General features: G+C 45.6%; 1 protein-coding gene and 1 long non-coding RNA gene across 6 annotated transcripts; one reads left to right on the forward strand and one right to left on the reverse strand.

The window, feature by feature from the left end:
• Positions 1-6348: 6348 nt before the first annotated feature.
• LOC128421891 (uncharacterized) lies at positions 6349-24527 on the reverse strand. Of its 2 annotated transcripts, XR_008332391.1 has the most exons (4): positions 24223-24527; positions 23364-23619; positions 6875-6966; positions 6349-6455 (listed from the first exon to the last, which is right to left on the reverse strand). It is a non-coding gene; the product is annotated as an uncharacterized LOC128421891 (long non-coding RNA). The 2 variants fall into 2 exon arrangements; XR_008332390.1 differs by lacking the exon at positions 23364-23619 and having other exon boundaries at positions 24223-24526.
• Positions 6889-52208, forward strand: PDGFB (platelet derived growth factor subunit B). Of its 4 annotated transcripts, none has more exons than XM_053405182.1 (8): positions 6889-6996; positions 20793-21819; positions 38476-38572; positions 45865-45954; positions 47304-47509; positions 49924-50059; positions 50201-50372; positions 51877-52208. In XM_053405182.1, exons 2-7 carry the CDS (start codon positions 21730-21732, stop codon positions 50338-50340), a joined length of 759 nt encoding a protein of 252 aa, XP_053261157.1. In that variant the 5' UTR covers positions 6889-6996; positions 20793-21729; the 3' UTR covers positions 50341-50372; positions 51877-52208. The 4 variants fall into 4 exon arrangements, with proteins under 4 accessions (XP_053261157.1, XP_053261158.1, XP_053261159.1 ...); XM_053405183.1 differs by having other exon boundaries at positions 50204-50372; XM_053405184.1 differs by having other exon boundaries at positions 50240-50372.
• Positions 52209-71764: the final 19556 nt, after the last annotated feature.

Consider the following 71764-nt stretch of genomic DNA (forward strand, 5'->3'; position numbering starts at 1 on the left):
TAACCTGAAGCATCTGTAACCTGAAGCATCTGTAACCCAAGGTACCGCTGTAGCTCTTTTTAACTCCGTTAGTTGGGGAAAACCAAGTGGCATATCTACATGCAACAATCTTTCCAATATCATTCTTATACCATTTTAACTCCCATGTCTTCCTCCAAAAGAATCATGGGGATTATATAACAATGAGGGTGCAAACATTCTCCTACGTATCAGTAGCCACGCCCAATTAACTTCAGTTAATCTTCCCAAGGGGAGAATGACAAGTAAGCCAGTTCCAATCTGTAGTGTAGATGTGCCCAAAGAAATAGCACATGCATCCAAAAGAGGACATGTCACAAGTATGGTGTTGGGATTGTGTTCCTTGGACACACACACATATCAAATCCCTGGTGTGTTTATACCGATGTGCAGGATCACAGCAAGGCCAAAGGGGTGGGGTCTGTTTTAGAGGGTAGGCTTGGGCACCCTAAATAGTCAATACCAAAAATAAATGCCAGGTGTGCCAGGGAATAAATAAGGTTCTCCACCCTATAGATAAGGGGTTAGGGGGTCATTTTGGCACCTGCCCTTGCTAATGAATGATGGGAAGGGAAATTGACTCAAAGCAGCTAATTAAAATGTATATATAATTTTCCTCTAGGATCATAACATCTGCTCATTCATTGTTTGCGATTTTAAAAATAAAGGCTTCTTGGCATGGGGTCTGGGAGGTGGAGGCAGCCCAGCATCCTGCTAAGAGGTAGGAAAGCATGGCAAGAAAGCAGCTAATTCAAGTACATGTTCATAGCTGGGTCTTTGCATTCATGCATTTTCATTTCCAGTTCTCAAAAAACTGAGCAGGCACTTTGCTGGCAAGACAGAGCAGACACCCACACAGCACATTCAAAGCACTCTTAGACCACTTCAATGGCCTTGGCTTCCCCCAAAGAATCCTGGGGAACCGTAGTTTGCTAAGGGTGCTGAGAGTGCTTAGGGCACCTCTCACAGAGCTGTAATTCCTAGCGCCCTTTAACAAACTACAGTTCCCAGGGCTCTTGGGGGGAAACCATGGCCATTAAGAGTGCTTTAAATGTATGGTGTGGGTGTGACCAATCAAACCATGTAAATGTAGGGAAGAGGGGTGCTCCAGAAGGTCCATACTCTGCACGCAAACGTTATGCAAAATATATTTATGTATGCATGGCTGTCTAGGCATCATGCATTCAAAACATGTTTAAGCATATGGCTTGCCGCAAAGAATTCTGGGAACTGTAGTTAACAGTGCTGGGAACTGTAAGTCTGTGGCAGTGAACTATGGTGCCCAGGATTCCTTGGGGAAGTCAAGTGCTTTAAATGTGCTTTAATGGTAGGGATTGTGCACAGCAAGAATGTGTTGACTCTGCAATGAATTGGGATGCTTTATTCTGTGTGCTTTGTCCTGATGGTGAGTTTGAAGTCTTCGCAGAATGGCGTAACAAGCAACACTGGAATTACCGCATTGCGTGTGAGGCCATTCCAACCATGTCACAGTGGAGTGAAGCAGGTTTCCTTGCCATTATTGATCCATATGATTGGGATGATGGAGCATCACGGGTTCAGCCATGCCCACAAATCCAGTGTGAATCAGTGACGTCCCATGCCAGGGGACAAGTAACGCTTGCTGGTATGAATGGAAGATACCACCCTGCCTTCTCCTTCATCTCTGGTACAATGCTGGCTCCCCTCTTGGAGACCTACCACACTTTAGAAAACAATTGTTTTATTATCCATCACTGTGCCATCAGTCATTCCCCATCGCTGCTTTCCTGGGCATCCCCATCCTTCCCTGTCTGGGATGAGATTAGAAGCAAGTGACTCACAGGACAAGAGGCTTCCACAGTTCACCCTTCATCTCTTACCTGCTGACAAAGACTTTTTGTGACGAGAGAGAGAGAGAGAGAGAGAGAGAGAGAGAGAGAGCACCCTCCTCCCCACTTCTCCTCACTCTTCTTGCTTCTCTGTCTGTGATTCAGATTGTAGCTGCGTTCTCCTGCTTCCTCCCCCGCTCCTTGTGGGGATCCGGTGTTTTCCCCCCACGCCTCTGCCACTTTTGGCACATCAGCCACGGCAAATAAAGACAGCATTCCACAGAAGCTGCCCCCAGATAATTGACCAAAAAAATATGGAATCAATTGAATTAAAATAAAGAATATTAAAGAAAGGACACGAGAAGGCATAGGAAAACTTACTTGGCCACAACATTAAAAATGAAATAGAAGGGAAGAGGAAGAAGGAATGTGGTGGTCTCAGTTAAAAGTGGTCTCAGTTGCCCTTTGCCAAATCTCTGAGTTAGTGGACTTGCTTTTTTTTTACTTTTCAGGGAGAAACCTGGGCTGCTGAGAAACTCCCAGCCATTGCATAGCTTCACACAAGGTATCTTCACTTGGGTGTTTGCTTATAGAGGTCGCAGGTCCTTTAATTGACAGGTTCTTTAATTGACCTGTAATTTATTTTCATAGCCAAGGAGGAAATATGAACCTGGAGAAGTGTCCCTAATTAAAGAACTCTTATTTCAATCCTTCAAGAGGAAGGTCTGAGTGGAATTCACAATTTGCAGCAAGAAGAGTGATGCCAAAATGAGACCAGATAGTAAATTACATCCCAGAGTTCAAATACTATAAGGGAGGGAGACAAACCTCTCTCCACCTGCTTTTTCCATAACATGCATTGTTTTGCACATCTCTGTCATGTCACCTTTGACTTGCCCTTTCTCTATACTAAAAGGTCCTTAATGCTGCCACTTTTCCTCATAGAGAAGTTGCTCCATCCCCCTTCATCACTGCAAAGGTGGTCCACCATCTGATACCACACACAGAAGACCCTGCTTTGGCCCTGGGGGGAAACAATGTTGTGGGAGCAGTTCAATGCATCAGTCCTGCAAGTCTGACGCACTTGCATCATGCGAAAAGCCAATGTGTAGAAATGCACAGGGGCAAACATAGCGTCACAGACCGGAGCAGCAACCCAGGACTGTGATATTAGAGGCTAGTGTGCACTGGCAGGGTCATGCGCATGGTCCAGAATGAGAAGTGGGCGCAGGCGGAAGCTGGAGTGAAAGGCTCTCTGTTTGACAGCAACCTACCCCACATGCAGCACGGGTGCCTCCTGACATTTACCCACCCCCTCCAAGCCAGCCCACCTCTAGCTTGCAAACAAGAGGCACAAAACACTGGAAATCCCCTCTGCCTCATCATGTGGGGAGGAGGTGGTCTTCCTAGTGTGATCTCACCCTCTTTTGTGTTAATGTGTTGGATTAGTGGCAAAGTGGGCCGGCGGAGGGGGAGGGGAGGGGAATGACGGGCAGGAAACCAAGAACACATCAGACGCACTATATTTAGAGGCTTTTATTCAGCTGAGGACAATATTCCTTGATTTCACATTGTTTAGGAGAGGGCAGAGGGCAGGAGCGCTATTGAAACCCTTTGTCTTCAGAGATGCCACTTTGTCTGGGTCCGTTGAGGGGGGGCAGGGGGGGACTTGTTAACCTGCTCGGACGCAGGAGCTTTTGTTTTGTTTTGTTAGAGAAGATGCCCTAGTCTGGGTGCCGGAGGGGCAGAGAAATGTTGCGTGGGTGATGGTGATGTGGTACCTGTCTGGAGACAGCTGACACACTGCTCTCCATTTTCAAGTGCGGAATCAATTAAGAACCACCTCCTGTCACTTATATGGCTAAGGTTAATTGTTATTACCTTTCAGCGGGGGCATCAGCAGAGGTGTTCAGCTGTAGGCTGAATGCAGCATGACAAATGCTGCTGGCGTTATGGCATTGTGCAAGGATGTCTGGAAGCAAATAGAAGAAAAGTCCCAGTCACTGGGGTTTTACACAGGCAATAGGTAAAGGTAAAGGGACCCCTGGCCATTAGGTCCAGTCGCAGATGACTCTGGAGTTGCAGTGCTCATCTCGCTTTACTGGCCGAGGAAGTGGGTGTTTGTCTGCAGACAGCTTCTGGGTCATGTGGCCAGCATGACTAAGCCGCTTCTGGCGAACCAGAGCAGCGCACGGAAATGCCGTTTACCTTCCCGCCAGAGTGGTACCTATTTATCTACTTGCACTTTGACGTGCTTTTGAACTGCTAGGTTGGCAGAAGCAGGGACCGAACAACAGGAGCTCACCCCATCACGGGGATTCGAACCGCCGCCCTTCTGATCGGCAAGCCCTAGGCTCTGTGGTTTAACCCACAGTGCCACCCGAGTGCAATATCTCACAGCAAAAATGTTATCACGTGGACCGATTTGTAGGCACTATGCTCATCACCACTAGACAAATTCTTAATTGGATGTTTATTTATTCATTTAATATTTTGCTCCAGGAGATGCAGCCTATGACGGCTCATTCAACCATGTAAAATAATCATTGCACATCTTTCATTAGCCTAGTGCCGTCCAGCTGTTTTAGACTGCAATTCCCATCAGCCCCAGCCAGGAAATTGTAGTCTAAAATAGCTGGAGGGCACCAGGTTGATGAAGAGGCTGCCCTGCTTCCAGAGAGAGGCCCACTTCATAGCTGGAGCCACATGGCTCTCAATGGGTACACGTCATTGTGACAGCTTGCCTGACTCCTGTCTCTGTTTGCCCATATAGATTTCAGGCGCATGGTTGGAGTAGGGATTGTGGGAGAGTGGTGTGTATTGCATGAGCATGGGCTGCACCTGTGTAGCACTCAATAAGCTGGTGCAGAGGGATTTGAGGGTATCATTCCAGCTTCAGGATTTGTAGGCAGGGCTAAATCCTGAGAAATCAATAGCCATCCTCCACTCCTACCCCCTGCCCTATGCTACTATACAGAGACGATATTGGGCTAACTGCATGCAGAGCCACTCTCCCAAAATGACCTTATCAAAGTATGAGAACTTTAATGCCAGGCTGGTAAAACACATGGCTCGCCAATACAGAGTATATGGCCAAGCATAATTTCAGCATATCCCACCCTCCAGCTTATATGCAGCTATTATACCAACACTGGAGAATGCCCGGTGCAGTTCTTACCTGACTTCTCACTAAAGGAAACAGAGGTGAAATTATTGCAATGGTAGAAAGTGCTGAATCTGCCTCTGGCCTGACCCATACAAACTTGCAAACCATCTTTCTTGGTGGGTGAGCACCAGATTTTGCTCTTCTATCACACTGATTTGTTATGTTGCAGGAAGCGTGCTTCCCTCCCAGTTTTAAAATATGGGGAAGCATTCAAACAATCCCCAACTGAGTCCATACTGGTAAAGTTCAGCAAGAGCTGCACCACACCGTTCTGTGTAGCTCGGTTCAAACACTCTCGAACTGGGCTCTTCCTTTGCTGCCTGACACCCCACCCCGTGCCCCAGCCTCCCTCTTACCACAGGTTTAGACATTATGCGGGATGCGTGTGCTGCTGTGGTCTAAATCACTGAGCCTCTTGGGCTTGCTGATCAGAAGCTTGGCGGTTCAAATCCCCACGACTGGGTGAGCTCCTGTTGCTCTGTCCCAGCTCCTGCCGACCTAGCAGTTTGAAAGCACACCAGTGCAAGTAGATAATTAGGTATCGCTGCTGTGGGAAACAGTGTTTCCATGCTATCTGGTTTCCGTCATGGTGTCCTGTTGCACCACAAGCAGTTTAGTCATGCTGGCCACAGGATCCAGAAAGCTGTCTGTGGCAAATGCCGGCTCCCTCGGCCTGAAAAGCGAGATGAGCACTGCACCCCATAGTCGCCTTTGACTGGACTTAATCATCCAGGGGTCCTTTACCTTTTACCTTAGACATTATGACCACCATATGAAAATCACATGAAACTGCTCTACGTAGCAAGCTGTTGATGTGCAATGGCTCATTACATGAATTAGATGATTTCCCCCGTGGCCCAATGTTTGCTCATAACGAGATGCTGAAAATCACCCAGTTTGATATAGATGAATGGCTCACTTGATGGCCAGTCCCCCTGCTGAAACTACCTTGGTTTAATGGTGGCAATGATGATGTATAAAACTGGCCCTAAATGATTCAACACTGATTCCCAGTACGTGGCAAGAGCTAAAAGTGAAAGGAGCAAGATCAATCATGTTGTGACACTTGAAGCACTAAAAGGCTTGTTACAGCACATGTGGTGTGGCATGGGATGTGCAAACTGAGAGTGCTTCAGCCTGCAGAAGTGCACACGAAGGCAGGGCAAAGCCTTTGTGGACCAGAGGCCGTACATGTTGCCAGTGTGGTATAGTGGTTAAGAGCGGTAGACTCGTAATCTGGTGAACCAGGTTCGCGTCTCCGCTCCTCCACATGCAGCTGCTGGGTGACCTTGGGCCAGTCACACTTCTCTGAAGTCTCTCAGCCTCACTCACCTCACAGAGTGTTTCTCCTGTGGGGGAGGAAGGGAAAGGAGATTGTTAGCTACTTTGAGACTGCTTAGGGTAGTGATAAAGCAGGATATCAAATCCAAACTCTTCTTCTTCTTCTGACATCCCCGTGCCCACTGGAGAACAGAAACACAGAACGCAGTGCTGGCTAAGTGAGGCCCATGAATGATCCTGGGCCCCCAGCAAATGCACAGGCCTCCCTGTGAGCCGGTGGTGAAAACCCTGAAGAACCCCCTGAAAAGTGGGGGGGGGGAGAAGAACCCTGGAAAGTGACCCCATCAGATGTTGTATGCAAACTGGTGCCTGGTCAAAAATCTGCTTTTGGGGAGGCAGCCTGTTAGTTCCCTTTTACCCGAATATTTACCTGAGTGCTTGGCGATTTCCAAAATTCAAGAGCAATTTATTTCCCCCCTTCCTTAGATCCGAGATGCAAGACGGGCCTGGAGTGAAGTGGGGTTCGCTACGTGCAAGGATGGATGGATGGGTGGTGGTGGGAATGCAACGGGCTTTTGATTTTCACATCTCTTTATTTTACCTCATGAGTCATGTCATCATGTTCTCAGGCGCTGAGTAACTGCCGGGTCTATTTTTACTCTTGTTCAGCAGGCTTCCTTTCCTCAGCGGCTGCTGCGTGAAGAGGTGAAGGACAGGAGAATGGTGAGTTGGGGGAAACGGGCGGGTTATAAGAGATGGGGTTGGGTGATGGGTGGAAAGGGGGGGGGAGAGCTGAAGGTGTTTCCCACCCTCCTCAAATTAGGGAGGGAAATATGTTTATTATCCCCAAAGAACAGGGTGTGATGTGTTATATATCATAAATAGACATATATATTGTTATATTGGTGGTAGCATGAAAGAGGGTAGGGGGAGATACTCCTTTTCCAGTGCTATTTGGTACTTTGGAAAAATAAAGAAGGAAAACAGGACACCCCCCCCTATCAAAACAGGAAAGAGGTGATGGAGGGGGGAGAAGGGGGGTGTACCCATCATCAAATGCAGGAAAAGAGTTCCATAATGTCCTGAAGCCAGAGAGAGAGAGAAATGAATGGAGTGATGTGCATGTGTGTCTTCGTACAGGGGAAGGGTTTTTAATCCCCAGCTCATAAAAATACACAGGCATCAGCGCACATCAGCTCACCCCACACCCCTCCAGTGACAGCCTTAATTTCCCCTATGCTTTCACTTAGGAAGGAGACTTATGAAGCCTTCCAGTTTTGTCGAAGGGGGGTGGGGAAATACGTTACTGTTTTGCCCGTTGAATGACCGCCATCTCCTATGCATCCTCAGCTTGGAAAAGAAGGGGGAAACGCACCACTAACCCCCCCCCAAGGGCACAGAAAGAGCAGGCACCCCCACCTTGAAACACCGCCAAAGCCCGCCATCAGGGCAAGGGGACACACCCCCTGCACGCCATGGCATCACAAAACAATGCCCCCACTGTCACCTCCATAATGATCTTCATAATGACCAATTGGGTTGAAACGCATGTGGTCTTCAACACATTTTGTTATCTGTTGTCATATAATTATTTCGGTCAGGCCTTGATTCAAATAACAAGTCAATTTTTTGTTGCATTATCTTTGTAATTTGATCTATTTTGTTCTGTTTTGACCACATTTCTATTTTTGCTTTGGATTAAAGTTGTACTTTATTTTCCTATAATATTTAGAAGTGTTGGTTTTTTTAAAAAAAGAAACTTTAAAAAAAATCCTACCCGATTTAATTTTGGAGTCTGGCTTTGCAGGTTGGGGTCAACATAACCTGTTTTGATCATTCTGCCAGAGTGATAGGCAAACCTACAGGCTTTATCTGTTGTGCTGGTGGCAGTTCTGCGGGAGTCACAGGGCTGCCACCTAACCTGATCCCTCCCTCAGCTGGAATAACTCGAATATTATGTCCTTAGGTTGCAACGCTATACACACCTATCTGGAAGTCTCATTAGACTTAATAGGGCTACCCTCTGAGTAGCTATTCATAAGACTGCATGGTAAGGCAGAAGAGTCAAGTTGACCCATCATGGATCAGGTGCTCCTTAGAGAACTCTTCAGCCATCCAAGGGGTCTAGTAATCAAAGCTGCTAAAGAGTGCACCTTTTCATTACTTCCAATGCATTCCAATGATAAAGCAGGGATTCTCATCCACTTTAGTTACTGTATGCAACCAGAGGGTGGTATTTCTAGGTCAATAAATGCAGAGTTCGGAGGTGTGCCAACTCTGCTGGTGGCATGTCATGCACTCAGGTCCTGCTTTTGGGCTTTCCATAGGTATCTGGTCAGCCACTGATAACAGGAAGCTGGGCTAGATAGGTCATTGGCCAGGGCTCTTCCCATGTTCTTCTGCAGCAAATCTCCACCTAGGTGGCATCTTGCTCAGTAGCTTTATAATCCTTTGATACCTGTAAAGACTGAGCTCAAAAGTCTTTTTTTATGCTTCCAGTTCCTAGAATTCAGCATAGTCTATTCAAATGCAAAGCACCCTTTAATTCTCTAATCCACTATGTCAACACGCCCCTGCTTTATGCCTAAAATGCTGCCTTTGGGCTACAATTTCCCAAACAGGGTCACCCTGGCCTAGGCTAATGGAGCAATCATTTCCATGAAAAATGGTTTGCCGTGCATCATTTGGGTATAATTCTTGCAATTCTTCATATGTTGCAAAGGGCTGAAAGTGCAAGAGATTGGCTTGCCTATACAGCCACCTAATGAGTTTATTACAGAGGGGAAATTCAAAGCAGCAGGATCTTCCTGATTTGTAGATCAGTCTCTTAGCCACTCTGCTATAATGGCACTCTATGAGCCATAGATGTGGAACCATAGGACTTGCTCCCAAAGCCACTGGAACAACCCACCTAGATTAAGCCAAAGGCCTACCTAGTCTAAGGTTACCAGATTTTTTTCAAAGAATCCGGGGACACTTTTTTTAAAAAGAGAGAAAAAAGTTATTTTAAAAAAATATTAAGAAGTAATATCTTCTCTTCTGTGGTCTCCTCTGAGAGCCAGTGTGGTGTAGTGGTTAAGAGCGGTAGTCTCATAATCTGGGAAACCGGGTTCGCGTCTCCGCTCCTCCACATGCAGCTGCTGGGTGACCTTGGGCTCGTCACACTTCTTTGAAGTCTCTCAGCCCCACTCACCTCACAGAGTGTTTGTTGTGGGGGAGGAAGGGAAAGGAGAATGTTAGCCGCTTTGAGACTCCTTAAAGGGAGTGAAAGGCGGGATATCAAATCCAAACTCCTCCTCCTCCTCTTCTTCTTCTTCTTCTTCTTCTTCTTCTTCTTCTTCTTCTGTTGTGTGGCTTTCCTCTGGGCCCGGCCTGCTCTCTTGGAGCGCTAGCTGCCATGGAGTAGGCTCAGGTCGGGCCTGGGCTCAGCCTCGTGTCCTTGCCCTCCCAGTGCTTTCCTACCTCTCTTCCTCAGCGGCGGCAGCCGCGTGGCAAGGTCAGGGCTCCCCTCTTTTTTCTCCTTCCTCTTTCTCTCTGTTCCTTCTCCTTCTCCTCTCCTCCTTCTCCCTGCGTTGGCTCCGGGGTTTTCCTGGCCCTGGAGAGCTGCTGGGCAGTCGGCTGGGTGGCCGGGCGCTCTTGCTCCCGGCTCGATTTAGGTCACGGGGGTGTGTGTCAGCGGTTCCCCCAGTTGACACTCCGGGCGTCCCCGGTTCCCCCTCGGCAGTGGAGGCGGCAGTCTCAGCAGCCCATAGCCAGCCTGGTAGTGCAGTTGGCTCTGGCTGGCTTAAGGAGCTGCTCATTGCCATGGCACCCGCCATTTTGCCTCGCCAGAAGTCCCCATATGATGTGTCTTGTGCCGTTGAACCAACCACGCAACATTCATTCCCTACTAATAAATCCACAACACTTAAAATATAAATCCGGGGACATTAAATGAAATCTGGGGACATTCAAGGGACGGAATTTGTCTGGGGACAGATTTGTGAATCCAGGGACTGTCCCCGGAAAACGGGTACATCGGGTAACCATAACCTAGTCTAGCATCCTGTTTCACACAGTGTTCAAACCGCTGACCTCCAGTCCCTCCCTTGATGCCTTATGAGACATCAAGTAGCTCAAACAAAGCATGCAAGCCAAGTTCTATGGATTTCTTAAATTTTACTTTCTGGCAGAGGAGCTGTGGTTCTCTCCTAATTGAAAGGCAGAGGAAGCCACTGCAGCTTATGGTGCCATTAGCTTCAAAAAGAGGATTAGGCTTTAAAATGGATGGCTTTAAAAGAGAAGACAAATTCAAGGAGGATAAGGATATCAACAAGCCACACAATGGCTATGTTCTACCTCCACCTTCAGAGCCAGTATGTTTCTGAATCCCAGCTGCTGGGAATCCCAGCTAGGCAGTGTGCTGTTGTGCTCATGTCCTGCTTGCAGGTTTCCCATGGGCATCTGGTTGGTCACTGTGAGAAGAGGATGCAGTAGGACTGCATTCATAAGAACTGGCTTTATAGCAAGGTACTCAAACAGCCATTCATGCTCAAGCAAGTCCCTCTTTCTCCGCCTCATCTCTCAATCTGCAATACAGGGATGTAGCCCTCCGTATGTTGTTGGACCCCAGCTCCCAGTAGCCCCAGTCAACAGGGCCAATGGCCTGGGGAGATGGGGTCGTAGTCCAACCGCATCTAGAGAGCCCCAGGTTCCCCACCCCCATTGTAAGGATTACTGAGGCACTGAATGTAAAGCAGCAGCATTAAAAACACACACACTAAGTACAGTAAATGCTCTGCTCTGGTAGGAAACACGCTCTGCACACAAGTTCAAGCAGCTTGAAGTACCGGTATTCACTTTTAGTTTGGGGAAAAATAGATCAAAACAAGCATGCAAGAACATTTTAAGGTGTCAATGAAAACCAACCTTAGTTGGAGAATGATGATGGGGGAGAACCAGGCGAGTGTCCAGTAGTTTGGCGCCATTTCTCCTGGTTCAGTGAGGAGAATGTATGTAAGTAGGGAGGTCTGGGAACCTCCTTGCATAGTGTCTATCCATGTCATTTGCACACTTCACTTAAGAACAACTCAAGCTGATGTTTTGGTCTCAATAACCCTGCAAAATAGGAGATGGTGAAAGGCACTGACCTGTCTAAGGACACCCAATGAGATGGCAGCTGAGCAAGGATTTGAACTTGGTCTTCCCATCCAAAGCCCAGCTCTGTGGCACTCTACAAGGTACCCTCCAAGAGAGCCACTACTAGACATTATCTGGCTGCCTCCCTCCCTCCACCTTGTCCAAATCTGGCCTGGAAACCTTCTAAAGATTTCTCAGGGAAAGACAATCCGTTCCCTTCCCATGTTAAATAAATACGGTAGTTACTGAAATCCTTAAAAGCCTTTGAATATTATTTACTTCTGGCCTCATCCAGTGCTATAGGTGGATAGTCTTGTTTCCAAACATCCTTTTCCTCATTGTCTGAAAAATCAGCTTCTCTACAACCATGCTTCTAAAAATTCCTCTCAGCATCATCCACGTGTAAATAAATAACCTTCTTCCCATCTCAGCTCCCACGTAATTAAACCGGATTTGGAGAAGACAGTGTGCCAAGGGCTCAAAAATGTAACCTGAGATTTCCTATATTCTTGTGTCACAAGTGCCACTTTTAAATTTGTCCTGGACTCTACACATGCTCCATGTGATACATACATAAAAGGAACTTCAGAGGACGTCCCACCACAGAACATACTTTTTCCTTAGGGATAAGACTGGTGCGGAGCCTGAGGGCCTCCATGTGTTGTTGGACTTCAGCCCCCAACAGCTCTAGTTAGCATGATCATTGGCCAGGGATGATGGGAGTTGTAGTTCAACCAAGTATGGAGGGTTACAAGTTCCCTAACCCCAGGATAAGGAGATGGCCAATTGTGAACTAATGATAGTTGAAAAAACATGCCTAGATGATCCAAGGGTGTATGGGTGTTAGGGGAGGGTTAGTACATCTGGTGGGGGACATACATCATTACCATATTTTTTGCACCATAACACTCACTTTTTTCCTCCTAGAAAGTAAGGGGAAATGTCTGTGCGTGTTATGGAGCGAATGCCTGCGGGTGGCGGGGGGATCTGCTGCAGTCGTGAGCAGAGGATCCATGGTTCCCCTCCTCCGTGGTTACAAAGCATGGATCCACATGGATCCTCAGGATTTTTGCATTGGGCTACTCCAAACTCACTGTCAGATCACATGTCTGTGGCCACAGCATGAACCACAAAAATCATATATCCACTATTTCGTTTAGAATATTTTTTTTCTTGTTTTCCTCCTCTAAAAACTACGTGCGTGTTATGGTCTGGTGCGTGTTATAGAGCGAAAAATACGGTATTCTTTTGTGGTAGTTTGTCCACCTTTGGTCCCCAGCATGCACTCAGTTCTCACCTGTGGCTCTTAGAAACGGCTTCGTCTGGCCAGCTAAATGAGGTGATGGTAGTGGATGGGTCTCAACCCCTCGGTGAGTTAGGGACTTCCCCCATGTGCAAAAACAGGATTGGGGGATTGAGTGAATAAGACTAATAGTGAGTCCAACAGAAAAAAAGGAGGTTTCTGCACAAGCTGTAGAGGGAAGTGAGGGGCAGATGGGGCAGTCTCCTTCTAGAAGAAGGAAGACTCTGGTCCTTAACCTCAGCTGCCTTGCAGGATGTCTTTGGGAGAAGAAGAGGCTAAGGAGTAAACCTTACACAAATCCAGAGTGGAGTCCCTAAGACTGTTGGATGGCGCCTTGTACGCCTCCTTCCAGCAACTGCTACAAGCCAAGCTGGTGCCAAATGTATTGCTCTGCTTTCTTTTGGACCACATCAGTGAGGCCGAAAGGGGGTCTTGTCGTCTGAGCAGCCCAGGACCTCTATACCACACACTGCCTAGGCTTGCGACCCAGAGAGGTCACTTCAGTGCTGCTAACACAGTGGTTTGGTTTCACTCCCAGAAGCGCACTCCATTGTCTCTCAAGACAGACGGAAGCCAACAGTTGATGATCCAACAGCACAAAGCTATGCATACCTAGTAAGTCCCACTAAATTCAACAGGGTTTACTCAGTGGCAAGTGCACATGGAGCTGCAGCCTAAAGGAACAGTAAAGGTATAGGTAAATGACCCCTAGATGGTTAGGTCCAGTCAAAGGGGCCCTAGTCTAAAATGGTAGGGTTATTAGCACCTGTTACAGTACAAGTAATGTAGCCACTATGATAATTGATTTGGCCCAGAAATTTACCAAATGAACAAAATATACCAATTGTACATACATGTGAAAGGCATATTGCCTTGACTTTCAGCTACATGCGTCATTAGCACATATTAATAAGGGTTAGGCTCTTTAGGCAGTGCTCCCACTGATTTCAATGGAACGTCCAAGCAATCACACAGTGGATTATTAAAATATACACAATATCAGTGCTATTTTTCTGGGGGTACGCAGGGGTACTCATACCCCTAAACAATTGGTGAATCTTTGTACTTTTGTCCATTTACTGTATTTATTTTTCCCATTTTGAACTATAAAATGGTGATTTTCTTGAGTCAAAATGAGAGTACCCCTAAACATTTTTGGGGGGGGGGGGGAAAGCACTGCACAATATACTACTTTTCCTTCAGAATGCTCAAAGCAGTATAATAATAATAATAAATAAATAATCTATAATAAAAACATCAAAGTCCACAGGTTTATTTTTCAAAGTCCATATAAAAAGAATTGGCATGTACACTCATTTTTACATTCCTCAAAACTGTAATTTAATTTTATCATCCCTTATCTGTAAAATATATAATGAACACTGCTTACAGAAAACCAGCCAGTAAACATGTAATAAAACAGTACAATACAAACAGCATTACTAAAATCTCCAAAAAGAAAACAACACCTACCATAGTTGCTCCCACAGGCATTCAAATTTAATGTTTCTTCTCATCTCTAATCTGTAAAGTATGTTTCAGATCCAGAGACCCTGTTATACTAGTGTTAAAAGATACATAAAAGCTTCTTCAAACTATCAGTATTTTGCTGGAGGGATTCAAGCATGTATTCAAAATTTAAGTTTCCACATTTAAAGTGGATTAAGGTGCTCCATTTCCCTAGTGAAACAAAACCACTTTTCTTTAAAAAAAACACAGGCTTTTTGAGTTTTGGAAAATAATGGGGAAATGAATTGAAAAGTGTGGGGTGAATGAATACAGTGGTACCCTGGTTCCCGAAGGGCTTAGTTGTCGAATAAATCGGCTCCCGAATGCCGCAAACCCAGAAGCAAGTGTTCCGGTTTGCGAACGTTTTTCAGAAGCCGAATGTCCAACACGGCTTCAGATTGAGTGCAGGAAGCTCCTGCGGCCAATCGGAAGTCGTGCCTTGGTTTTTGAATGGTTTCGGGAGTCGAACAGACTCCCAGAACGGATTAAATTTGAGAACCAAGGTACCACTGCAATGGTAAGTGACAAGCAGATCAGGATACCTACCGGTATGTCAGAGGCAATATCTGATGGGTAGAGTAGTGTTGCACTCATGCCCAGCTTGCAGACTGCCCACAGGCATTTGGTTGGCCACTGTGAGAACAGGATGCTGGACTAGAGGGGCCAGTGGCCTGACCCAGCAGGCTCTTCTTGTGTTCTTACAGAAGAATGCTCATTGTCGTAAACCTGGTTTACAAACAAATCAGAACAAATGCTCAGTGAAGACTGGATATAATATAACTGGCTATAATGCAAAATTTGGTGAGAGATATACATGTTTTGTAAATCATTGCCACATGAATTTGGGATATAACCGGCTTCAGAGACATTTATTTTGGCAATTAATTATTTATGTAAATTCTATGGATTATGATTTATTTGGAAAATAAAATATAATGATGATCTTAAAAAAACATAGACCAGACATAACCTAACTTGCACATAAGCCTTCTGCAAGCATATTGGGATGAATGCTGAACAAACAGGCCGTCTAGAGGGGCCTGGAGGGCTGCAGTCTGTGTAATTTGGCCTTCAGAACTTGTTAGGAAAGTATGCTAAGGACTGCAGCTAATGATTCCCTAGCAATCCTCCTCTCCCAAGTTGGGTTAACTTGTCAGAAGGTGACAATGAGCAGGACAGAATGATAGAATCAAGAGCTGGATGGTTTTATCCCACAAGAGGACTTGGTGGATTAGGTACCTCTTCAAGAACCCAGCTGGGGGATCTTAATGACAGCAGGGTTAATAATAATAATAATAATAATAATAATAATAATAATAATTTATTATTTATACCCCGCCCATCTGGCTGAGTTTCCCCAGCCACTCTGGGCGGCTCCCAATCAGTGTTAAAAACAGTACAGCATTACATATTAAAAACTTCCCTGAACAGGGCTGCCTTAAGATGTCTTCTGAATGTCAGGTAATTATTTATCTCTTTGACATCTGATGGGAGGGCGTTCCACAGGGCGGGCGCCACTACCGAGAAGGCCCTCTGTCTGGTTCCCTGTAACCTCACTTCTCGCAATGAGGGAACCGCCAGAAGGCCCTCGGCGCTGGATCTCAGTGTCCGGGCTGAACGATGGGGGTGGAGACGCTCCTTCAGGTATACAGGACCGAGGCCGTTTAGGGCTTTAAAGGTCAACACCAACACTTTGAATCGTGCTCGGAAACGTACTGGGAGCCAATGCAGATCTCTCAGAACCGGTGTTATGTGGTCCCGGCGGCCACTCCCAGTCACCAGTCTAGCTGCCGCATTCTGGATTAATTGCAGTTTCCGGGTCACCTTCAAAGGTAGCCCCACGTAGAGCGCGTTGCAGTAGTCCAAGCGTGAGATAACTAGAGCATGCACCACTCTGGCGAGACAGTTTGCGGGCAGGTAGGGTCTTAGCCTGCGTACCAGGTGGAGCTGGTAGACAGCTGCCCTGGACACAGAGTTAACCTGCGCCTCCATGGACAGCTGTGAGTCCAAAATGACTCCCAGGCTGCGCACCTGGTCCTTCAGGGGCACAGTTACCCCATTCAAGACCAGGGAATCCCCCACACCAACCCGCTCCCTGTCCCCCAAAAACAGTACTTCTGTCTTGTCAGGATTCAACCTCAATCTGTTAGCCGCCATCCATCCTCCAACCGCCTCCAGGCACTCACACAGGACCTTCACTGCCTTCACTGGTTCTGATTTAAAGGAGAGGTAGAGCTGGGTGTCATCTGCATACTGATGAACACCCAGTCCAAACCCCCTGATGATCTCTCCCAGCGGCTTCATATAGATATTAAAAAGCATGGGGGAGAGGACAGAACCCTGAGGCACCCCACAAGTGAGAGCCCAGGGGTCTGAACACTCATCCCCCCCCACCACTTTCTGGACACGGCCCAGGAGGAAGGAGCGGAACCACTGTATGACAGTGCCCCCAGCTCCCAGCCCCTCTAGACGGTCCAGAAGGATGTTATGGTCGATGGTGTCAAAGGCCGCTGAGAGATCCAGCAGAACTAGGAAACAGCTCTCACCTTTGTCCCTAGCCCGCCGGAGATCATCAACCAGCGCGACCAAGGCAGTTTCAGTCCCATGGTGAGGCCTGAATCCTGATTGGAAGGGATCCAAATGGTCCGTTTCCTCCAGGCGTGCTTGGAGTTGTTCAGCAATCACCCGCTCAATCACCTTGCCCAAGAATGGCAGATTTGAGACTGGGCGATAGTTGGCCAAATTGGCCGGGTCTAAAGATGTTTTTTTAAGAAGCGGTTTAATGACCGCCTCTTTCAGCGGGTCTGGGAAGGCTCCCTCACAGAGGGAAGCATTCACCACCCCGCAGAGCCCATCGCCCAGCCCTTCCCGGCTTGCTTTTATCAGCCAGGATGGGCAAGGATCAAGGAGACAGGTGGTCGGTTTCACTTGTCCAAGCAGCCTGTCCACATCCTCGGAGGTAACAGATTGGAGCAGGGTTAAGACTTATCAAGGCCTTGGAGAGCCACAGCTAGTCAGAATAGGCAGCAATGGGCTGGACAAACCAATGGTCTGACTCCATGAAAGTTGGCTTCATGTGTTCAAGGAAAAAGCACTCATCAACCCTTATCCCCTCTAGCCTTTCCCATCATCTAAGATCACAAGAAGAGCCTGCTGATCAGGCCAATGGCCCATCTAGTCCAGTGGGGAACCAGCAAGCAAGATTTAGGCACAAGAGCCCTCTTCCTGCCTGTGGTTTCCCACAACTGGTATTCAGTAGCATTGCTGCCTCCAACTGTGGAGGCAGAACATAGCCTTGAAGGCTAGTAGCCATAAATAGCCCTCTCCTCCATGAATTTGGCCAACCCTCTTTTAAGTCCATCTAGGGTAGTGGCCATCACTGTCTCTTGTCACTTCTGCATTTTCTTGTGACATAGTTCTCCAGCACGACTAGGAACACAGGAAGCGACCTTGCACTGAGTCACATTGGACCATTGAGCCGAGCATTTGTCTACATCGGCTGGCAGTAGTTCTCCAGGGTTTCAGGCAGGAGTCTCTCTAGGTCTCCCTGGGTATTGAACCTGGGACCTTCTTCATGCAACAGCAAGTGCTGCACTGCTGAGCCATGGCTCTGTTAGATAATCCATATAAAAGAGGGCCTGGGGATGCATGTATCCAGTTCAGCTACGCATGGTAATGTAAATCTTTGAATCCTGAGGCTGTACTGGATTACGTGGAATCACAATGGAGCCTTTAAGGAAATGAATGGCTAAGCCAGTCTGCCAGACAATGGCAGAGCCTCAGGGGATGCCTTGATGGGTCTTGGGGCACCACACAGATAGCAGACTCAATGTTCTGACTGTAATGAAATTCTGGTCTTGGTGGTTGAGTGCCTGTCACAGCTGATACAGAGGCAGGCTGTCAGCTTTAGCATGAGATGTCTGTGCTCTGCTTAATTTTTGCACTGTAAAGTATTTCTAAATCCCAGAGGTATAAAGCTGAAATTAGAGCATGCTCTATAATCCAACATGTGTCTGACTATATCTCTGTGACAGAAAAAGAGAATGAGGTAGCTGTGTCATTCTCTAACATGTGTGAGCTGTCTGGATAGGGTACGTGTGGGCTTTTCTGGCTAAGAGGATGTTGGTACATCTATATAGCTTTATGGTGCTTTTATTTAAAACAGAACTGAGGAGGCACTCTTGGACTAACCCCCCCCCACCAACCCTCCCTGCAACCACCACATAACCCATTTCCTCCCAGCAAAAAATACTTCCTTGTTGAATCCTTGATTACATCAACCCCAACAGGGGTGAAGAAATGATAACAGTGAAATGACTCAAGGGACAAAGGGAAGTGTGGGAGCAACCCCTACGCTTACAGTGAGGTTTCCTCAAAGCAAGGGCAGCTGTAATCATGACCCCTTGTCTCCTACACCTGTGTCAAGATAGCATCTTACCCAACTTTTTCTGCAAAAAAGCACTCAAACACTAAGGCTGTGCACACACTCCTGATTACTCTGCACCCAGTGCGCTCCAGTTGCTGGTTTCTGAAGCCATGTGCACAGACTTGAGCCCCAATCCACATCAATCCTGTAGTGTCTTGAGAAATACTGCTTTCTGATGCACGCCCCCCCCCCCCCAGCTTTGATTCAGTTTGAAAACATAAGCCATTTGTAGACATCCACACACACCCTCTACTCACTGGTGTGCACAGACAGCGACTTGGAAACTCACCCAATCGTACTGTTCCATATGATGATGTGGAAATGTGATTTGAAGCATGGAGGGCAGGGGTAATGACTTCACTGTGTTCTAAGTCAGTAATGTGTACACAACTCAACACCAGGGCAAAGGATCGCCCCAAAGAGCCGCAAGCTGGCTTTACATCAGGAATGGAGAACTTGTGGCCAGGAGTGAGGGGTGTTGTGGTCAAACATCTGGAGCACCACAGGTTCCCCATCACTCAGTCTCATGGGCCATTTGTGCAAAGCCTAGAAAACCTCTGCAAGGCAAGGTATGTCAAGAGGTGGTCCTCAGAAGGGGGGAATGGCAGGGCAAGGAATGATTCTGCTTTAAAAGAGAAATGAAGTGGCTGGCAGCAACCACCACAGATGCATGCGGCTTCCAACTGATCCCCTGCAGCACTGACACTGTGCCCCTCCCCAGCTGCAGGATGCTTTGTGTGTTTGTGTCTATGCATGCACAACATAGTGCAAATTCCACATATGGGACATGCACTAGACCACTCCTGAAATGGCAATAACCTGCAGGAAACCCCTGGCTCAGTCAGAAGCTATGTGATTGCATTTGCTCAAGTGTGCTGAGTTGGGGGTGGCTGAACATGCAGAAAGTGTTCAGACTAGTGCATCTGACTGTTGGTGATCTACATCTGATTTCGCCACTGTATATTCCTCTCCTGTCTCTCCAATGTCCTTACTCTCCTTGACCTTAATCAGCCTTTGACTTTCCCACTCTGAATTCCTACCTTGACCATCTAATATACAGTAGTCATTATACTGTAATCATCGAAGTTATGTGTAGATGAGGTCTGCTCTGAAAACAGCTGTTTTCAAACAGGTGTCAGAAAATAGCCATCACCACTCTAGGTCTCGCAAGCGCACGTCTGGGTGAAAAAATCTAGACGAGCACTTTAGGCAACCTGTTGGGGGCTGCATTTCCTTGTGGGGTCATCTCTTGGTGGAAAGAACCAGACCTGCCCCATAATCTCGTTCTTGTGTGCTCACAAATACCATCACTTCAGCCTTTCCTGTGGGCAAGGATTCTAAACAGTAGGGCTAGGAAAGACCTTTGCTTGAGAAGCAACTGCCAAAAAGAGCACAGAATGCTCAGCTAGATGGACCAATGGTCTGACTCAGTAAAAAGGCAACTTCATTTGCCTGAGACGCAGGATTAGCAGAGCAGGGTCTTGAAGCTTTGCCAAATGGGGTATAGATTTAAAGAGATGTGACTGGTACGACTTTTCTATACATGGATGCACAACTGGAGTAGAGAAAATATAACGATAAACATGCCCTGGTTTAAGTGGGGGAAATGGTGTTATTATTTCAAAAGAAAATGATGACTCTGTCTTGCTCTCACCTATTAACTAATTGCCCCTACTTCCCTCAGCAAATATCTGCTGGCTCAACTTTCCAAAGCTTGGATGTTTATTACATTGTGGAAATTACTATGCAACAAACTGCCTTCCAGCACTGAAAGTAATGCCAAGTGCCAACCTTTGCAGAGATCTTGTTGTAACAACTTTTAAAGATTTCTTTGGCTCTCTTCTCCATTAGTATGCAGATCAAAGATATTAAAAATTCTCTCTTCCTTCAGAACCACTGAGGTGGCAGGGCTGAAAGAACACAAATTAATCTTGTCTTTTTTTAAAAAAAGTAGGAGCTTCAAGAGAGAATACTAGGTGCCAAGAGCATTTAACACAACCATGTTCTGATGAGAGCTACCCACCCTCTCTTAATCACAATTTTCCCAGGTCAGATTCACCTCTTTGAAAACAACAGTGTTCTACATTTGCTGTGTTTGTTATTGAAGATCTTTTAAAAATCTGGAGTGCTGAATTTCCACACCCCTCTCTCTTTGATTCACAGCCAAGAGAGGAGTTCCTGCAAGACCCGTCTCCACCCCTTTCTTGCTCTTCTCTTATAAAAGAAGGAACAACTGAACTGCTAGCACCTTATTTTCTCACAGACTAAAATCCAGATTCATGCTAGCTCTCTCCCTGGTGCTGTCTCTCCTCCCACCAGAGCTTACCTTTTTCTTTCTTGCTGCAACAAGAATACAAGAGATCAGCAGCAGCAATTCCAGTCTGGAGACTTAGCAAGACTTAACACACACAGAGGCTGCTTCTCCAGAGCTATTTCTTCACCTGTCTGCAAACATAACAACTCAAGCCTCAAACTCTCACCAGACCAAAGCTACCAATGCTCTTTGGAAAGAAGCCTCCAGCAGAAATTTAACAGCGAAGAAGAGATTCAAATCGAACGGAGCGGGAACTGTTTCAAGAAGTCAAACAAGAAAGAATGAGGGAAGTTTTTAACCTTTCGAAGCTTAAAAGATTCTGAAGGAATACTGCAAATAATTTTGCTTTTGTCAGCAGACACTTTTGTCCTTAAAAGAAGACCCTGATTTCATGCGGACTGCTAAATCAAGGGAAATGTTGAGAGACTTCTTGTAGAAAAGTTATGGGGTATGCAAGAGACCAACTCTGGAAGCGCAAGTTTTGATGGGGACATTTCCCCCCATTTTATTCCTTCTACGTTCATACCTATGCTTTCTCTCCCCTAAGGAGGAGGCAGAAAGGTAACCAGTAATTATTTTTTTCCTCAGAGCCTTTCAGAGATATCTTACCTAAGTAAGAGTGCATGTTATTTTTTTGGAGAACAAACGTTTGCACAGGAGAAATGAGAAAGCACAGGACCCCCTGTGTATGATACCACAGACTGTATCCCTTTCTCACCTCTGTGCCTGAACTCTAGGAACCTTATTTCTTTTCTTTTCTTAAAAAAATAACCCACCTCTCCTTCAATGTGTCTGGAACTTCTGGGAATTGGAGTCGGCATGAATTTCGGAGTGCTCTTCGTGTGTTTCTGCTACCTGCCACTCGTCAGCAGCGAGGTGAGTAATTTATTGTATTTCCTTAAGAAATGAGAAAGGAACACCTACCTGGTGAACTTCAGACTTGTGATAAGTGTGTGAAAGCAAATGAGGGAGAACACTCTGCATAGGTGATTATCAGCAATGTATGTGTACAAAAGTGTTTAACGCATGGAGGGGTTCCCCCCCCCCAAGATCAAGGAAACTAACTTCCTTTTACTTGAAAGAAAGCCTCATTGGAAGAAATCCTATTTGCTAAGAAATACTTTGTTGAAAGCAATGTTTAGGATTACAGCATTGCAGCACAATCCTATGCCTGTTTACCTGAAAGTTCCCACAAATTCAGTTTGATATATGCCTCAGCAGATGTGAATTAAATTGCAGCCTTAATCTAATCAGTAGACAAACAGAAAGTGTATTATTGAAGGAGGCTTGTGGGTTTCATTCCATGCAAACTTTTAATTACTTGAGCAACCTGCTTGAAAAGCTAACTTGCTCTTCACTGCCTTCCCTCTGGTGTTTAGGTTTTGTAGAGCCCTGATTATGCAGACCAAATCTTCAGATTATCCCGTTCATTCTATGTCCCAACACTGATATTACCATGTAAGATAACACACATCTATAAATACTTATTGTTCCAATGTTTTGATAGTCCCTCCAATAGTTTTAGGGAGTAAGAGTTCTTATTTGCAGTGCACTGTACCAGCCCCTCTGCCTTGGTGGCTCATGAATTGGCATCTTAGGGATTTTTACAGGCTCCTCAAAGGTAAAGCAGCTCTTCCACAAAGAAACCATATCAGATTGCCCCAGAGGATCAGTGAGATAGGCCTTTGATGAAATCAGGCATTTCTACCTGGGAATTCTGCCCAGGTACCTGCTGCTGCAATGAGGGTGGGAAAGTCTCTGGTAGTTTATAGGAGTCTGCAGAATATTATCATACTGCCTGGGGGAGTCAGACTGAATTGGAAAGTGCAGAGAATTTCTCTCTCTCCCAGGATAAGAGGTCAGACCAAAGGGAGTTGGATATTGCAGTCTTGGCTGGCAGCTGAATTCCAACTGGGGTTTACTAGCGGAGGGCACGGTTTTCCAGCTGTTCCAAGTTGGAAACTGCCGCAGGAGGGATCCTGTATCAGTTCCAAAGAAATGCCCAAGAGGAAAGAGAGGGAATGCAGAGACTTGAGCTAGGGAGCGGTTCTTAAAGGGCCAGTGCTGCTTTATTTCATTTTCACTTTGAAGAGACGCCTACCAAATCTACATTCCATGCATTGGACACTGCAGAACAAACACCAGATTTACACCAGGTGAGACCCCAAGTCCTTTGTTTTGAGGGCCACCACCTGGAGCTGGTGTATGGCTCATTTAGCACTGGTTAGTTACCTCTCACAACCCTGACAACTCAAGAGAGAAAAGGGGTTCGATTTTCTCAACAGTTTCACGGATAAATGGCAAAGTGAGGTTTCCGGTTGTGAATACAAAAGAACCCGGCGCGGTAAAATATTCCAGGTTAATTAATGTAGGGCACAAGGCTCTTGTGATCTCAAGCATGCGCTCGTTAGTCAACCTACCGAGGTAACTTAAGGTCCTTGTTTTAGCGAGCATGTGCAGAGTAATATATCCAGAGGGGTCTGGAAACACGCAGCAGGTTGTTAGGGGAATGCATCGCTTGCCGGGAGGCAGGACTGCTTCGATCTGGAGCCAGAGAAGGAAACAGCAGGAACTCGGAGCAGGGGGCGTCCTAATCCTGCAGTCATGTTATTTGCAGAGGAAGCCGGAGCATGGCACAGGCAAGCATCAGCAAACTCGACGCGGTTCCACGCCGCCCTTTCCAAATAGGAAGCAGGAAAGCGGGGGTCAGAAGGGTTAGGGGGGTCATACCAGGGCTTAATTTGTGCCAAGGCTCACCAGCTGAGGAAAGCAGCGCCTGAAAGCTTAAAAAAAAACCACACACACACCAGAAAACAAAAGCAGCTCTAAGCATGGGCAGAGTTGCCTTCCCCCCTAAGCCACCACGGCGCGCCTCTTCGTTTCAGGGCTGCAGCCTCGACTTCCCACCCCAGATGGGCTTGGCTTATCAGCGCCGCTCATTTTATATTTTAAGTAAATAACATTAAGTGCCTGCTCCTCTGGAGGTGGGGGGGGGGAGGAGTGTGGCGTTTGGGAGCCAAGGCTTGGGAAGCAGCCAAGCCTCAGGTTGCTGTGCCCACAAACCTGCGCGAAGAATTCTCCTTTTGTTCTCTCTGGGAGAGCGCGCGAGGGAGGGAGGGAAGGAGGAGGAGGAGGAGGCGCGTCACGCGCTCCCCCCGCCCCCCCCAGTCGTCCGGGCCTGCCAATCCCGCCCCGAGGGGCTCGCGAGAAGCGGGGATCAGGAGCGCGCGCGCGCGCCCGCCCCCCCCTCCCCGGGCGCAGCGCCCGCCGGCAGCTCACCTTTGTCTGAGGAGGGCGGCGCGCGCCCTGCTCCTGCTACGCCAGGCTCCTTCTCGCTTTCCCGACCCAAAGCAACACGCCGGCGGGAGGGGAAGGGCTTTCCCTGCACGGGGAGGTCTTCGCAAGGCAACGGTAGCAAGGGCTTCCCTTGTGTCCTGCACGCTCCTTGCTCTCCCGCTGTCCTCGGGACCGGCTCGAAGGCGTTTTGTTGCCTGAGGCCAAGGGGGCCGGTGCTATCCTGAGTCCAGCTAGGCCTTTTGCACAGACCTCACAGGAGCGCAGTACTGACCTTTGGAGGTGCACAGTTTTATACATTTTGGTTTGCATCTTGTGTTTCGAATAATATCTGACTTTTCTATTTCGACATCTCCTTGTGACATTGCAGTTAGCATTTTCGGGGGGGGGGGTTACGGGTGGAAGTGGTTAGGCTTGCCCAGGGTGCAAAATTGGCACCGGCAATTGCCTGAGGTGGCACAGCAAATAGTGACACAAATAGGCACCCGTATTATACTCAAGAAGGGGAAATGCCCCAACAGCATTTCTTTGGAGAAAGCAAGCAAGCAATAATAACTACAAATTTGCTGCCTTTTCATGACACGGAAAAGGTAGAGTCCTCTGTGGAATGGTAGGGGGAGCCTGCCTCTCGCTCTCCTGCTGCTTGTGGGTGTTTTCATTTTTGCTTTGCAGGCCGATCTGGGTGGTTTTTAGTTATTTCCCTACCCCACCAAAGAAGCTCCAGCACTCCAACAGTGTCATGGAAGAAATTAAACTGGTGAAGCTTTTCTCAGCTTGAAAGTGCGGGGGTAGGAAAAGGTTCTACCTGGCAAGATAGTTTTGCCTGTGGTGCATCTGCAAAAATAAATGGAGGCCAGTACTGGAGAGAGTTGGGTTTGGATTTGAGAAGGTCTAAGTTAAGTTCCCGTTGAGCCATGATGTTCTTTTAAGTGACCTTGGGCTAGTCAGTATTTATCCTCGTCCCAAAGTAGCAGCAAGGGTGAACTCTATGTATCCTGGCTTGAACTCCAGTGAGGAAGGATGGTATATTAATAAGTCAATCTTCACACACCTACACAGTGCTTCAGCATTATTGCACTGGTATAGTTATACCTGTAACTCCAGGGAAGTATCCTTTGCAATAAGAGTGGCTTCAAGTTTACAGCCCCAACCTACAGCATCTCTTTGTACACCCATCATAAACATTTGTTTAGTGCAGTATATTTTATTTTGTTGTAATTACATTTTTTTTAATGTTATAATATAAAGGTAAAGGTAAGGTAAAGGTACCCCTGCCCGCACGGGCCAGTCTTGACAGACTCTAGGGTTGTGCGCCCATCTCACTCTAGAGGCCGGGAGCCAGCGCTGTCCGCAGACACTTCCGGGTCACGTGGCCAGCGTGACGAAGCTGCTCTGGCGAACCGGCACCAGAGCAGCACACGGAAACGCCGTTTACCTTTCCGCTATAAAGCAGTACCTATTTATCTACTTGCACTTAAGGGTGCTTTCGAACTGCTAGGTGGGCAGGAGCTGGGACCGAACGACGGGAGCTCACCCCGCCGCGGGGATTCGAACCGCCGACCATGCGATCGGCAAGTCCTAGGCACTGAGTTTTTACCCACAGTGCCACCCGCGTCCCTTATAATGTTATAATATACTACACTAAAATTGCAATTCTGACCACACTTAGAAAGAAAGGAATGAGTTCCATTGGGTTCCATGCCATAGGATTGGGTTATAAGTTACCTTACTTTCTTTGTCAGAATGTTAGCTTTCCTTTGTATCCTACCGATGAAGAGATGATGTAATTTAGACAATTCTATAGTACAGGCAACAACCAATTTATGCACCCGAACCTGGAAGTGACTTTAAAAATGGCTCTAAAAGAGCCCCAAAAGGGCATGAAAACAGCACCTAGCAATCCCATGAGTTTGTAAGTGCAATCCCAGGAGTCCTTGCAAAAAATTGTTGAGGCTTGGGGAGAGTTGGTGTTTGAGCAAGGAGGTTTGGAGGGAGCGATTGTGGTGAAATTTGGTGTCTGATAAGTGCTACTGTTTTTTCAAAGGGGTTTTCAAGGGTTTCTAGAAGTTTAGAGGGTGCTTGCAGGTTTTCCCCAATGGTGTTTCAAATATACACAATTTCACTTAAATGTGCGGTGTCTCGGAACGTAACTCCTACGTAAATGGAGAGTTGCCTTTATACTTTTTTTTCTCAGACCACGCAGAGCTCTGCTTCTCTGGTTTGGGGCTAGTCGGCTGTAAACCCAGGCTACATCTTGCAGTCTACTTTGAGTTCAGGTCATAGATATCAAAGTGCATGACATGTACATGTTGCATTATCAGTGAACTATGGTGGATATAAATTCTCCTTTAAAAAAATGTGAGCTGAGGCCAGTTCCTATTGCATATATTCCAAAGAGTTCTCTATCTGAATACAAACATAATAAGTGCTATTCATTTATTTGCTTTATAGGTTGGTATCTAAGTAAAAATGTCCAGGTTAGTTAATGGCAAGAGATAATTTGTCCCACTGTGGCTAAAGAGTAATGGGAAGAATAAACCTTTGAAATGTTGCCTCCACTTTTTATGCCAAGACATATACTACTATTGTTTACAATCACTGTGTGAACCATTCATTAAGCTTCATGGCTATTCCGGTCCTATTCAAGCAAACATGTATGAACCGAAAAAACACCTGCAAGTGAACACCATGAATATATTGTTTTTAAGCATCCAAAAGTATGCAGGATGGTTAATGAAGGCAAGTAAAGGCACAGTTTCTGCCCCTGAGGAGCATACAGTTGTCATTGAAACATGGTATATCAATGAATACACCAACAGAATGGGGTCTGCTATGGAGCAGAATAAGTCTTTCTGAGACATCATCAGTACACCACTGACACTGTAAGCTTGCATAGTGTGATGCACACTCACTTCAAGGGTTCACCTAAATTAAGGCGAGACATGGATCTCTGAGCAAGCCATAGACATGCCTGCAGGTAATCTTCAGAGAGAACACATTTGCTCACACGCACAAATTGTGGTCTCCTTTAGAGGAAGATGTGGGATATAAATTTAATAAAACAATTTGTACACAAGTCATTTTCTTGGAGCAGAGATAGGCACAGTTGCTTCAATCATGTGACAAGAGCTCAAATATGTTCAGATCTGTTTCACATTATTTCCAAATGCGCAATTCATATATACATGATCTAGGATTGGTTTGGCCACCACCATATCTGAATGACTCAAGCTGTCCTCTAAATTAAACAAATGGCAGCCTTCCGCAACTTGGTGTCCTCTAAGTTGTTGGACAATGACTCCCATTATCCCTGAACTTTGCCATGCTCTCTAGGGCTGATGAGAACAGGAGTCCAACAAAATATGTAGGGCACCAGGTTAGCTTCATCTACACGGTAAAGCTGGGTTGCTGCCTCATAGACTTACTTGGAGAAGTCCATGAAGTGAACTTGCACAGAAACAAGTGTGTGCTGCAAGCCCCATTCCCTTGCTGTGCTCATCTGGAGCGTTATCACAGAACAACTTTACATTATTTCAGCTTCTCTGCATGTCCTGCAATCTACTACACTTCTTTTGCAAGCTACCCTTCCGACAGTGGTAGTCACTGGCGCAGCACATTGGTTGTAGAGCCCCAACACGGCACCTCTCCTTTCCCAATGGAGCCCAATTCCCAGCCGTTCACTCATCAGCCAGTTATTTAGATAGATAGATTCTTTATTGTCATTACACACGTGCAACATTGCACAAGTGCAACGAAATTGGATGCCATCCCTTAAAAACAACAAAAGCAAAACAACAACAACAACCAACAAACCACATTCCAGCCACACCCACACCCATCAATCTCCCAGGTCACACTATCGAGTTACAGCATTCAAAAGGGCCACAGCTCTCGGGTAAAAACTGTTTTTCAGTCTATTTGTCCTTGACTTGATGTTTCTATATCTCCTGCCAGAAGGCAGTAGTGCAAACAGACTGTATCCCGGGTGAGATGAATCCTGCAGGATGTTGTTTGCTTTCCTAAGACAACGGGAACCGTACAATTCTTCCAAAGATGGGAGAGGTTGACCAATAATCCTTTGTGCTGTGGTTATGACCTTCTGGAGCACCTTCCTCTCCCTAGCTGTACAACTGGAGAACCAAGCACAAATACAGTATGTAAGAATGCTCTCTATGGAGCCTCGGTAGAAGGACACCAGCAGTCTCTCACTCAGATTGTTCTTCTTTAAAAGTCTGAGGAAATAAATTCTCTGCTGGGCCTTCTTCACCAGAGCAGTGGTATTTGCGCTCCAAGTCATGCCCTGATCGATAGTTACTCCCAAAAACCTGAATTCCGCCACCCTCTCCACCCGTTCCCCATTGATATGCAAGGGCTGAATGTCCGCCTTTTTTTTCCTGTAATCCACCACTAATTCCTTGGTCTTAGCCGTATTAAGAGCCAGATTGTTCTCTCCACACCAAACACAGAGCCGCTCCACCTCGTCCCGATAGGCGGACTCATCCCCTCCTGAAATGAGCCCTACCACCGTAGTGTCATCAGCAAACTTGATGATTTTGTTGCTGGAATAGGTGGCTGTACAGTCATACGTATAGAGAGCATAGAGCAGGGGACTCAACACACAACCCTGTGGTGAGCCGGTGTTAAGGCTAAGGGCTGTGGACATATGTGACCCTACTCTAACCCTCTGAGAACGTTCTGACAAAAAATCCAAAACCCAGAGACAGGTGGAGTTGGAGAGTCCAATCGCCTCTAGCTTGGACACCAGTCTATGGGGGAGGATAGTGTTAAAAGCTGAGCTAAAGTCCACAAACAGCACCTCAGCCACCCACATTCCCTACTTTTTTTATTTGACTCAGTGCTCTGCAGGGAATAGTGGGGTAGAGAACATTTTTCAGCCTGAAGGCCACATTTTCTCATGGGCAACCTTGGAGGTGCATGTCAGTGGTGGCTGTGGCAACAAATTATTATTGTTGTTGTTGTTCTTCTTCTTCTTCTTCTTCTTCTTCTTCTTCTTCTTCTTATTATTATTATTAGCCTGCCCATCTGCCTGGGTTGCCCCAGCCACTCTGGGCAGCTTCAAACATCATAAAAACACAGCAAAACATTGAGCATTAAAAACTTCCCCATACAGAGTTGCCTTTGGAGAGTTGTATAGTTGTTTATCTGTTTGCATTTGATGTGAGGGCATGGCCCAGGTTGGGTGCCACTATTGAGAAAGCCCTCTGCCTAGTTTCCTGTGACTCTTAGCTCTGTACAGTAGGCTACAGTCCAGTCATGCAAAAGTCAGAGGTATCTGCATGTACAACTCCTCATCCAGGCAAGCAAGGGGCATGATTACAGTTCAAAGACACATTCCAGCCAAGCAAAAGAACTGGAGGAAGGTGCAGTGAAAGGCTAGTGAAAGGTGTGGTCAAATAGCAAGGCCTGGAAGGCTGCAGTTGACCCCAGGCCCGAGGTTCCCCACCCCTGGTGTACTGGGACTAGGTCTGTGCCAGCTCAGTGTTGTTCAGTTTTGGATGTTTTCCTCCACTCCCTTGCACTGGGCTCAATAAATCCTAAGAACACACCCTGTTTTGCATCTATGGCACAAACAGCAACTGACAATCCTGCAAAGATAGGAGGGGATGCAAATATCTTTAGAATTTACCCAGTGACTCCTCTGGTGGGATAGATTCAAGTGAGGTAGTGGATGTGGGAAAGCCCCTCTCTTTAAAACTCCCACCAAACTGATACAAATCCTCCTTCTTCATTAGAGTCAGCCCCCATGTGATGGAAAGGGAGTGAGTGGGTGTGAAGCCTTCCTTCCCTTGGCTGTCCCATTGTTATCCGGGCCATAAAGGGAAGCGGTTGGAGATGTGGGCTGCACTGCGGTTGTATAGACGCGGCCGGTTGTATTTCTTCCCAAAGCAGTAAACATTTGTCTTTCCTTGATGGATCGTGTAATCTAGGTTTGAAAGGAAACGTGTCCCCGTGCCATTTGGCCCAATCCTACTTGGCGTACTCATCCCTCGGCACGTACAGGCACATGCTTGCACATACGCATTGTCACTTGGATCTGGGATTAGGTTGCAGAAATTCCATCCCCTGACAAGACATGTATCCCCTTGCAGAGGACAGCACCTGCCTGCTAGGAAATCCCTGTATGCTAGAGGAGCAGACAAAGTACCAGAGCAATTAAGAGTGTGTGAAGGTTGCTCAGATGAGGCGGCACCCAAAACAGCAAAGCAGAGTGTACGTGTGTCTTCCTCTCCATCAGCTGATGTCTGGGACTAGGAGAGAATGACCTTCCCAAGACTCACCAAAAGTGCATCATGCTGATGGGGGAAATCCCTCCAGTTTGCATTTATTTGAAGACCTGCCATTGTATGAAGGATAGCTGGGAGTAAAGGTCCTCTGGTCATCTTGGTTGGTGAGGACCGAGGGTTAGAATGGCAAAGGTGAAGCAATACTAGAGAGAGAGAGAGAGAGAGAGAGAGAGAGAGAGAGAGAGAGAGAGATAAATCCAAACGGAAGAATTCTTATTTTACAAGACCATCGTTAAAATGGCATTTCTCTCTCCATGAAGAACAGACTTCTTCAGGGAGAGGATTTCGCTGACATATGAAAGGGAGACAGTTTGCCAGGTTCGCAGAGGTGACCACCCATTGCTGGGTGTGGCGACAGAAGGGTTAAAAGGCATTTCCCCCAAATGCGGAAGCCATGGCCTTTGGGGGTTAAGTCAGCTTGTGTATCTCTTGCTAGGTTCTGCTGGGACTCGTTGATGTTGCTCCATGCTGAGGAATGTCACGGTGCTTCCCCACCACCACCCCAAGCACAATTTTGAGAAATAACATCTTCAAAAAAAGTTTAAAATCTGCTTTGCTCTTCCAGTCCTCCAGGTGTGCAGAATGCACCCCACCCTGGTATAGCACAGAGCTGCAGCAGTTAATCACTTGTAAGGCACAGGTTTCCAAAAGCTCGGCTGGGACCTTGTGGGTGGGCTGTCAGGTTGGCAAAAGTGAGGGTATCAACCTGGCATTGCCTGGATCACATTTTCCAGATTGTCAGTTTAGGGTTCCCCCTCCCACTCACTTCACACTATCATTTTGTTTCCTATGAGGAAAGGAAATGTTTTGGCTTAAAGAGAATCCACTCCTTTCTAAAATATAGCAGGAAGATATAGTAGCTCAAGGGACAGGTTGAACTGCAAAGCTGGGAGCTTGGATCTGTTTAGAGGTGAACTAAACAGCCTTAAGGGAGGAGAGGAGCCAATGCCAAGAGGGCATGTATGGCTTTTGTCTCTCTTTCTGTTCCTTAATGAGGTGGGCCAGGAGGAGTTCCTTGAATTGCTCTTATTTCATGGAACAAAAGAAACAAACTGGGAGCAAGGGAAGGTGTTAGAGTTTTTCCCTGCAGTTTGCAAACCAGAAGACGACCTTTTCAATCTCATCTTCCATGACACTGGCCTGACACTCTAGATACTCAGAATGACTTTTCAAATAAAACGGAACGCAGACATGCACTTGGTGTTCCTCTCTGAGCCTTGAGAAGTTCTTCCTTCTGCTACCACCCCCAGACTCCAGTTTCACAATCTTTGTTTCCTTGGGGCCATGATGTCAGGATGAAATATATTTCCGGCCGGAACCTCAGAATAACCACGAGGAACTACTGAGCTGTAATGGGGCTGCTATGGGGAGCGCTGTAGAGCTGCATAGCTCATGCCTGCCTTTTTTCATGGGAACTTCCCAGGACTTTGCAGCACTCCCACATTCATATGGATTTGGCAAAAAGGTGTGGCTCCTAAGCCTTCCCTTGATCACAGTCTATTATATCATGCCTGCAGGGTACTAAACTGGCTGCCTTTTCCATTCCTACCTTCACAGACTTCATTATATATGGTCCATGACACTAAAAATGTCAAGGAGGGGGAAAAGTGATTCTGTGCTGGCCCTACTGTTTGATAGAATGAAGCAGCTGCCTTGGGCAGCTGATTTCGGATGTCATGAAAAGGCAGCAAATTTAATTTATTATTGGTGTATTTTACTGCACGGAAGGGAGATGCTTGGAAGATTTTCTGCCTTGAGTTCCAAAATATTTTGGGTGGCCTTGGGTACTACTCACCTTGGGGGGCGGGGGAACTACTCTTAAGGCTAAAAAACCAGTAGATGTTGTAGAACAGAAGTGGTTGAAATAATCCAAAGCTATGTGACTCTTTTAGAACTTGGGAAACCGAGATAATCTCTGATTATGATTTTAGATAGGACTGAATTGCACAGATTAGTTGGCAACAAAGAGGGAAGGAAAATAGTCCAAATTTGGAACTTAGCTGCTAAGCAGTCCAAAAGTGCATGGCTCCAGAGTCCTCTTGAGAAACAGAAGGGAATATGCAATGTGTCCCCTGTGATTGGCAGACATTGCAAACTTTGGGACAGGCCTGGATATAGATCAATACTAAGAGTCTGGTCTGCTGTAAGGGCCGGTCTTGCCATGAAGGAGGGTGAAGTGATCTGCTTCTGGTAAGCACCATTGTCAAGGGTTGCAGAGGCAAGGCAACAGCTCAGTGGTACAGCATTTGTTTTGCATGCAGACGGTCTAAAGTTCAATCCCAAACAGCTCCAGGTAGGACCAGGAAAAACACTTGAGATGCACTCCTGTGCCACTGTTCTCTTGCGCTAGGTGAGGTGATGCAGGCAGCAGGCGGCACATGGTTGCTGAATTTAAGCAGGCTGATGAATGCTGCTGGCAGTGGGAAAGCAGAATGACAGGCATCAGCGCTGGCAAGTGTCTCTGGCAGGCTTCAAGGGAAACAGATATGCTTTGGGAGGGGGCAGTGAGTAGAAGATGTGGGCCGGTGAAAGTATAGGCAGCATAATCCTAGGCAGGCCCATGGTTGTTGTTTTTTAAGGGAAGGGAAGAGGCAGAAGAGCTGGGATCCAGATCCAAAAGACCCAGTGCTCAGCCTCCCTGAGCCACCCACTGACAACACCCCCAATGCAGGCTTTATAATATCTTAAAAGTCTGAATTGGGAGTGTTGTTAGGGGGTGGCTTAGGGAGGCCAAGCACTGTGGTGGAAGGGAGAGGGAGAAAGGAGAGATACTGGTAGATGAAGGTGGGAACTGGTGTCCAAATGGTGCAGTAAGACTTTTCAAAGTGTTGCCTTCAGCATGGCTTGGGGGCATGTGGGCTTTGCTTCAGACAGCAGAATGGCTTGGACCAGCACTGCCTGATGCTCTAAGCAGGGCAGCAGAACAGAAACTCTCTTTCAAGACTTTACCCCTGGCTCAAATGCTCAGATCAAGAAGTTTATTGCAGGAACTACCTTGGGTTGTAGAACACACGCTCCGCATCTGGTTCCTGGCATTGTCTTCCGCCCAGCCCAGCCCTCACAAGCAAAGTCCATGAGCCGCTGTTGAAAAAGTGTGTGTGTGTGTGTGTGTGTGTGTGTGTGTGTGCGCGCGCGCGCTCTTGTACTGGCTGTGTGGCTGCTGCCTTGTGACTAGCGACCATAATAAGGCTGTGCCTGCCAGTACATACTGTCCACTGGGGAAACCGTAAGAAGGGAAGGCAAGGCAGACAAAGAGATATAAAAATCGCTGGGCTGGGAATTTGCAGCCTTGCAGCAATGCAAGGCCAGCCCTGAGGCACTTGATAGCCAGCCAGGCAAGAGTCTTCTTTGATCCACAGAGCAGTTAAAAGGAGATCATTAACCTGTTCTGGGCATATACCTTTCCAAAAGCAGAGAAGAAAGTAACCCCAGCTATCCTGATTGGCTCATGGACAGGCTCTGCCTCCTTGTTGCCATTCCACCTTTCTCCCAGCTAATTCACAGACTCATGTGCATGAGTGGATTGTTCATTGTTTGCACTGGGCACCTTTCCTTATCAGGCTTATGAATGTCTGCTTGTCTGGAACCTGTATGTATAATTGCCTGCCCACAGCGCCTCTTCTAAACTGGGCTCTGTGACATCAGCTTACTGGGACAGTTTGAAATAAACCAGTTTCCTGTTGGTAAGTGTAGAAAGCAGTAAAAGAAGCACCTTAATTCACACGTGGAGCCTTTCTGTGCAGACGCACACTCTTGCAGCCCAATCCGAATCATGTTTACTGGGAGAGTACACCTGAGCTCAATGGTACTTTTTGCTAAACAAGTGTTCATAGAGCTTCAGCCTTCAGAACTGATCCAAAGAGAGAATAAAGAGTCTTTGTGGCCCAAGCCCCTCTGTGAGACAGAGGATAATGTACTTTACAAGCTGGGTGTGTTGACATGCTTTGGTCCTACTGATAACATCTCTGACAAGAAAAACTTGGCACCTAAACCCACCTCTCTGAACAGGGAGTGGAGCTCTAATTCATGTAATCAGTTCTTTTGCATGTTGGCCTCTCATGATCTTCTTTTGCAATTCCTCCAGTAGAGCTTTGATCCATAAACATCCATCCAATTTTCCTTCCTCCCCTGTTCTCACAGGAGCGTATTGCACTTCTCAGTAGCCCTTCAGCATTTGCTCATGTCTCGGAGGTTCCTGAGTTTAAAATAAAGTTCTATATTCCATGTATTAAGTATCAGGAAGCGCCAGAGTCATCCAAGTAATTGCTCTATTAAGTCACAACTGCTTTTCCTGGCAGGTGCAACACTTTCTACATGTTTCTGTTTATCTGTTTTCCCTGGTTAAGCACACCAATACAGTTCTTGGGGTGTTGAGAGCAGGATATGCAGCATTTCACCACGATATCACTCATGCTATTTCCCCCAGCTACTGATTCCGGAGGGAGATGTGTGTTCTCTGGACATATCTGCCCCACTGCCAACTGGCTTAATAGTTATTCTCTTTCCCCTGGGGAATCTTAGGAACTGTGGGCTTTTCTGCAGGACCAGAGATTTCCTACAGAAAACTCTCAGTACCTTACTCCCTGGGTTCTTTTGTGGGAAGCCAGGATGTTTTAACTTGGTTGTAATTGAGGGCTGGCTCTTCATTGCCATGATCCTCCTGCAGATATAGATAACACAAACAAACCCACAAATATCTGACTTACTAGCATAATCCCAAAAATAGATACATGTTCATTATCTCCTCACCATTACAAACTTCCTAGTCTTAGGGTCAAAATATCTCCTAAGTTGTTCAGGTGATGGTCGTCCGCCATCACCTTGTTTGTCAGCCTGCCATATACTTGTTGGGGTGTGTGTGTGGTGTCATTTTTCATGGTTGTGTGGGGATTTGATCCCTGATCTCCCAGGCCCTAGTTCAACACTCTGCTAGGTAAATAAAAGGTAAATGACCCTTGGATGGTTAAGTCCAGTCAAAGGCAACTATGGGGTGCGGCGCTCATCTCGCTTTTCAGGCCGAGGGAGCCGGTGTTTGTCCACAGACAGCTTTCTGGGTCATGTGGCCAGCATGACTAAACTGCTTCTGGTGCAATGGGATACTGCAGCAGAAACCAGAGCGCATGGAAGCGTTGTTTACCTTCCCGCTGCAACAGTACCTATTCATCTACTTGCACTGGTGTGCTTTCAAACTGCTACACCACACTGGTCTTGATAGTATCTCAATAGTACCTGATCCTTTTTCAAACTCATTGCTTTTTTAAAAAGCTCCCTTTTCTGGAGCGTCTGCTGTCACTGTTGACTAAAAGACCCCTGATCCCACTGAAAAGAGGGAAACCTCCCACCCACCCTTCCAGCTAATGTGAAGCCCTTAACATATTTCTGTTGCACCTTAAACCTGCAAAATAGTGCAGTCTGCATAACTCTGGTACATAGAAGAATATGCAGTCTCAAATGCTTGGCAATCCAACCATGACTTGAATGTGGTCAGAAGTTGTCTGTGTCCGTGCGCGTGTGCATGCTTGTGTAGCATAGAAAAGTGTAAAGTTCAATGTTTGTGAAAGACCCTGGGGTACTTTGCACATGCAAACAAGTGTTTGTTGATCCAGGCTTGTTATTTGGAATACCGGTACTTCTGGTCTCTGTGAAGTTGGAACAGGTCTGTGAAGGATCATGCCTGATATACCTGATTTCTGTTCTCTTCCAGACCTAATGTTATATGTATCCCTGATCATACAGGCAAGCTATGGGAAAGTAGTCTTGGGCTGGGAATATAGTTGTATCCAAATAAACACCATACAATTGTTGTGTTTCATGATTCTGTGGAGTTCAATTTTGAACCGCAAAGTACTGTGCAAAATCTGTTCAATCCACATGGTATGTCCCTCCAGGCTGCAGCAACAAATCCTTGCAATTCACATCCCAATTCAACAGTTGTAGCACAATTCCCCCCCCCCCGTCACAAAAGACAATAGGGAGCACAATGAGCCATGAAGAAACATTTATGGAGCAGTATTTTTCCTTATTGTTTCTGCAGTTAGGCTTTAACTAGAGCTGATGCAATATTAGGCAGCCAGGGTTGGGCTTTTAACTTTAGGGGGATTATATATTGAAAAACGGGGGGGGGGGGACGACGCGCGGATGACCCTATCATTTAATAAAAGGTTGCAATTAATTTTCTGCATATTTTAATGAAAAACTGGTAGCGAAAAGAAAAGAGTGCAGTTCAATGGAAAAGCACAGGCATCTCGTGCAAAAGGTCTTGGGATCAAGTCCCAAAAAGACACCTGTCTGAAACTTTGGATAGCTGCTGCCAGTCAATGTACAGACCTGAGCGATTAATGGTCTGGCTCTAAATAAGGAAAGTTTCTATGGATACAGAGGGTTGTATCTGACTGAATGATACTCAGAGCAGAAACACTGGAATAAGCTAGTCATAACAAAAATCTATTCATTTCAATGGGTCCACTCTGAATATGGCTTAAATCAGATACAACCCAGAGTGTTTTATTTCACAATGGCCACAATCCACCAGTACAAGCCCTAACTGAAATTAATGGGACCCAGCGAAAAGCACTTCCATGTTCTTGCATAGCTCCTGTTCATTTCAGTTTGAGCTTGTGCAGGAGAACCTCATGGTGAATTTTGTCCAGTGTATTTGAAGAGGCTACATGTACACACAAATATTGGGGGAGGGACTGAATTGCCCCCCATTCATCATAACTTGTGTTTCAACTCACGGATTCCAAAAGTCTGCCCTGGAGATTTTTGTGTGCTTGTGTGTGTGTAACAACATCTTGGCAAACACTTGGCACAATTGTAACTGAATACTGGATCGATGTAGGTAATATCTCCTTGAAAACCTAGATCAATTACCCGTGTCCATCCCCTGCTTAATCTCCTTCTTGCCTAATCCCTGCTGCAAAGTTACTGAATACACAAAGTATAGAATTAGCATATCTCATGTTGGCCTCATGCGGATTTCCGTTTTGTGCTATGTGAACTATCTCAAGTTGTGAATGTGACCCATATGCTTTTGGTGTCTGCCCCACACATAACATTTGTTCTACAGAACATATCTGTTCTATATGGAGATCCAATATATAGAAACACCTACAGGCTGTTGCATGTGAGAATAATTGCCCAGTTCATATCTAATGCTAAACCAAACTATGGCTTAGCATGAACAAACAAAATGCAAGTTTCAAGGTCAAAGATTGTGGCGACCGCACTCCTCCCGTGCTACATTGAGCTATGGTTTCATTTGGTGTTACAAACCTGGGCATCTGTTTTGTTCCTCCCAGGCAAACAATGAGTGGCAAACCAAGAGCAAACCTTGGTTATAAACTCATGGTTTGTTTGAAGCAAAAAGAAGAAATCAAGCTGTCAAAGAAAAGTCAACATCCGTTTCTGCGCTTTAAGTTTTAACAGTTCTCATAGCCTCCATATACTGGGTCAACACTATAAAATCAGCAAGGGTTGAAAAAAAGCACCTGGAGAACATCTTCAAACAGTTAACTTGATAGCAAGGGGGCGTATAATAAGCTTTTTCCTTTGAAAGACACTAGAAAGGTGTACATTAAGGCTGGAAAATGGAACTTACAAGAGAGTAAGCAAGTGGACTTTCATGCACATGCATAGGATGGCACTGCAAAATGCTTTTCCAGATGATTTGCCTGTTAACAGACTGCTCTTAATTCATTGGCATGTGATTGTACAAGTCATCAAGTGTCACACTGTAGAAAGAGAGGGATTTTTTTCATGGCTGCTGCACCCTCTGAAGTTTCTGATTCCACCGTTTAGAACAATCTTGTGCACATTTTGTCTCGTCGTCCCTCTCTCTGTGATACATGTGAAGTAGCTGGTACAAAACTGGCACATGGCACCTATAGTACCCTAACAGTTATTCTCTCTCTTTCTCTTTATTCTTTGGCAGGGAGACCCCATCCCTGAAGAGATATATGAATTGCTGAGTGACAGCTCATTGCGCTCCATCAGAGACCTTCAGCAGGTCCTTCGGATAGACTCCGTAGGTAAATCTCCTCAACACCGAATGCTTCTCTTCCTTAAACCCCAGTCAAAAGCAACAGTAAGACAAGAACAAATGTATATATCACCCAACAAGGTGCCATTGCGGGCACTCACTCCAGATAAGAAATACGTTGTGTTGTAGAATATTGTTTTGTATACAAATAAGGGCATTCAGATCAAGCCATCCTGCTCACATCTGTTGTGGCCACAGTCCGAGCCCCTTCCCATTCCCACCAAATGTGTGAGGGTGAATAGACTGCAAAATGTGTTAGTGAACGGGAGGACAAGACTATCCTATGCATCTTCCCAATTCCTGCTCACATTTTTTCCCCAGTGTGTCTGTAGGTCATTCATACTACCTTAATTTAAGACTGCTAACTCCATCTGGGTTGCTGAATCCCTTTCCACACAGCTCCCAAAATGAGGGTGTGGCAACTTATCCACAGGACAGTCATGTACCCTGCTTACATCTCTGTCCTGGGCATCTGATCTATGCCCAGTGGATCTCCTAGGTAATGTGCATGATGGAAACAACAAAAATGGGGGACATAGGAAGCTGGCTTATGACTCAGGTTGTTAGTCCATCTAGCTCAGTATTGTATACACTGATTGGCAGTGGCTCCCAGGGTTTCAGGCAGGAGGATCTCTCTCCTATTTGGAGTTGCTGGGGATTGAATTTGGGAGCTTCTGCATTCAAGGCATGTTCTCTACCACTGGCCCTTCCCCTAAGGTTGGGTTCATGGGCCAAAAATGGGAAAGGTTGAGTTTATGGGCAAATAAATGTCTGGGATCATAGTCTTACCTTCCATGCAACTGATCCAGACACTGCTTCCTCATCCTGCTTGTCCATCATCTCAAGCGGTGAAAGAAATCAAACAGGAATACATGTGTGGCCCTTTCATAGAGCCATGCATTCCTCCAGTCCAGAGCCACAAGAGAGGATGAGCTGCAGCCCCTTTGCCATAGTGGCAGGAATGTAATTCTACCAGCTGGAAGTCCTGCAAGAAGCCTGGGAACTCTAGGAAGATTATGCCAGTTGCAGCACAATCTATATGGAAAGCAGAAGAGGAGACAGCTCCACTGCTGGCAGACAAGTCTGAGCAGGAGGTGGAACCAGACCTAGGGCGCTATGGGATATATGCCCTTTTCAGCCCATTATACCTCATGTACAATGTATGATGTGAGATGGCTACATGCCCAAGGTACTCTCAGTGTATGAGAGGTGGGGAGTGGGGACCCATCACAGCTCCCTCCCACATGTGCGCTTGGCAGTAAAAATGCATGAAGCTCTCACATATGTATGGTGCCAATGCAGCGTACCTGTAAATTATGTAATGTTTGAAGCTGCCCTTTGCTAAAGGATTAGCACAGTTGCAAAAAATAAAAAAGGAAAGGAAGAAAGAAAGAAAACTCCTCTGGGAACTTACTTTGCATGATGACTGTATACATGGAAATATTGTGGCATGTAACAGCAGAGGAGTCCTGGCTCCTAGCTGCTGAACTCTTCTCTTCCTCCCCCCTCCTTCTGTTTTCTGAGAAACTTTAGCTCAACAGTATTCACTAGGAATTGCCAAAGGCAAATCTAGATGAAGGAAACGTTTAATAGGGCGGCAAGTGTAATAAAACATACCTCTCTTAGAGATAAACATTTTGAAACACAGCTTAACATGTAACCTATTGAATAAAATATGGCTCATGCAGACTTAACAAATATAGCTGTTGCTATATGGCTCCTTTGAACAAATGCCACACAGATGCCACCTCCACCCAGCATGCTCTTTCTTTCTTTCTTTCTTTCTTTCTTTCTTTCTTTCTTTCTTTCTTCCTTTCTTTTCATTGCCTGTCTCTTCCTCTTCCATGCCTTCATAGCTGCTGTAGGAGAGCAGCCAAGAGCATGAGCTGTGAGCCAAGAAACCTTAAATTTAAAATTAGCCTCAGCTGTGGACTTGCTAGAAGGGCCTTAGGAAACCCAAGTATTTAGCAGAATGTAAGAAGAGCCTTCTGGATCAGGTCACTGACCCATCTAGTCTAGCAACCTGTTCTCACAGTGGCCAACCTATGGGAAGCCCACAAACAAGAGCCAAGTGCAAGAGCCCTCACCCACTCCTTCAGTTCCCAGCAACTGCTCCTGATCACGATCATATCCATACCACACATTTAAAGCAAGTGGCTTCCCCCAAAGAACCCTGGGAACTGTAGTGTGCCCCTCGCACAGCTGCAATTCCCAGCACCCCAACAAACTACAGTTCCCATGATTCTTTGGGGGAAGCCATGTGTTTTATATGCATGGTGTGGATGTGACCTGCCTCACTTTTCTAATCAGTAATCTGTGAATTATAAAGCTGGGCTTCCACAAAAGGTAACTGCTAGGATTAATGAAGTGCTATCTGGCATACAGGCAGAGAAGGCTGCAGTTCTAAGCACTCTTATGTGGAGGGGAGAGCCTTACTGAACTCGGAGGCATTCACTTCTGAATAAGTTTGTTGTCTTAACCTCACTTATCTGGGAGCAAGTCCCATTGAATTCTGTTAAGTCTGAGTAGACGTGGTTAGTATAGCTCCACATGCATTATGATCACTTTCAATTCTGCATAAGTAGGCACCGCTCTTAGGTCAAAATGCATTTAAGGCGACCGTAGTTTAAACCTGGACTCACACGCAAGCTGGGATGTGACTGCAAGGGTGTGGCAGGCGTGAAGTGGATACAGGAGGTGCAAAGGAACATTAAGAAATACCCTCAAGGCTCAGCTAGCTAATGAATAGCTCTGTTTTTATTTTTAACAAGATTTCTCCTTTCCCTCCAGAATTATTATTAGCACTTAAAAACAACAACACACACACAAACAAACCCCACACTGTGTTTCTTTTAGATTAGGGCAAAGGTCTCCAGGAGTCTGGGAACTGCATCAGTTTCTGCACTAGAAAAACCTATAGCCTTCCATGATTCATAGTGCAGTTAGAGCTGCCCTGTCTCGTTTATAGAATCCTGCTCTTTTCTCCCCTGTGGAAAGGAAGAAATGAGCAACGTAAGGCTGCTGGAGGGGAGCAGATTTGCTGCTTTATCCTGGTGCTTGGATAATGGATTTTTTTTCTGGCTTTGTGGTGGGGCTCTGGGGATACCTGCCCACATGACTGAGGTCACCCAGCAGCGGCTGGACCGAGGAGGTTTTTGGCACGTGCAGGAATGTGAGCACACGTCATGGCCACCGGGTTGGCCCAGGAATGTATTTATAAACGTTTTCTTCAGAGTGAATTCCATTCTACTATAGCCTTTTTGCTCCCGCCTGTCCTCCCTGCCCGCCACCTGCCCCCCTCCCAGCCCCCGGCCTTCTCTCTTGTGTTTGACTGTTTGTAGCTTTGTAATCTTTGCCGAGACACTATCTACGGGGGAACAGAATTTCCTGCTTTTGTTTCCTATGCCAGTCGGACCACTGGCGCGCTCTCAAAAGCATTCCCGCTCCCTTTCAAAAATGCCCGAGAGTGGAGGAGGGAAAGGCAGAGGGAGGGCACCAGCTGTGCTCTGCTATTGTTTCCCTTATAGAAAAGCGGCTAGTCCCCCCCCCCCTTGGATTCCACAAAGCCGTACAATAGCATGGCTTCCAAAATTAGCAGCACTGGCTTTTCCAAGGCTGGGCGTGCTCTCCCCATCAGTAGTAGCTGCACTGCCCATATATTGAGGCGAAGGGTACCCTTGGGGGAAAGGGGGGTGGGGTCGAGGGGAGAACTCTGTTTTTCAATAGAAGATTTGTTTCAAGTCAACAGCGCAGCTATTTTTTCCTTGTCTGTTTAACCTTTGCGAAAATGCAACCCCCACCCTAGCCTGATAAAATTCCAGAGAACGGGGGATGAAAGAGGGTCAGGGAAGAGCCTAGCAGGCCCTAACGCATGAATAAGAGATACAGTTTTGTTCCAGTGACTAATCTTTCACATTCCCTTGGGACGTGGGGTGTTGCCTGTGGGAAGCCCGAAAGCACATCAGCACTTGCCCCACTTGTGATTCGCACTGCCTCTGACAGTGCAGTAGAACCTATGCATTTGTCTCCTTCATGCATTTGTCCAACCCTCTTTTAGGTAAAGGTAAAGGGACCCCTGACCATTAGGTCTAGTCGTGGCCGACTCTGCTGTTGCAGCGCTCATCTCGCTTTATTGGCCAAGGGAGCAGGCGTAGAGCTTCCGGGTCATGTGGCCAGCATGACTAAGCCGCTTCTGGCGAACCAGAGCAGCGCACGGAAATGCCGTTTACCTTCCTGACGGAGTGGTACCTATTTATCTACTTGCACTTTGACGTGCTTTCAAACTGCTAGGTTGGCAGGAGCAGGGACCAAACTACAGGAGCTCACCGCGTCACGGGGATTCAAACCGCCGTCCTTCTGACCGGGAAGTCCTTGGCTCTGTGGTTTAACCCACAGCGCCACCCGCGTCCCTATAACCCTCTTTTAAAGTCATCCAAATTTCTTGAGGGAGCGAGTTCCATAGTTTAAGGATGTGCTGTGTGAAAGTACTTTCTTTTCTCTGTCCTGCATCTCCCAACATTTAATTTCATTGGCTGTCCTCTAGTGTTGCGAGAGAGGGAGAGAAATATTTGTTTTATTTATATCCCCTGCCTTTCTTACGTCACATAACCCAAAGCCGTATGCATGTAGTTCCCAGGAGGTTTCTCATTCAAGCACTCACCAGACCCTGACCTGCTTAGCTTCCGCAAGGTGGTTAATCTCACGCCCCTTCACGCCATCCCTTGGGATACTGATGTTGAATCCCATGTAGAAAATTTGTGGCTGTGGTTCGTTTGGCCATAAAGATGTCTGCTGCTGGTGTGTGTGTGTGTGTGTGTGTGTGTGGAAAGCTTGTTTTCATTCTGTGTTCCATAGACAAACACAGGCCATCAGTTCCCTGAGCCTCACAATCCGCATGAATCCCATAATATTGGCACCTGTCCTGATTCCCCTTACAAAGTGAGTAGTTCAAACAAGGAAAGACCTGCAGCTGAGCAGGATCTATCATCAAAAATTGCCATTGTTCTAGACTCTAGAGGGACTGGTAGCTCCAGGGAAAGTCTAGGAGGTGTGACGGGAATTGCTCTATCCAGCATTTCCTATGGGAAAACACATGGGTGTGCTCATAGGGAACTGAATTGAAAGCTGGCAGGCCTTTCCATCTCTTGCAGGCTACCCTCAGTGCCTAAAATTTAACATATGCTTGTGTTAGGAATAATGAGGTCCGAGGTACCAAGTAAACTAGTAAGTTTATTCATGTCTACCACTACAGCAACGAGAATCCTATACGCACAAAGAGATTAGTACCTACAAAGAAGGAGTAGCAGATGAAATGAATGGAATATCCAGAATTAGCAAGCTTAACCACCAAAATTAGAGAGCAGGAAGAGAAAAGTTTTAAAGAGGAATGGAAGCCATTTGTAGACTACCTTAAAAACATTGTGAAAATGTTAGAACTTTAGTCAGTTTGGAGTAAACTCAGCAGTTATAGTTTATAATGAGAAGAATTTGAATGTTTAAATAGGAAAAATATGCAGCAGGAATGGGAAACTTTAGGGAGTCATGGAAGGATGGACAGGAAATAGATGGAATAGAATTATGGATGGATGTAATGTATCTATCCTCCCCCCTTTTATTCTTCTGTTTCGTTCCTTTTTTCTTTTATTCTTCAGTTCTATATTTTGTGATTTTTTTTTAAAAAAACTAACATATGGTTTTCTTACTCTGTGAGCCAGTGAGATGGGAGGAACTGCATACCTCATTTGTGGAGCACATGCTTAGCATGCAAAGGATCCCAGGTTCAGACCCTAGCCCCTCCACTCAAAAGAATAAAATAGCAGATGATGTAAAAGATCTGCACCAGTGCCTAAGAGTCTGAGAGTTGCTGCCAGTCAACCCATTCTGGGTTGTGCTGTACTTTGCATAGTCCCAGCTGCACCTGTACAGTAGGTACAGAATATGGTTTTTCCACTATATGTTACAGGTTTGTTGAAGTTTTTGTGTTGCTCTTTCAGATGGCACAATAGGTGCTTCCTCATTTAGAGGCTGCAATATTTGACTGGTCTTTGTTGCGATTCAGTCTGCAGGTTGCTCTCCAGCTACTCTCCACTCTCCATTTTGCGCAAAAGCCTTTTTTTCCCAGGCAGAGAAAGACTGGGGGAATTGCTGTAGAACAATTTACAAAACAAGTAACATGCATGGTATTTTGGAATGCTGGAGGAAAAAATCTTAGTAATTTGGGAGGTAGATATGGTGTAACATTAAAATTCTGCTAGCCGATAACATCTCCAAATATTTTAAAAACATGTTTCCCGGAATGTAGAGAAATATATTTTAAAGTTAACGTCTTTGGCACACTGCTTGTTACTTAATTCCATGGAAGTGGCTCGGGGCTTGCTCACTGCTGCTCTGTGAATTACACCATGTTCACATGAAATGAGTAGCATTTTCCATTTCAACCATTCAAGGGTATGCTGCTGAGATATGCATACGCTTAAAGCTGTTTATTTGCCACAATCCCAATTTTGTGAAAGTTGGCATCTGGTACAGAATGTGGATTCCTAATAGAATAACAGAATCATAGAATAGTAGAGTTGGAAGGCACTATGATGATGATCCAGCCCAACCCCCTGCAATCTTTTGCCCACAACTCTGAACCCCACAACTCTGAGATTAAGAGTCTAGTGCTCTCCCAAATGAGCTATCCAACAGCTAGTTTTGCCTTTACTTTTATTTATTTTTTAAAGCTATGTTTCTTGTCTTTCTGACAATTGTGAGGTACATTTGCAGGGTTATGTTTATAAAAGGATCTCATTATGGAAGACGTAGAGATTCCTTGCTTGGCATGACTGTGCATCTTCCTTGTGGCCCCTGATCAAGCTCCTTTACATTTCTATTGCCTTTCTAAGATTTATCGTTGCTCCTTGCACTTTCACGCTCTTTCTCTCTGTCTGTGATTGGCAAATATACAGAATAAAGCATGGAGACTGAGCAAGTCCCTGGAAAATAAACCAATTTATATACATTTGGTTGGTTGGGAGAGAGGCTGCAGCTTATGGAGGTTTTACTGGAAAGCGTATGAACTATCCTACCCACTCCCAGAACTACACTCATTGCAATTAACCCTCATTGACCTTCCTAATGATTACCCTAAGGAGACACAGTAGTAATTTACCTGAACTAGCGTCTCTCCTGTCTCCTCCTTTTAAATTATGTTTATCTCCATGTACATACTTTGATAATGTAACCTTTCCACTGCATTACTGTCAATTACAGTTTATGTGTGCGTGTTTTCTTTTGCAGAAGAAGATAACTCCACTTCATACCTGAATACTACCAGAATACATCCTGGTCAAAATCCTGTTTCTTTTCTCCGAGGAAGACGAAGTCTAGGTAAATTGCAGGCATGACATATCTAATCTATGTGAGGGAATTTAAGCACAAGGCTGGCCCTGTAGAGACCATGAACCAGATGTGTATCACTGTGTCTTTCTCTTCAGGTAATATGACAGCTTTGTGAGCTTTCTTATAACTTTAGGTGCCATCCCATCAAAGCCAGCTTGGTGTAGTAGATTGTGTTGCACTAGGAGCTGGAAAAGTTGAGTCCCAGTCCCTTCTCAGTCTGTTTCTGCCTCACCTACTTCACAGGGTTGTTGTGAAGAAGGACAGGGTTACAAATGTGGTTAGATAAAACAGATACCTTTTACACGGGATAGTATTCATTTGGTGTTGCATTTCCAGAGACGTAAGGCTACATGCTTGAGTTCAACTCCTAAAGTTGTGGGTGAGGGCCAATAAAGCTTTACTCAGAGTAGACCCATTGAAATTGATGGACATGGCCGGGTTAGGCCCATTCATTTCCATGTGTCTACTCTGAGTAAAACTTAGCTGACTAGCACTCTGTTTCTCTGACCTTGGGAATTTAGCTGAGAGATATGGGGTGGTGTCCAGCATTCATCACACTCAGAGCAGACACACTGTTTGTAGCTCTGAACTGCTTTGGGAGGCAGTGCAGGAAAGAAATATAATAAATAATGGGCATTATGAACTTAAGTCCTGTAATTTCAGTGGGTCTGCTCTGAGTGCAACTGAGTTGGATACAACCCTCGAGATTCTAGTTCCATAAAAGAAAGCTCAACACTCAGATTCTGCAATGGAAAAACCTTAAGTTCTGCAGTTGGAATGAAACAGGGTATTGGTGATTGTGTTTTTAAGGAGTTTTCATAGAATTGTAGAGTTGGAAAGAGCCCCAAGGATCATCTAGTCTAACCCCCTGCAATGTAGGAATATGCAACTGGGTCCCATATGGGGATTGAACTTGCAAACTTGGTGTTATTAGCACCATGCTCTAACCAACTGAGCAATCCAGGTGTTCAGTGCAGAGGGGCAAATATCAGGGGCTTGAAGAACGACGCAGTTCTGTGTTGCCTAAAATAACCCCCACTCTTTGACAATTGCAAGAGACTTACCAAGGCTCCTAGTAGCTTCTAAGGATGTGTGAGAAATTATCCCCAGTTTCCCCACACTTTTCTCCATAAACATGAATTTGGATTTTCATCTGTCTATAGCCCTGCCATCTCACACAAGGCCAATATGTCAATGCAACAGTGCTCTTGATTCCGCAGATGATGATGTGGGTAATATGAGATACCCATTAAAACTGGGCAGGCAGTTGAATGGAATAGGGAAGAATATAGTCCTTGTTGATTAAGCCAATGGCTTTTCTTCTTGGATCTTTCCAGTTGGAGGAGAACCTGTGGAGCCAGCAGTAATTGCAGAGTGCAAGACACGGACAGAAGTCTTTGAAATCTCCCGGACCATGGTGGATCCCACCAACGCCAACTTCCTGGTGTGGCCGCCATGCGTGGAAGTGCAGCGGTGCACAGGCTGCTGCAATACCCGAAACATGCAGTGCCGCGCCACGCGGGTCCGTGAGCGCCACATCCAGGTAGACAAAGACAAAGGCCTGCTTTGGGAGTCGGGGCCGGGGGAGTGAAATTTATATGGGGAAGCAACAGCCTGCTGAAAGTGTTGTCTCCGTACTTTCATTATGCTCTGCTTGCATATTTCTTACTAAAGTGAGTCTCCAGTGCTAAAGGAAACTAAATCCAGTAGCACTGGCCCTCGAACTTTTCATCCCACGAAGACGGGAAAATGTGTAACATGATGCATCCTTGTTATACTGCAAAAGGCTCCTTCCTACGGCCTTTATATCAAGGCAGAAGTGTAGATTTTAAGGCTGCCACCTTAGAGCACACTTACTAGGGAGAAGGTACCATTTGACACAATGGAACTTACTTTGTGAGTTAGTAAGTGGAACTTACCTACCGAGTAAGCAGCACATGTAGAATTGCACTGCATGCTTTTGTTTTAATCATTTGATACACGTGAGGGGGAACGACTTAATAGGACTATTGGGAAAAAACCTTTAAACTCACGGCTAAGGGTAGCACTGGAACATGGGTGGTGCTGTGAGTTAAACCACAGAGCCTAGGACTTGCCGATCAGAAGGTTGGCGGTTCGAATCCCCGCGATGGGGTGAGCTCCCGTTGCTTGGTCCCTGCTCCTGCCAACCTAGCAGTTCGAAAGCACATCAAAGTGCAAGTAGATAAATAGGTACCACTCTGGCGGGAAGGTAAACAGCATTTCCATGCGCTGCTCTGGTTTGCCAGAAGCGGCTTAGTCATGCTGGCCACATGACCCAGAAGCTGTACGCCGACTCCCTCGGCCAGTAAAGCGAGATGAGCGCCGCAACCCCAGAGTCGGTCACGACTGGACCTAATGGTCAGGGGTCCCTTTACCTTTACCCTTTAAGGGTAGCACTGGGAGATCTGAAGATGCTGACTTGTTCTTCTTTACCATGCCAGTGCACTTGCTCTCCCAGCAAATACTCCATTAAGCCAGCAGCTTCTCCTCATTCTCTTGTCTAGATGTGCTGTAAGCGGATACCTGCCAGCTGACCTCTCATTCTGATCCTGCTAAATATCCAGCCAATAAGTGATCTCTGCACTTCCTCCCAGACAAATGACTTTAAAAATCATTTAAAAATACAATGCAAATCCCCTTGGTTGACCTATGAACGAGGGAGGACTCCAGGGGTCTTCCAAAGTAAGAAGGCACAGGGGTGGGAAGATATTACACCATCCATTTGCCAGGAAATTCCTTTCCCTAGAAAGTCACACTGAATAGAGAGAATGAAATGGGGCCGTGGGAGGGAGAAGAGAGCAGCAGAGGGAGTTGTTTTCGTGGAAAAAAAAGTAAACGAGGTCAAAGGGCCGCCAAGAAAATGTGACCTGGAAATGCTTCCTCTGAAAATAGAGGTGCCTGCATTGTTTGGTTGGAAATGTTTGTCTAGCCAGAAGCATGTGTCCTGACGTGTGCAGAGCGGTGCATTAAGAGAAAAAATGGTCGTGGTGAAGCCTTTGGGCAGGAAACAGCTCTATGCTCAGTGGTAACTTCCAATTGCTTTTAGCAGAGTTACCATCTCTTCCAGATGTAAGCAGCAGTTATCACATGGACTTCCTGGTCCTATAATCAGTTGTGGCACATGAATTGAGTGCCACCAGTGCTTGGGTGTTTTTTAGGGGGCACTCAAGGGCACGCAGTACCGGCACCTCTTTTGTTGTTAAAAAGTTTGGCACTTACTATAACAACTTCATGGTGAGTACCGGCACCTATTTTTCTAGGAAAAAAGTACGAGTACCACCACTGTGCCACCTTCCTGTCTGCAGTGGTGCTGCCATGCACCAGGACTGTGATGGAGTACTGCAGAGGGGCAGCAAGGGCAGGGAAGTATCATGTTGTCGGCTGCAGGTGTAAATGCCCCTGCACTTGTGCACACTGCTGCCGCCCTGCCCCATTCTGCTCCTAGCAAGCAGCAGCAATGCTACAGCTATCTGGAGTGACATGGACCTATTCGCTGTGCAGATATCATTTTGAAATGCACCTGCTCTGCACTTGTGAAACACAATGTGGCAGGTGGGCAGGCACAGATGGATGGGTGATCGTTGTTTTCAAAGAGGTTGGGCTGAATGCACTCTCCGTCTCTTCCATTCCTATGGACCCAACTTATCCCGATTATAGGATCCGACATGGCAAGCTTGACAATTCCTAGAACATGGTGCATTTCACAATGCACTTTCATGATTACTGGGTTAGTTTCAGAAAAATGATCCTGAAGGCCCAAGCAAGTGATTTTGGTACTTATTAAGAACTTTGCCGTATCCACATTTCACCTAAAAGCTGCAAAGGGCTTCAAAATGTATATAAATATATAACATCAATGGTGCTGGTTGATCTGAAGTTAATGTTTTATATATACACACACAACAGATTTGTGTTGTTTTTAATTTCTTCCAATAGGTAAATAAGATTGAAATTGTCCGAAAGAAACCAGTCTTTAATAAAGCCATTGTGGCCTTGGAAGACCACCTGGAATGTCGATGTGAAGCAGTATCACCCAGAGCGTTCAGCCGGCCAAACTCACGAGAGCATAGAGGTGAGCATTGCAGAGGGTTGGATGGGTGGGGAAGAGTCAGAAGTAACGTCAGGGAAGGCGTTTGGGAAGAGAAGAATTTGATTAGCAGTCTCCATGAGCTGCTGCCTGCCAGTGTGTATTTCATGCGCCTTCCTTTCCTAGCAGGTGGGCCGCCACTGAGCACTCGGGCTTCTCTTCCAGCAAGGGCACGAGCGCACCGGTTGCCACCACAAAAGAGGAAGCATCGGAAGTTCAAGCATGTGCACGATAAGAAGGCCCTGAAAGAAATCTTCCCAGCATAGAAGATGCCGGCCGGCAAAAGTGCAAATGTCAGGTAACTGCGACAAACACAGCTGCCATGTTGTGAATGCACAGGAACCTCTATCGCAAGAACACCACTTGTGCTTTTGCACAGGCAATCGGCTGGAAGCAGAATTAAAATGACAGTTTCACACAGAAATTAGTTGTGCTCTGTCACAAGGGGAGGCCGTGGCACAGCAACAGAGCGCATCTTTGTAGGCCAAAGATCCTGAAGAGCCAATAGAGAGTGTTCACAACTGAGTCAATGGTCTGACTTAGTATAAGGCAACTTCCTGCGTGTCCCGTAGCAAAGCTCCTTCTACAATGTTTACTCATGAGGAAGCCTACTTCAGCTAATGTACCCATTGGAAGTTTCCTCCTTGCAGCTTCCATGCCTGTCGCTGCTTACTCACCCACCCACTTTGCTGCGTAAGTTTCAATCAGGCGCACAGTGTGGTAGTCTCAGTGTGAGACTATCCAGCAGGCAGCATGTTTACCAATGGAAGGTGCCCAAGTAGCTTTGCAAATCTGCCTCTTACAACAAACGTTGTCAAGCAGTTGGAGACGGTTGGGCTCATCAAGCCCATGTAGCTCAGAATCATTAAAAACGTTGTTCCATTGTGAGTCACATGGAAATCAAACTTAATTTGCCATTCATGTTAGGAAGCCAAAGAATGAGAGGAAGAGACAAGGAATAAATATTTCCTCCACTGGGATTTGTCTTATCAAGGAGCACTGTGACTGTGCACAGCTTTGATTAGGCTTAGTGGTCTGTCACCTGTCCAGGAAGGAAGGCGTAATAGGTGTAGCAGACGCATAGTTCTGCTGATTGGGAAGACCTAATCAAAGGCAAGGAACAAACGGACTGGTCTGTCAGGCTGGCAGCTTGCTTCTTGAGATGGGATAGACCACTTCCTGAATCGGCTGCCCTCCAGATGTTTCCATTGGCCATGCCGACTGAGACTGATGAGAGAGTTGTTGTGCAAATTATCTGGAGGACACCAGGTTGAGAAAGACTGAACAGAAAAATGGCTTTAAGTGTAGCAAAAATGGCTTTTCTAAGATTAAACAGAGTGTAATAAAAGCATGCCCCTTTGTGCCCTAGAACAGTCTCCCTAGGGAGGTTGTGGACTCTTTTCCTTGGAGGTTTTTAAGCAGGGGTTGGATGGCCATCTGTCAGGGATGCTTTAACTGAGATTCCTGCATTGCAGGGGGTTGGACTAGATGACCCTTGGGTCCATTCCAGCTCTACAGTTATATGATTCTATGGCACTCCATCCACCGCCCCTAGCTACTCTTCCTACCACCACAGTTTTCCCCTCCAAAAAGCAAAACCCCCAAATTCTGTTGAAACCAAAACTTTAGATTGAGTCTAAAGTAAGCAAACTGGATAATAAGTATATTTGTATAGAGTAGCAGCCTGTCAGCTATGAACCTTCTTGTAGGCAGGGAATAGCACATCATCATAAAGAATAACTAGGATGAACTGAGCACATGGTGGACTCTTAACCTGCTTTTTCTGTTTGCTTATCTTCCAGGTTTATTATTTAATATATTTGCTGTATTGCCCCCATGGGGTCCTCAGAGTTTCTCTCCGTCCATCCGCCTCAATGCTACTTTTGGACGGCCAATGGTGCTTCCTGATCCCTTGCTCGCTGGACGTTCTCCCACCAAAGTTTACCCTTCGACTTCTCACCTAATTGCATTTCAGCATTGTCCCGAAAGGAAGAAACTGGGGTGGGAAATAAACGGAAGAAAGAAAACACAGCCATTTGGATGGACAATATACTGCCTGCTGGAGCAAACGCACTGGAAACGGGCAAAGACTTGTGGCCCTGATCTCCTTTTGAAGGAGGAGGCTTGATTTCCCCCCCACCACCCTCTTTCTTCCTCCTTGCTCCCACCCAGACTGTTAGCTGGGCTCAGGCAGCTTACAGCGCAACAGATGCAAGTCAAGGCAGTCAGAGTGGCAACCAGTGACAGCAAATGCACTAAGGACTTCTATCGTGATGTCTGACTAGATATCTTTAATGTGTGTGTGTATGTGTGTGTGTATATATATATATATGTTTTATTTTTTAAAACCACTAAAACATGCCATGCTCTGGGAATGGAAACAATGAAAGCAAAATTCATTTGTCCAACGGCGCTTTCTGCTGCCAGCTGGGGGTGGGGACAGTGAACAGGAACGGAGCGGCTGTACTATAGGGAACTGCTGGTCCTCCCCACACCCATCCAGGGAGCTGCTTGGGTTAAAGAGGCCTTCTTTGCACATGATTATGGAGGGCTTGACTTATCCTGTTGCTACTCTCCTATTGCAGCTGGAATTTGAACCCCCCCCCCTTTTTTTGAATGACTCGCTATGAGGTTTTCTTAATGGATTTGCATCAAGTGAGGATTACCACCACTGGATAAACTGGAGCCCCAACCCAACTTGCAGTCCCCGTTTCCATGAGAGAGGCTTTATAATTTAATGGGACGGGGTGGGTGGGTTAGTCATAATAGCCGTATTAGAGCATGTTCTTCGAATGACAATCAATGCCACCTCTGTTTAAGCGATCTCAAGTAGCAGTGTAGACCGAGAAAGAGACCTTTGCTTGGTATTTTGGAAAGCTGCTGCTCATCAGGGGTCAAACAGCAACGGGTTGCGCAGATCATTGGTATGACTCTGTGATTACCACCAGCCCAGCCCATATCACACGTCCCTTGTGGGCGACTTTATTTCCAAGGCAGTGTTATTACCATCCCTCCTATGATACAGCAACGAATATGCAGATGCTAACTCGTCTTAATAACCTCAGGTGAACATCATCTGATCGGATGAAAACGGAGCTGTGCCAAGCCTTGCAACAGCCATAAAAGATCGCACGATGCATTGCGTAGTCGCGCCTGTGTGCCAAGTGGTGCTTTGCACCTCATCCTCTGTTTCCAGTGCTGTTCAACCAGAGTCCCTGGACAAGGAGCCAGTCAGTAGCATCCGATGTATGTGGGGGAGGCAAAGAAGCTGAGCAGAGATAACTGGCTCTATTTAACCACTGGCTATTTTTAATCTTCTCTGTTTTTCTCAGCTGTCCTATATTTTGTCTCTTCAAAGCTGGGAACGGTTATCTCTTTAAAGGTTCACAAGCCATTCCAGATCACCAAAGAATAATAACCTCTGAAGGTTTTGTGTGTGTGAGAAAGAGTGGCCTATCTTCAGGAACGATTGCAGGGGCCTGTGGGGAGGTAAAATAAGAAGGAAAGATGTTCACTTTTCCCGAGTCAGAGAAAGGATCACTCACCTGTTTATCTTTAAAGTGTTGGAGGAAAGAGTAAAGAAGGATTGCACAGACACGACTTCATAACTTCTACTTTCCACCTACCTCTCTGTATTCTCTTGCAAAAGAAGGGCAAAAAAACACATAATGAGTGGGGAAATGGGTAGAGCTGCCTTTGCCAACCTGGTGCCCTCCAGATGTTTTGGACTACAACTCCCATCAGCCCCATCTGGAGGGCATCAGGTTGGCAAAGGCTGGGATAGAGTGTGAATAAAATTTTGCAAGGTAAGTCCCTCCTTCTCCCCTGCTCTCTGCCTCTGCCATTTCTCTGGTCTTTGTGCTGGATTAAGCCCAGCAAAAGGCACCTTGGATAGACCTTAATGCTTGGAAAGATTTCCTGCCATGTCTCAGGTAGACCAGATGAAGAGTTGAAGCATGGCAGTCATGTGCGTTTGTTAGAAAGAGACAGACACATCACACAACTCTACCTAAAAGATGTACATATCTGTGCAAATGCTTGGCACAAGGAAAGAGAAGGAATAACCTGCCCCTGGAGTCACTTTTATAGGAAGCATGTGAAACGCAACATTTGCCTGATGACCAGGTTGGATTGAAAATCCAGGTTTTCCTACTTTTCCTGCAAGGCTGGCTTAAGCTGTTTTGCTCCATTCATTTGTATGGAACAAGAGGAAAAGGCTACAAACTGGGAGACTGGTAGGAAGGTAGGCACACTGACTGCAAACTCGTGGGACAAACTGGGTCTGGTACTTCCACTCTCTTCAGTTGTAGGAGGTGGGGGGGGAGGAGAGAGAAAACTTGTGGCTCACACAATTGCCCCCATACCTCAGATCCTGTTATCCAAAGGGTCCAAGGGGGTGGGGGACTGTTTCCCCCTTGAATTGCATTTGTATGGAGTACTTGGAGTCAGGTGCTAGAGGCAGGTTCCTGTACTGCCTAATGCTGGAATGAGAAACACTCCAGTTCCCACCAGTTCTGCCAACATGGCCAATGGTTAGGGAACATAGGAGTTGTAGGACAAAACCATCTGGAGGGCCATGGGTTTTCCCCTCCCTGATCTGCTGTATTGGGTAGGTCCACTTTTCTCCTTGCAAACCAAGACTATGGGCCGATCAAACCTTGCAAAACGATCAGTTGGCACTATGTTCAGGCACTACTGGCGAATAAAAGAAGTAAGCTTACAGCAACGGCTGTGGTCTCTCAATCTAGTTTCATGGAGGAGGCCAGTAGCAGGAATTTTTTAAAAATTTTTTTAAGGCTGATGGAAACAACAGAGATTTCCTGCCTGTCTACCCGCCTTACACCCAAAGCTTGCTCTCTGACATTAAAGAACACTTCTTGCTATTCAATCTTACTTCTCGTTGTCTTTAAAAGACCATTTGTTTTCCTGCATCTTTTTCATTTGTAAGGAGGGCAAGGTCTCTCTCTCCACACCCATTTTATGTAAAAATTAATTTATACTCAGTACTGTATTTAAAGTTGTTTTAAAAAAACCTTAAATTCAAAAAATTCTGCGGTTTTGTGTCTCTTGTTTTAAAGCAGCTAAAAGCAGGGTGGCGGGAATTTGACAGGGGTGGGGAGAGGAGTTTCCAAAAGGCCAACTCTACAACCTGGAAGAAAGAAACACTTTTTAGAGGTCATAAATCCAGACGTAATAAATTTGCCTGTATTTATTCTCACCCATTCCCCCAAAGTAATCACATGTTCAAAATGCAGGGATTGCCCAACAACATTCCGAGAGCAGAAATGCCAGATAATATTGTACCAGACAGATATGGTTAGTGATCTCATGTAAGACATGGTTATGGCTAGTAATGTTATATAAAACTCAAATTCTAGATGCATTATGAGAACTTAAGCATTGCCCTATTTTAAACAGGTACATCGCACAGCTGAATGTAGACAAGCTTTGCTCAGACAAGATGAGTCACTCCGCTTGTAACTGGGATGACTCACTGTTTGCTGTGTGCCCCAAAGGTTTCATGAGCAAAGGCAACAACATCCTATCGTGGTGGGTGGAATGGCAATTTGCTCTCGAGTGTTCAGGGCCTGGCATCTTGTTAAAACTGGTACAGCCCAGCGGGCAGCGTCTCAGCCTTGTTATTAGTAGGCAGGAAAGGTAAATCTCAAACTCTGTTGTTAAACGCACACTCTCAGTGCCACGTCCATAAAACGGAAGTAATAACAATGATCTTCCTACTTTGTAAGGACTACATAGTGTTAATAGTGGTTTCGAAGCATGTAGAAGCTCAGTTCACAACAAGCCAAACCATGGCTAAGTGTGAGTAGTGTGTGGGTACTCACAATAAAGATCACAGCCACTTATCTTCGCTCCCCTGTGCTTGTCCTATTGCCACCCTACCCAGAGCTAGACTATGGTTGAGTTTCATGTTACATCCATACCTGGGCTCATGAATGGTCTCCCCCAGACAAACCAGAAGAAGTAAGCTAAGAACAAACCATTGCTGCAGCATGTGGTTTGTTCTTGCCTAACCGCTTGTGGTTTGTTTGAAGCAGATAAACCTAATGCTAAGGCAAACCATTACTTACCGTAGTTCCAAATAGCGCAGTGGCAGGATGACTGGGGAGAAGTGAAGTGGCCACAATATTTTCTGTGAGTACCCTAAAGCTTGCACATTCACACTTAGCCATGGTTTGGTTTGGAGTTACCCATGAACTGGACCTTTATGTGCTTTGCAGTCACTGTTAAAATTGCAGTGTCTCTAGGAAGTAGGATCATTGTTCTGTTTTATGGATGTGGCACTGAGATTGTGCTTACTGTAGGCAGCAAACTGCTTTATTATCCAAGGTATTTACCCTAACATAAATTGAGATCATACATTTATAGTTTTTCAAACAGTCCTGTGTCTTTTAGTTTTTGCTGTAACAGACTAATGCAGCTCCCTCTCAGGGAATGTATAGCCTTCGTTACTCCAGAGAAAAATATCCTCACTTTGTACCAACCACTGCTCACAAGGTGATGAAAGCCAGCAAACCATGGTTATTCCTAGGCTTACTGCAATCTAGACCAGTGGCTCTGCAAACCTATTGTCTATAAATAACTTCAGTGGAGGAAGGTGAAATCCTCAGAACTGCAATTCACAGTCCCGGGAACAAGGCGAAAGCTGCTGATTAAGACTTAAATCACAGATGGGCAGACTTCTCAGGTCCAATTCAATTTCTTTATTAGAACCTCAAGACCCAACAAACCAGAGGCAGATGCAAATGGCAAATTACAGATATGGAATGGAAAAGAACAAGATGCCTCTGAGCACAATCATATGCATAAGAAGAGCCTGCTGGATCAGGCCAGTGGCCCATATGGTCCAAGCATCCAGTGCTCACAGTGGCCAAACATGCCTGTGGGAAGCTCAATCGGTAAAGCATCTCAGCTGTAGCTTCAAGCCCCACACTGGGCAAAAGATTCCTACATTGAAGGGGGTTGGACTAGATGACTCTTACAGTCCCTTCCAACTCTATAATTCTATGACCAATTCTATGATCATGAGTGCAACAGCACTCTCCTCTCTTACAATTTCTAGCAACTGTTATTCAGAAACACACTGCCTTCAACAGCAGAGGTAGAAAGAACATAACCATCAAGGTTAGTCTGAGCCTAGGAATATGTTTTCAGTTGTAGAAGTGAACTGAGTCTCACAGAAGTCCACACCTGGTTAGTTTTCTTCATTTCAACAGCCTAATATATGTGAGGAAAGCCATGTTGTTGTTATTAAACAAGTGGGAGTTGGGAACCCTTCCTAAATCTAATGCAAATCACCCAAAAGACTTGCCAGTAAATCCCAATTTGCCCTCTTTCCAACCTTGATTTAAGTGATTGTGACTTAAATGACAACTGTATGCTATGGAACACTTGCACATTGCAAAGGATTCTGGGTCATCCTCTGGGGATCAAATTCCATTCACCAGGGCACTGCCGCTAGGAGCTTCACTACAAGCCTTCACAAACTGTGTCTGCCCTAAAACACACCAACTGTGTGTCAAAGAGGAACACCAGTCACTGATGTGCATGTTGTATTTTAGGGAAATCTGTCTCCTGTCCCTAAACATTTAATCTAGGAACCCCTGATAAATTTGCAAGGAACCACAAGATTACCTGGAACGCACTGTGAATAAGTCATGGGGATTTCTCAGTCTAATCAAAATGTCACTGCTGGCAAATTCTTTCTCATCTCAGATCTCAGTCTAGCATTCCCAGAGGACAACTTTTTCATCTTGCCCTTAATTTTAATGCACTCCGTACTGTTCCGAAAATTCCTCTCCCCCTTCGCTCTTTACACCCTTCAAAGCTTTGCAAAAGCGAACGTATTCCTCCCTTAGTCATTGTCTAGACAGCTGCAGCTCAGAGTTCAGAAGGGCACATTGTTTTCCTTCCTATGAGTAAGGGAAGTGGTTGCACACACTGGCACCTGCATGCCAGCCAATGCCACAATGCAGTTAGGGCATGGATGGGTATAAACAATGTCTTCTGCAACTTGCCTATTTAACCAGTAGTTGCCAGAATCTCCTTTTCTCCCTATAAAAGGACTAACTATCCATTTATTGTAATGCAATTTAAATCATTTCTATACCCCTTTGCATTTCCAATAAGCAAAGAGAAGATTACAGAATATCAAACTAAAACTTTACAAATAAGAATCAGAGACAATAATGAACCACATATAAAGCAGCATAATTAACAGGAAAACCAAATGTACTCTTAAACATTAAAAAAGAGAAAACAGTACAAATAAAAATCAGATATAGAAATGCAATAAAAATTCCACATAAAAACATTATTAATGACTAAACAAATGAAATAAATGTAAGTTGCACCCAGGGTTTTTTCCCCAGCTGGAACTCACCAGAACTCAGTTCTGGCATCTCTCAGGTGGGTGCCATTCTAAGAGTACGAGGGAGGTGTTCACGGTGAGTTCTGGCTCCTCCTTTTCTAGGAAAAATAGCACTGGTTGCACTCACAGTTCCCCTGCCAATCCCCGGTAACTTTAAGCATAATTTACAAGTAGTTCATTCACCTGCCACCATCTAGGGAATGTTTGGCTCTTCAGATGTTGCTGGGGCTGATGGGAACTGTGGTTCAGAAACATTTTGAGGGCCAAAGTTTTCCCCACACCTGGCCAAATACCAAGAGCTGCTGTGGGATCTGTTGTGTATTTTTCTTTCTTTCTTTTTAAAGGATGTATACCCATCAAACTAAAAATGAAGTTAAATTAAAAACAACAACAACTATGTAACTCTGCGCATCTACCAGCAATTTGAATGCCCAGCAAGAGAGTTCTAGGAAATGGTGCATGGATGACATAGATCATTGCCTAAATCCACATTTTGTAAAACAATCTTGTCATAAACAATTGTTAAAGGCGAGTGTGCTATTCTTGCGCAATGTCCTGTCTTCCATTGAACACGTCTCCTAGCTGCCATGAGTCCTGTGGAGATGTCATGGGATGGATGGGCAGATCCAGAGGAGGAATGGGAGGATCTCAGGCCGTTGGAGCTGGACAGCCCTGCAGTGTGCGAGAGCTTTGTCTGTCCATGTGGCCTCAACAACAACAAAACCAGGTTCCCTGCCTTAGGCAACCATTATCTTCATTGGGCATATTTTAGAGGGTTGTTGTAAAGATTATTGGGGAGGGAGGGTGAATGTTAGAAACACTTTGAGCATGTGGAAGAAGCACAAATACACATACCTGCTATGTTATTCTTATTACAGCTTAATTCCAGCTAGCTAGCAAGGGAATACCCAGGGCTGGGTTTTCCATTCTGCAAAGTCTACCAATATTTTGTTTTCCCAATCAGTCATATCAACAGTCTCTGTGACGGAGAGAACACAGATGAAATCTGCCAGTAGCCTTTGGAGCTAATGGGATCATCAGGCCACAATCGCTGCTATTTTTGCTTCTGCCCCTCATATCAAAGGAATTTAATATCCTGACCTTTCATGCATTCCTGGTAGGGAGGAGCCCAGTTGCTAAAGTCACCCTTGGCAAAATAACCCACAGAACATCAGGAATAACTGTTTAAAATCATAATGAATATACATCTGAATGAAGTACTTTGTCGGTGAGCTTGTAATGTTGTCTGGAGCTGCACTGCATTGTTTTCCTTAACCATCCTGTCTTTGAGAGTCTCTCAGAAGCAAATAGGTGAAGGCAATGGACTTTACAAGTGCTAATGGCCCACCGCTGTCTTATTTGCAACCAGGAAAATAACCCAAACTCACTACAGAGCAAAGCATAATGTATCTCTTTGGATGACCAGATGTAATAGAGGAGAGAGCTCAGATGCCTGAACAGTTGGGTAGGAGATTTTGGAATTTCAGCACATGCAGAATTTCCCACCTCTGCAGCACTAGGGTGGCTGCTGCCCCTCTCGCTAGGCAGAGTGAGGCAGTCCACTCTGGTGAAGAATGCTGGGAGTAGCAGTGAGCTGTTGGAGGACAGAGCTCTGGGCGCCACAAGGCCTGCCATGCCATGCGACCTAAAGCTAGTCTGCTGCCCTAAAATGCAGTGAAGGACACAATCTCACTGCCCGTGTTGAAGAACTATAACGAGGGCATCATCTGTTCTCTTCTGCTGTGGCTGCTTTGTGTGGTATTAATTTATATTTCATGTTTTAATGTTGTGGTCATCTTTTACTTCATAAGCCACTTTTGAAGGTCTTTGAGTGGGAAAGAGGCCTATACACGCACACACACACACACACACACTTTATTATTCTGTTATTATTATTCTGTTTACAGTGGTACCTCGGGTTACATACGCTTCAGGTTACATACGCTTCAGGTTGCAGACTCCGCTAACCCAGAAATATTACCTCAGGTTAAGAACTTTGCTTCAGGGTGAGAACAGAAATCGTGCTCCGGCAGCGCAGCAGCAGCAGGAGGCCCCATTAGCTAAAGTGGTGCTTCAGGTTAAGAACAGTTTCAGGTTAAGAATGGACCTCCGGAACGAATTAAGTACTTAACCCGAGGTACCACTGTATTAGATTTATATACCGCTCTTCATCAAAAGATCTCAGGGCGGTTCACAATATAAAAATACTATCCATATCTATCTATCATCTATCTATCAATCTATCTATCTGTCTATCTATCTGGAATCAAACAACCCTTCAACGTAGATCAATTCAAGGCAGAGGTGAGACTTGAACAAGGGCTCTGGGGTTCATAGCTCAGCTGCTATGCTACCCTAGATGTGTTAAAGTAGTTTGCCAGCTGTTTGGCAATAAAGTACAGGCCAGCTGCCGGAGCTTCACTTTTCACTGAGTGAGTGGGTTTCACCCCACTCCACATTCTAGTCTAGAGGATGGATTAGTTTCTACCCTGAAATGTGAAATCTGAAGATTGCTGATGACCATAGACAGTCCTTTAAAAGAAGGGAAGCGTTGAGGCCATAAGCTATGTCCACTTAGTCATGGGAAGATTAGGGGCAGTGCTCAAGAAAGCAATCAAATTTGCCTGTGGGTTGTGTGAGGATAAGGAGCGAACAGCTGCAAATATGTCCTGGTTTTTAAATCGCGTCTTGGGGCCAAGCGAGCTGAGAGAGCAGCAGAGCTCTGTGCTAGGAATGGATCGGGACATCCCTTGGACCACTGCAAAACAGGGGCTGGGGTGGGAGGGGGGACTTTCAAAGCATTGCATGTTGGGGGGAAAGGAGCTAATCTCTTCCCCCTCACCTGTGCTTCCTCTCCCCATCACTCTCCCCCCCCCAAAAAAAACCTATAATAATGCAGCAGTTCCGAAACCTCTTGCTTCATGGACCACTTGAAAATTGTGGAGGACTACTTAATGATTTTCCTGCCCATTGGAGCCACTGTAGTGTGCTGTGCTTGATGCCAGATTTTTTAAAATTTGTATTTATATTGCTTCTTTTATTTCTTCTATTGCATTTTACAGAATTCAAATTAGGATACAGTAAAATGCAATAGAAGAACTAAAAGAAGCAATAAAAAATACAATCTGAATATTTACTGCGGGCATACCACAGACTACCCAAATGAATCTCGTGGAGTGCTGGGGGTCTGCGGACCACAGCTTGGGAAGCCTGGATGTAGTGATCAGAGAACATCAACGAGGACCAGGGAGGTTCAAAATCCAGGTCTCCAAGTTCTCACAAGTTTGGTTTGTGTGCAGAGCTGAGCTGACCATCTTAGAAGCAGTTCAACAGCAGGGACTCAAGTATGACTCCCAGGCTGGCAGGACAGTGCGTCCCTTTAATTCTTCCACCAAAGGCAGCTGCCTACTCTACCTGTACAGTTCAGGTGGTCCTGGGCACTGGCAATGCAGACAGCCAATATATAGCATCTGGCCATGCATGTGCTGCCACCAACATTACAGGTGCTGCACATGAGCCCAAGGTGTGCAGGTGTGCTCTGACCTGACCACTGCACTGATGCAGCTCCTTCTCCCGCCTCTTCCTGTTGGCCTGAGAGGAGGTGGAGAGAGGCAAGCTGCAGAGGTGCAGAAGGAGCTGCAGTGGCGGCAGCGGAACAGCCCTTTCCATCTCCTAGCAAGGGTACTGTTCTCCTCCCAAGGAATAGAGACAGGGTATGAGCCCCACATTGGGCAAAAGATTCCTGCATTGCTAGGGGCTAGACTAGAAGACCCTTGTGGTCCTTTTCAACTCTGAAGGTAAAGGGACCCCTGTTCGTTAGGTCCAGTCATGAACAACTCTGGGGTTGTGGCGCTCATCTCACTTTACTGGCCGAGGGAGCCGGCGTTTGTCCACAGACAGTTTTTCCGGGTCACGTGGCCAGCATGACTAAGCCGCTTCTGGCGAAACCAGAGCAGTGCACGGAAACACCGTTTACCTTCCTGCAGGAGCGGTACCTATTTATCTGCTTGTGCTTTGGTGCTTTCGAACTGCTAGGTTGGCAGGAACAGGGACTGAGCAACATGAGCTAACCCAGTCGCGGGGTTTCGAACCGCCGACCTTCCGATCGGCAAGCCCTAGGCTCAGTGGTTTAGACCACAGCACCACCTGTGTCCCTACATGGCATTGTACAGTGATTTAATTCTGGGCACTGCAGGTCCAAGACAAAGCTTATGCTGGGCTCTAGGTAACCTGGAGCAGGCCATATGTGGGTGTCTGGCAACCCTAGAGGGAGCAGCCTGCCCTCCTGTAAACATCCCTCTGGGAAAGAACTCAAGACAGTTAAACAAACAGTTTGGAAGCAATTAAACGCAGGTAGCTGGCAGCACAAAGTTTTATGGCTTTGACAGTCAGCTATTTAATTTCAAGTGCCTGCTGTGGTTTTGGGAACGCTTGTGAGAACGAAAGGCAAACAGACTCAAGGCTTCTGGAGGTGAGTGGAAAGATGCAGACCTTCCTAGGGAAAATTCACCAGTCACTTTGAGCTGTTGCAAACCATGCCTGATATCCCGCCCAGCCTGTTAATTCCACCCTTGCAACTCCACCCTGACTGGCAGAAGCATCTGCAGCACCCAGTGCTGAAATTTGGACTATGCAGGAGTATTCCTAATCCATTTTTACAGCTGCAGCTGCATTTAAAAAAAAGACAATTCAGAATGACACCAATGTTTGACCAGGCTGCGCTGCTCCAAAAAACTGGGATGTGGCCAATTTACCCTGGTAGCACCACAAGCAAACAAACACATGTGAAAAACCTTTCTGTAGATTCTTCCTCTGGCTTTGCCAAATGGCCTCCTTTAAGTCACGCCATTCTTCTGGGATTCCTTATGTAGAGACTTTTATGCATTTCTTTAGCATTATGTTTACTTGGTTTTTGGAAATAACAAATGCAATAAACAGAAACAGTCAGATTGAGATTAATGTCACACATAAATCTGCGTGAGTAGATTCCGTGCACTGTACGTCTCATGCAAAGGCTGAGGAACACTTTAGCTTTGGAAAGCATGCAAAAGTTTATAATCAGTTTAATTAAACAACAAAATTATTCTCACAGTGCTGTCTGTTGTGGATAGTGTGGCATGTGGATGGCTTTAAAAGAGGATAAAACAAATTCATGGAGGAAAAGGCTATCAATGGCTAGAAGACACAATGGTTGGAGGCAGTAATGCTTGTGGATACCAGTTGTGGAAACCGCAGAGAGAGAGAGAGCTCTAGTGCTTAGATCCTGCTTGTGGGCTTCTTATTGGCATCTGATTGGCCACTGTGAGAACAGGATGCTGGGCTAGATGGGCTATTGGCCTGATCCAGAAGACTCTTCTTATATTCTCATTTAAGGCTGCAGTCCTATGCATACTCTTGGGAGTAAACTCCATTGAACTCTGCTGGACCCATGTAAAGCCATGGATTGGATGGGGGACACAATAAGCAGAGGGGACATTGGAGCCTAGCCTGTTCCTAATCAACACTTCTGGGCAGAAAAACTAGTCCGTTTGGGGAAACAGACTGATGTAGGAGGAGGAAGGGAGGTGGAGCAGAGCACATCCAGCCCCAAAGACTGTGGAGGAAGTCACTAGTGGAGCACAAAAGGTGACAAAAAGCAGACTTTCTGAGCTTCTGGTCCATTGTCTCTCCTGACACTGATGCACAATGGAGCCTAGGTACACCTCTGAAAAAGACTCCTGTCTGAAACCCTGGAGAGCTGCTGCCATCAGTGAAGATGAGTGATCTTCAAACTTTTCCCCACCCAGGACCTACCTATAACCCATACATATGCACACGCATACATATATATTGTTAGAAGCCACTCAGAGTGGCTGGGGCAACCCAGTCAGATGGGTAGCATATACAGTCAAACCTCGGTTGTCGAATGTAATCTGTTCCAGAAGCCCGTTTGGCTTCTAAAATGTTTGACAACCGAGGCGCAACTTCCGATTGGCTGCAGGAGCTTCTTGCGCTCAAGCGGAAACTGCATTGGACGTTCAGCTTCCAAAAAAACTTTCAAAAACCAGAGCATTTATTTCCGAGTTTTTGGCGTTTGGGAGCCAAAACATTCCAAAACAGAGGCGTTCGGGGACCGAGGTTTGACTGTAAATAATGAAATAACAATAATAATAATTAGAAGACTTACTTCTTAAATTTTTAAACATACTTAAATGGTGGCAGTGTTGCCATTCTGACTGATGTTAGGTCCGTCTGCAACCCAACAGTAGTGAGCCACAATCTACCATTTGAAGAGCAGCAGTGTAGACAGCACTGAACTAGTTGAACCATATAGCATAGCTTCCTATGTATTTATTTAAATGCTTTTGCGACATTCACAATGAACACTACTGCATATGTTTTCTTCTTTCTACACCTGGCTACTGTTCAGTTTCAAAAGGGCGAATCAAACTCTCACTTGGGCAATGCAATGTATAAAAAGCTTTTTACAACTTTGCACCTTCCAATTCAGCACCAGCCATCCTCAAGACATTGTGCTAAATGAATCCACACATCTTTCTATACATTAGATTAGACATGCTACTTTGGCCAGACAACATTCCATCCAATACTGTCAATACGATACAGTAGAGTAAATTCCATCCAGCGTAGTCCATCTGTTCAAACACTATATGGAATCTGGGGCCTGACCGAGAATGTGAATGCCTGAGAACCTCAGGGCTGTTTCTCATGTTACTTCAAGCTTCAAGACTTCTGATGCAGTGGACTCCAGTCCATAAAAGTTTATGCAATCATGTATCAGTTAATCTTTCATGCAACAGACTTACACGGTTGGCATCCCTCTGGAATTTGCCATATTTGTTTATTTACAAGTATATAAGCAGTGTGCTTTGGGACCAAATAAACAACCACTAATGCTGCCTTGGATTCCAAAATTGAGTATCCGCACCCCAAGGATAGTTTGGTTTTTGCTAACTCCAGCTAAAAGCTCTCCCTTCTCTGACTCATCAGCGCCCAAGTTCAGACTGCAAAGGCTTCCAGCTGTCTCTCTGCCCTTCCCCCTATTCTAATGGTGTCACATTCCAATAAGTAGAGAGATTTACAGGCCATTAGAAACCATTAAAGCCCTTTTGTTATATATGATCACCCATCCTCAGGTAAAACTGTATTTACAGGCTCTTTCATGTGAGTGGCGGGCGGCGCTGTGGTCTAAACCACTGAGCCTAGGGCTTGCCGATCAGAAGGTCGGTGATGCCAACTTAGCAGTTCGAAAGCACGTCAAAGTGCAAGTAGATAAATAGGTACCGCTCCAATGGGAAGGTAAACAGCGTTTCCGTGCACTGCTCTGGTTTCGCCAGAAGTGGCTTAGCCATGCTGGCCACATAACTCAGAAAAACTGTCTGCGGACAAACATCGGCTCCTTCGGCCAGTAAAGCAAGATGAGCGCCGCAACCCCAGAGTCGTTCGCAACTGGACATAACTATCAGGGGTCCTTTACCTTTACCTCTACCTCATGTGAATGAGCCTCAAAGCATCATTACCAGGAGCCAAAACAATTATTATGGAGGGAACTGTGCTAGAATGGAGAGGAATATATCTGAGTTCCCTCCCTATGTTCAGGAGCCATCACCAGAGCATTGTCTTGGGCTTAAAGGATGTTCCTACCAAGGCCATGTGCCTGGTGTGTATAAGGTCTCAGGTTCAATCCCTTGGCTCTCCAGTTAAAATAGCTAAGCTGGAAAGGCCTCTGTAGAAGACCCTGAAAAGGCACCGCTGGTTGAAAGAGAGAGTACTGGAGTTGATAAGATCCTTGGTCTGAGGCTGCAATCTTATTTGTTAGCAACAGAAGTGGCTCTAGGGGAGTGCAACTGGTGTGGTTGCACTAGGCAAGGAGCTTCTGGGATGCTGCAGCAGGTACCACCATTATGTCCAAGGGAAGCCAGATTTTGGATTGGCACAGGGTGCCAGTGAAAATTGAGACATCAAGGTATCTGCCCGTTAGCAAGGTAAAAGTCCCATAGAACTAGAATTAACAAGATATATGCCTTGGCTCTAATAAGACTGGATAAAATGGTAGGTCATAATTACTGTATTTTGCTCCAGGTGTTTTGGGTACACACTCCTCCTTCCTGCTGTATAAATTAAGCACAACAATATTTCATAATAAATCATCTTAATATTGTGGAGTGGCAACATAATAAATAAATCTGCTGAGTGAAGTGGAGTGGAGGGGACATACACATACACACTGCTGCTTCCTCACTGAGATCCACCTAAGGAGATTCCCATGAGGATTGCTGACATGTGACGTTAGGCTCTTCAGAGTGAAGAAGGCAATACTCTGTGATCATAGCAAGCTGCCTTTTACTGAGTCAAACCATTGGTCCATATGGACCAGCCTCCACCGGCAGATGTGTTCAATGGCCAACACACCCACAGCAGAAGGAAATCTAATGAACTGTGAGAATGTGGATGAGCACTGCTGTTGGCCACAGGGTAGGCAAGTTCAGAGGCAGAGATGGGGAGAGTGTAGTGACACTCCAAAATATATGTACCGTATGTGTGTGCTGTCCCTTTAAAGTTGGGTGAAGCATGATTTACATGGAAAGGGTGTGCTTCCTTGTTATAATGGAAGGTGTTTGTTTTTCTAATTGATTTAGGAGAGTGGGAGAGAGATAGAAGACCTTCCTTCCCTCTTGCATATCCATAATTTTTTCCCATTAATCAAGAAGAAAAAACAAAATAAAACAAAAAAGACCTCTGTGTAGTGAGGGGGAGGAGAGGAAAAGTGAGGAATCCCTAGTGCCCCATTAACCCGATGCCCGTAGGCAAAAACATTTTAACCTAAGCAAACACTGGACTGGAAAGCCTGAGGCATCGTTAGCAACAATAGTGAATTATAACTTCTATGCAATGCCTCCCACAGTAATGAATATTTTGGCATGGTTCTCATCATCGCTGCTCCCAGGCTAAGATTGATTGATTCTCAGACTTGTGGAGACAGAGGGGTGGAGCCATCAAAGATAACTGTGATCTAAGGGGCCATAAAAAAAACAAACCAAATTTCAAAGAGTTACGGATTTGGACGAGAGTCCTGCAGGATTTCTGCTTCAACCACCTGCTCAATGCAGGACAGCCACAGAGCCTTCCCAGCCCCTTGCAATGCATAAATTGCAGCTGAAGAATCCCTGACAGATGGCAATCCAGCCTCTGTTTTAAAACCCCTGGTGAAGGAGTGTCCACCACCTTCTGAGGGAGTCTGTTCCACTGTTAAACAGCTCTTCCTGATGTGCAGGAATCCCCTTTCTTGTAACTTCAACCCACTAGTTTGGACCCTGCCCTCCGGAGCAGCACAGAGCAATCTTGAAACTGCAGGATGCTGCGGCACGATTGCTGATGTGATAAGAATTTTAGAGTCTTAGATATATAAGAAATGTTCACAAATGTACCAACCAAGCACGTACATAGATCAGCACAGGAAGACCGACCTGAAACCATTTTTGATTCCCAAACTGACCAAATGTTTTCTCTGCAAGGAGGGAGGGGGTCAGGGAACCTTCCCATTGTCTCAGGAATTGGGAAATCACCATCTCAAAGGGTGACAGACTACCAGGAAAGGCAATCAGATAAGGCATTATCAGATACCCTGACAGACAGGAAAAACAACACCTTTTCTGTGATGTAGGTATGACATTTGTGGGGGGTGGTCTTGGGTTACACCCCTTCTGTGATGTATGTATGATGTATGGAGGGGTGGTCTTGAACTCCAGGGCAGGGAATTTAAAATGTCTATGTAAGGCCTTGCGCACCATTGTTCGAGGTCCTCCTCCTTCTCCTGCGTATGAAAGGGCACCCTGTTGCAACAGTTCAATAAAGATCAGGCTTACTAGCTGCTTTGCTTCTCAATATTCTCTGGTTGGCCTCTGTTATTTTTCTCCGACCAATGGAGAACCTGCAAAGGACTCTACAAGGGCTCTTGTGTACCCCATAAGGGAATAAGAACAGATTTCCATGTACCCCATAAGGGAATAATGGCAGATTTCCATTTATTACACTGACAGGAGATCAAGAGTCTGTCAGCATATTACACCTCTGCTCAAGAGATCTGCACTAGCTGCCGATCCAGCCAGGGTGGTGCAGTGGTTACAGTGCCAGGCTAAGACCTGGGAGGCCAGGGTTCAAATCCCCACTGAGCCACAAAGCCCACTGGGTGACCTTGCTTCTCAGCCTAACATACATCATAGGGTTGTTATGGGATTAAATGAAGAGCTGGGGAACCACGTACATCACCTTTGAGCACCTTGGATAAAAAGATGGGACACAAATGCAGTGAAATAAAAATGAATAAATATGGGCCCAAGGTCAAAGTGTTACTGTTGGTATATAAAGCCCTTAACAGCTTGGAGCCAGTTTGCTTAACAGATGCAGCCTGGATGGCTCAGTTGGTTAGTGTGTGGCACTGACGATGCCAAGGTCACAGGTTTGATCCCTGAATGGGGCAGCTGCATATTCCTGCGCTGGAGGGGGTTGGACTACATGATCCTCAGGGTCCCTTCCAATTCTATGATTTCCTTATGCCAAATGTGTGCACTTCTACAAATGCCACACCAAGGTTGTTCTGTGTTTGGGAGGAATCCTTCCCTTAGTGTGGCAGCACCTATGCTTAGGAATGCCTTCACTAACTGTTTTGAGATGCCTTCTGAAAACACTTCTGTTTCACCAAGTCTATGCAGATGCCTGATTTTAGTAACATTTGTGGGTTTTTAAAATGTTATTGATTTCATCTTTTTGTTAAAACCATGATTTTATGCATATTATTTGATTGTTTTGTGTATTTTGAGATGTTTTCTAGATCGAGAAAGAGAGTGCAAGTGGTTTATAAATTTCCTTTTTAATAATAATAATAATAATAATAATAATAATGTTATTATGTTATGTAATTTTAACAATAATATTTATACACTACAGCATTGTAGAGCATTCAAAGGGACTACTTGCACATTACCTCCGTAAAAGCCATCCTGTGAAAAAATATTTAGCAGTATGACAATTGTGCCTATTTAACTTCAGGCACTTGGCAAAGACCCTTCAGTTTCTGAACACATTTCAACTATGTTTTCTGTTTTCGAGAATTAATTTTAACTGATTGTCTAAAGAAATAATTTGGAGGCATCGCATCTATATGATGGACCGAGTATTTTCTCAGAGGTTGGAATGGGAATTGGCCCTCCTCAATTTTGGCACAGATTCCCCACCCCTCCTTTGGCTCAACTACAAAGGGTGGGAACTGTACAGTAGCCTAATTATGTGCTTTCCATTGTCCTTCAAGAAACAGAAAGGAGCAGCTGAAGAGATTTAGCCATTTCCCCCTTGACAACCCGTTTCTCTTATTTCCCCTCCTCCCCACTGTTATTTCCATTGGGGATTGCTGTACATATAACCACTGTGTGCATGCATTCATTTTTTCCAAGAAATGGTAAATACATCGTTAGGAGAAGAGGTGAGCACAATACTGCCTTTCCCTTCAGACAAAGTTATCACCTCTCATGCTGGTGAATTTATTTGCATATATTAATCGTGCAGATCTGGCCCTGCGGCCAAGGCTGGGAGAGGAATGATTTGGCCCCATTACCAGGTGGCATAGGCTCAGGTTGCATACACAGCATACATTTAAAAGCGCATTTCAAGCATATCCACACACACCCCACCTGCGCCCACAGAATCCTGGGAACTCTGGTTTACCCCTCACAGAACTACAATCCCAGCTCCCTTAAATGTTTTAAATGGTGTACATGCAACCTCAAACTGTGCATTATGTTAATCATGAGTGGTTCTCCCACACTCATGTTTCGTTTTTCTGTTTGGAGCAGCTTCTTGAGCTGCAGTCACTCACGGGAAAGCAACAAATGTGTGGGAAATCTGTGCTAATTTCTGCCTCCCAATTGACTAACAGCTGCAGAGAAGTCGAATGATATGTCATTAGCCTCATACGCAGTTTGAAGCAGAAGCACATTTCCCAGTCACGAAGGAATGGGCAATGCAAGTGGATCTTAGCTGTGGGGGAATAACAAACTATAGTTTGTTAGGGGTGCTTGGAACCATAGCTTCTCATCTCTGGCTCAACTTCCAGTGGTACACATATCACATGCATTCCTGCATGCCTTTATTGCTTCTCTGTCTTCCTACAAAAGCAGGATACCCTTCTGCTTGTAAAAAACAAGAAGATGAAAGCACTTGTGGTTAGAGAAACCCAGCCAAATGAGTGGGGTATAAATTAACAACAACAACAACAACAACTATTCCTACTACTACAATTATTATTATTATTATTATTATTATTATTATTATTATTATTATTATTATTATTATTATTAAAATCCACCAGCTTGTAGAAGTATTACTTCTGTTTGGTTCAGGCCTGAACCAGCAAAAGAAACAATTGCACAACTGAAAGGGGACATTTCAACCCAAGCAATTTCCATTCTCTATTGTCTTTGCACCGCCGAAAGACAAATAAGTAAATCTACAGAGATTGCAACATTGCCGTGGCATATGTGTGCTTTGTAATATTTAATTTTAGCAGCATGAGAGGGATTAGTGATTTAGAAAAAAGAAAAACACAGTTCAGAGGAAAGAGGAAACCTGCTGTAATAGGACTATATTTATACCATAAAAGGAAACAGTTCAGTCCAGTGACTCTGTGGGCATCATGATTTATGCTTCACTGGGAGCTTTGGGCCAGTCACCATCTCCCCTCCTAATCTACCTTCCAGGGTTGTTGTGAGGAGAAAATAGGGGGGCTGTCCTGAGCTCCTTGGTTTTGCATTTGAGGTTGGTTTAAAACACACACACACACACACACACACACACACACACACACACATATACAGTATATACTAACGATTGATAATACCCTGCAGCTACCACCTCCATATAGTCATTATGAGTGCCAGGAATCCTACGGTTTCACATGTTACAGGCATCTATTGGATAGTGCCAAAGTCATCACCACAACCCCATGTCTTCACCAGTTTGTGTACCTTTTAAATTATATAATGTAAAAATTAAAGGCTGAGTTCAGAAAAAGTTAAGCACCCCTAAACCCCATAGATATCAATGGTGCTTGAACATTTTAACTAAGCACTTAAATCTAATGGGTTTACATGGGGTTTTGGTGCACCAAGGTCATCTGATTTGCATTTTAAAGTGTTTCTCTTGGGGAGACAAAAGGCCTAACAATGAAGTCAATCCCAAGGCTCTGCACACTTATGGCTCCTTTTCAAAACATTTTGTGAGCTGAAGGTCTAACAAAAACAAACACA

Source organism: Podarcis raffonei, chromosome 10 (genome assembly GCF_027172205.1).
Source record: "Podarcis raffonei isolate rPodRaf1 chromosome 10, rPodRaf1.pri, whole genome shotgun sequence".
NCBI classification, from domain to species: domain Eukaryota; kingdom Metazoa; phylum Chordata; class Lepidosauria; order Squamata; family Lacertidae; genus Podarcis; species Podarcis raffonei.

Coding starts and splice junctions, on each gene's coding strand:
- PDGFB (XM_053405182.1), top strand. CDS start 21,730: ATGTGTCTGGAACTTCTGGGAATTGGAGTCGGCATGAATTTCGGAGTG. Junction 21,820..38,475: donor TGCCACTCGTCAGCAGCGAG/GTGAGTAATTTA, acceptor ATTCTTTGGCAG/GGAGACCCCATCCCTGAAGA. Junction 45,955..47,303: donor CCGAGGAAGACGAAGTCTAG/GTAAATTGCAGG, acceptor GGATCTTTCCAG/TTGGAGGAGAACCTGTGGAG.